Source organism: Gadus chalcogrammus, chromosome 3 (genome assembly GCF_026213295.1).
Source record: "Gadus chalcogrammus isolate NIFS_2021 chromosome 3, NIFS_Gcha_1.0, whole genome shotgun sequence".
Lineage (NCBI taxonomy): Eukaryota > Metazoa > Chordata > Actinopteri > Gadiformes > Gadidae > Gadus > Gadus chalcogrammus.
In genome coordinates this window covers 15,588,036-15,655,106 of record NC_079414.1, presented here as the reverse complement: position 1 = coordinate 15,655,106, position 67,071 = coordinate 15,588,036, and the positions used below count along the sequence as shown (strand labels likewise).

At 45.0% G+C, this 67,071-nt stretch overlaps 2 protein-coding genes across 2 annotated transcripts in view; both read left to right on the top strand.

Annotated features, from left to right (window-relative positions):
* Window positions 1-8,906: 8,906 nt before the first annotated feature.
* sh3gl2a (SH3 domain containing GRB2 like 2a, endophilin A1) lies at window positions 8,907-48,751 on the top strand. Its single transcript, XM_056586260.1, has 12 exons — window positions 8,907-9,137; window positions 38,166-38,234; window positions 39,861-39,933; window positions 40,267-40,410; window positions 41,030-41,163; window positions 41,590-41,748; window positions 42,325-42,431; window positions 42,536-42,657; window positions 44,661-44,675; window positions 44,829-44,840; window positions 46,142-46,153; window positions 46,678-48,751. The coding sequence occupies exons 1-12, from the start codon at window positions 9,093-9,095 to the stop codon at window positions 46,872-46,874; spliced, it is 1,089 nt and encodes a 362-aa protein (XP_056442235.1). The 5' UTR covers window positions 8,907-9,092; the 3' UTR covers window positions 46,875-48,751.
* Window positions 48,752-66,797: 18,046 nt separating this feature from the next.
* Window positions 66,798-67,071, top strand: part of foxe1 (forkhead box E1) — a 5,584-nt gene continuing 5,310 nt past the window's right edge. Inside the window, exon 1 of the mRNA XM_056586254.1 lies at window positions 66,798-67,071. This exon is cut by the window's right edge and continues 1,074 nt beyond it. The gene's annotated coding sequence lies outside the window, so the exon portion shown is untranslated.

Below are 67,071 nucleotides of genomic sequence, written 5' to 3'. Positions count from 1 at the left end.
GGTTTTTCTCCTTTTCTCCTTTTTTTCCTCCTCTTTTTATGTACAATTAACGTGTGTGTGTGTGTGTGTGTGTGTGTGCGTGCGCGCGCGTGCGTGTGTGTGTGTGTGTGTGTGTGTGTGTGTGTGTGTGTGTGTGTGTGTGTGTGTGTGTGTGTGTGTGTGTGTGTGTGTGTGTGTGTGTGTGTGTGTGTGTGTGTGTGTGTGTGTGGAGCGCTCCGTTCAGGAATTAACAAGAAATAATTCCACTTTTTTTTAATCCCACCCTCCCCTCCCCTCACACACACACACACATATGCTAATGATGTCGTTTTCCTTTATCTTTTTATAATAAAGGATTAGGCCCAGGACTGTCTCTCCTGCTGCAACTCTGGGACCAATTTAGCCGGGCTCTGGGAGAGAGTGGAGCCCTGGTGGTTAATTACCATTCATTAACATAGTTTGCATCCTCTCTTCCTCCCTAGCACCCAGGGGACCGCTATTGTCAATATTTGTCCCATATACATTTCTGCACTTTAATTTTTTTATTATTCTAATTTAGCTTCTTTTTTTTTTCTTTTTTTTCACTTCCGAGTCACTGTCCTCTGGCGTAATGCTGCTAATGACAAACATTAATAACTCTAAGAAATCTGCTGGCGCACTGGGGATACAGTGGCAACAGCGCAATGGTGACACACACACACAAGCAAATTAACTTGGAAGAGCCCCCCACCAATCACGCCTTCTCTCTCTCTTACTTCACCCTGTTCTTCTCCCTTTTCCACTATCTCTACCTCTCTTTTATTCTCTCTGTCTCTGTCTCTCCCTGTCTCTCTCCCTCTCCTGTCTGTGGTTATTGCATTGGTTTGCATTACAGATGTGTCTGTGCTGCGGTGCCATTGCTTTAACACTCTTAGCTCTCTGTGACATATTCAAATGAGGACGCCCCTCAGACGACTAGCCCCTCCTCCCCTGGGGTTAATTAACCTGGCCCCGCCCCCCTCCACCCCAGTAAAGATGTTAAAACGACTCCCACACCCCCTCTTACCCTCTTCTTCCCAAATGTCTTCCTCTTATTAAAATGTATACAATTCAAAGATTTATGATTTCTCCTTCCATCTCACTCTCTTTCTTTTTCTGTCTCTCTCTCTCTCTCTCTCTCTCTCTCTCTCTCTCTCTCTCTCTCTCTCTCTCTCTCTCTCTCTCTCTCTCTCTCTCTCTCTCTCTCTCTCTCTCTCTCTCTGTATTTCCCAGCAGAAACCCCCCCCCCTCCCCCCAGTCTTTCTTGTGGTCCCCCCTCCTTGTCGTCTGGGTCCTTTATGGTTCTCATTAAGAGGCCCCTCCCGCGGGGGGAGTCACTCTGATCACGGGGACCTAACGCGCCCCATCCCCTCATCCCTTTCATTGGCCCCCCCCGACACAATCAACCCCAGAGTCACTCCATGTCTGACCTGCCTTTATCTCTGTTCTCTCTATCTCAGCACCTCTCTCTCTTTAATCTCTCTCTTCCAGGGGATTTCTCTCCCTTTCTTCCGTTCCTGGAGATTAGAGGTGTGGGGGGGGGGGGGGGGGGGGGTTCTTGGAGGGGGGGTCGGGATCATGAGTTGACTTTGAGGTTGATTAAAGCTGTTGAGGTGTGTGTGTGTGTGTGTGTGTGTGTGTGTGTGTGTGTGTGTGTGTGTGTGTGTGTGTGTGTGTGTGTGTGTGTGTGTGTGTGTGTGTGTGTGTGTGTGTGTGTGTGTGTGAGAGAGAGGGCACATACAGGCTGTACCCACACATACCTGTGTGAATGGTTGTGAATGTACATACTCAGGTGCACGTCCTCAGACCTTTATTTGCACACACACACAAATACACACACACACACACAGACAAGACACACGCACACAAACGTTTTGCTCGCACGCGTGTTTCGCCAAACGCACACGGCAGGGGCGACACTGATGTGCAGCGCTAGAAGCTCCTTGTCAAGGTCCAGTCTTAAAGACCACACTCGGACAGCGACAGCTCCCCCACAAACACTCACACAAACCCAGTAGCCGAGCCAGCTGCAGGCCGCCGCCGCCGCCACAAGAAGAAGTTTCACAGTGCGGCGGCGGCGGCGTCTCTTCTTTCTGGTTCCCTGACACAGTTTCCCGCTCCGCTCTCCCCCGGCGCCCGCTGCCAATACGGCGCCATCCTTTGATATCGCTTTGATATCCGTGCTATCACGCAGACACTTGGCACTGTTTAAAATAAAAACCACTCAACAAGGTGTGTGTGTGTGTGTGTCTGTGTTTGTGTGTGTGTGTGTGTGTGTGTGTGTGTGTGTGTGAGTGTGAGTGTGTGTGTGTGTGTGTGTGTGTGTGTGTGTGTGTGTGTGTGTGTGTGTGTGTGTGACAGCCAAATGTGCCTTTGTCAAATGTATAATGCAGCATGTTTACGATATTTTCCGCGCTTCCTGTCCTGCATTTGGGGTCCGCGGGGGATGACGGTGTTGTGGTGTTTCCAGAGGTGGGTGTAGCTCAGCGCTCAATTTCCCCCAGACTCCCGTAGCTGTCCTGCTATCGCCGTGGTAACAACTTCAGTGGAGGGGAAACCGAATGAAAGAGATGATTAATTGGGTCAGTCTTGCATTTGAAGAAGGCGTCGGAACAGGAGGATGTTTATCTGGGGTATTGACTTGTTGCTGACAAGTATGTGGAACGTCAAGAGTGGGTTATTGAAATAGTGTCCCTCTCAATTAGCAGGAAAAAACAGGACTCATTGAAGTGAATTTGATCGGTGAAAGTGACATACAATGTTTGTAATTGTGCCATTAATGAGCGAGTAGAGGTCAGGCTTCTTGCTCAAGGATGCCTATAGGTAGACTGTTGCTGTTGGGTCTCAAACCTTCAAACCTTTCAGGCATGTAGTCAAACTCCCTGACCATCGGCCTCTCCTGCCGACAGATGATAACGGCCGCATCTAATCCAACATAAAAAAAAAAAGAATAACATTAATAGGTTTCATTGGTTGTTTCACACTGGAATCCCTGTCCTTCTGTTCCTCCTCTAAAGAGCTCCAGACCTGAAGTGACAGCAGGCTCTGTGCCGACGTGAATCCCATCCGACGCAGCGAGCATCTCGTATAGGCCGCGGGCTGGGGGAGGATGCGGAGGTGCGGGGTCAACCGCAGCACTTTTTCTATGTCATGCAGTAAGCCAGCCGTGTTTGGCAGAGAGAGCCAACCTCTCCGCGGTAAGAGCGAAAGTTACAGAATCTGTACGCGACTAAACCCCCCAGGAGAGCCCCTATAGCCTGCTGTAGGTAGAGTCGTTGGTCCACCACCACCTCCTCCTCCTCCTCCTCCTCCTCCTCCACCTTTTGGCTTGTTCTCATTTGTCTCCTATCCTTCCGCCCGCTCTGTCCTCCTTATTGTGGCCCAGCTCTTCCCTGGACTCCTTCTAAAGCCGTTCCTTATGGCCACCGCCTCGCTGTAAGCCACGGTCAGAGATCCCTGGGTGGAGGTGCGATGGATGGAGGGTGTTTGTGTGTGTGTGTGTTTGTGTACGTGTGGGGGGGGGGGGGGGGGGGGGTCAGGAGGGTAGGGCAGGGTTGATCTCGTCTCTAATCTCCTCAGCTCTCAGCAACATGGAGGCTGCTGTCCTTGAGGCTACGCCAGAGAGAATGAGAGAGAGAGAGAGAGAGGGAGAGACAGACGGTGTCGTGGACGGCAGCAGCAGCAGCAGCAGCATCGGCGTGTGTGTGCGTCAACGGAGCCTTGGGCCGGTAATGCCGCCGCCTCCCTACCAGCGGCTCAGCAAGGTGGATGTTTGTGTGCACAGGTGTTGTTGTACAACAGGGACGTAATTCTCCTGACTCTCGTGGGAGAGAGTTGTTTGTGTGTGTGTGTGTGTGTCTGTGTGTGTGTGTGTGTGTCTGGGGAGGGAAGGTCTAGCCCAAGCAATATCTCCACCGTTCAATAACAACGGTGGTGCAGGACGGAGGCTTTGATCGCGGCTGTGGCAGCGCTATAGAGGAGGAGAGGCAGGGCTAATAAACAGTGGATAATGGGGCTTTGGTCCTGGGCGATGCAGCCCTGCGTTCAGCCATTGTTCTCACACTGTCTTTCTGCATAATCATAACTTGGTTCCAGGGTCTAGAGGGGCTTCGGAAAGCACCTTCCCACGTGGACCGCAACTTCTCCCGTCCTCATTAGCGGGGCTAAAGTTTGTAGGGTAAGAACACACACACACACAGCGCTTCCAAAAAGTAGCACACCTTTGGTAATCACACTAATGAATTCAAAGCCCACCTACCCGGCCCGCCCGACACCCCCTACCCGCCATTTTTCTATTATTTTCCCTCCAACCCCCCCCCCCCCCCCACTCCCTCTCCCCCTGTCTTTATTCCATGCTCTCTCGTACAGTGGCAGGGAAGAAGGCACAAGAAGTGCCGAACAACAAAGAAGTGTTTGTTTGCATAACATTAGCCCCGCTCTCGCGCTCTCTGACTCGCGGTGCTCACACACAGCGGCGCGGCCCGGCCGCAGCTCCAGGCCTCCCGCAAACACAGGTGGAGCGGGGCGCGCATCGCTGGGACCAATTAGAGCGCAGCATAGGTGCATTAGCATGTTTGAGTGGTGTAGGGTGAGATGTGTGTGTGTGTGTGTCTGTGTGCTTGTGTGCGTGCGTGCAGGTGGGTGGGTTGGAGGCGGGCAGGGTTAAGGGTAGCAGACCTCATAAAACACACACACACGCGTTTGACCGTGGCCCCCGATGGGTCCCTGGCGACGCAGCTGGCGGCAGTGTGTGACAAATGACCGCGGGGCCACTCTGATCGCAGCTTGCCTCGTGCACGTTTTTTTTTTCTCCACGTTTTTCCATCACGCGTGCGGCCAGTTGGTACCGGTCTGTTATAATCACACGGCCCCGCCGTTCATGGGTTTACATCGGTTATTTCAGGCTCTGTGCGTCTACCACTTCGCTCAGAGGTCGTTTGTGTAGGTGGCTGAACAAATCCAATGAGCTTTAAATTGAAATAAATTCACTGCTTCTCTCTTGTAGGTTGTATGGCTGAAAGGGGGACCTTTTGGATGCTACAAATATGTCGTAGTGTTCCGTATTCTGCAAGACTTGGATAGGATATTTTCCATTGCCTCAAGTCCCTGTGACAGAGCATTAGAGAATGTGTTGTAAATGTACAACACTGCAGTATGGGAAATATATTGTCCTATATATGTTATAAAGATATACTATATTCATTAGTCCAGAAGTCTCAACCGCTTTGACTAGCAACCCTTTTAGACCTTGGATGTTTCAGGATGTTTCAGGACGCAAACCCGTGCTAAATAATAACAAGTCGAATACGCTTCTTTTATGTTAAAAGTCAACCTTGATCCTTGTGTAAGACCTGTGTACGTCTTGTGGGATCTAAATATGTGAGCTAAACTTTGGACTTCTAAAAGATAGAGAACCCTTCCCCTAACCAATTAGATGTACTGCCCTAACTCAAGGGCTTTTCCATCAAACCCTGTATTTTTGTTGCACATTTTTTTGTAGACTTACTGTACATGTGACACTCACATTTTGCATCCAGGCATATAACAGAACAAAAGGAGGACAAAAATGTACCATACAGATAACAGTGAAAGTATAGTGTATAGAGTACAAAAAGAAAGAAAAGTCACCTTTTATTATGAACTTCTGACAGGAAATCCATATTGAATATCGAACTGCAAACATAATCAGGAGTAAGAATTGAAACATATTGTTCAGAGGACATGATGGAAAGACTCTTCAAGATCAGACGTGAACAGCGCCTCTCTCCCACCCCGGGTCCACGCAGGTGGTGTCGGAGGTGGGCGGAGACCACAGAGTGCTCGTGGTCATCATCCTGCAAAGGTGAGAGCGATGACTGCTAACAATTTAGTTCATCTCCACATCTGTCTGCGCACTCACAGGTAAGAGTTATTGTCTCGTGGGGCAAGACAAAATGCACCTCGGATCGCACACACACACGCACACACACATACATACCCTTATAACCACACACATTACGCCCCCCACACACACAAAAGCACACACACATACAAGCACACACACATACAAGCACACACACACACAGCTCTGAGCCACGGGACGCGGGCACTTCATCAGCGCTGTCGTTGGAGCCTGTGCGCGTGGCCACTCAGTTAGGAACCGTGCTTATAGGTCACCGACAACCCTCTGTGATGTATCGCCAACATTTTCTTCTTAGGAAGAGGAAACACTATTGTTTTCTGCTCTGACATTACAAATTGCTATTACGTATTGTGTTGCAAGCATGGGAAAGGGGGAGCGTTCTAGATCCACAGCTGGGAGTGGGCCTATCGTGGCTCATGGCTGCTGGTTTGATTCCCTCTCTGTACTGGTGGGGGGAAAAGTATTTGGTGTGTCAATGAGCAGAATCCTTAATGCCAATAATCAGATGCCATCTGTAATGGCGAAAAAACATGGTCAGGTTTTTCCTATAACCCCAAATTCCAAGGTTTTCATCCTTTTTGCCACACTGAGAAAGCAGGTGATGGCATTGTTTAGTGAGCAATTTGTGTCAAAAAAAATAGTGAGAGCTGGACTGTCCAAGGCCGTCAATTGGCCGTCATTTATTGTAAATAAAATATAACAAAATAAGGATGCAAAGCAAGTATCTATATCAATGTGTTTCACAAACAGAACGGTCAATAACTGTATCTGCTCGTCTGCCTTCTCCCCGTCATGCACTCCCGTCACCTATTTAAAGGATACACCATCAGCCCCTGTCGCAGGTGTTCACTCATCACAGGTGGGAAAGAAGGAGAAATGATTGGGTCAATCAAAACATAAAAAACTTAGATGCGGCTCCTACACCATCGATGAGCTCATGAGTACTCTGTTTACTTTAAACAGGTTTGAAAATTCAGCCTTCGCTGCCCATTTCCATTAACTGTTGATAGTTATTTGCCTCTTTATTATTTTTACAGGATTTAGAAAGTTTGTTTACTATCAGACGGCAAAAATTGTCCCTTTGCATTTATAGAAACCTAGCGTAATGCTTTAATAAACTTTAACCACAAGGTGGCAGCATAGATTCATTCCTCATTATAGGCTATTAAATAAATAATAAAAAAAATATGAATTGATAGCGTGTTTCTTGCTTGTTATTGATAATTTTATTTATTTGTGTCCATTGAAATAATTGTTGGGGTAACCTCATTATTAAAACTAGCCCACTTTATTGTAATTGACCATAAACAAAATATTACCTATGAATATTTGACCAAAATACTGCTGATAATGGCTTATTCTGTTCTGATGCTGTAGACACATAAACCATAGGGTAGGGTACGAACAATAATGTATCGTCTTAACCACTTATTTTTCGCTCAAATGCATTTTGTCATGTTGTCCACCAGATGGCGCCACTCACATGTTTTCTCCACTGGCAACGCCGGGCGGCCACTGTTGGCAGAAGCTTCGTTTTGATTTTTCGAGGTGATGAATATCGAAAGATTATTTTCTATAAATTTGCTTAATTTATACATTAATTATTTATGACACATTCAAAGGGGCATTTTCTTTCAACTTGAGTTTCCGTCGAATATGTGGAATGACATACGTTATTAAATGTAGACCTACTAGCGGACGGAGTAGGTCATCCACAAAGTCATTATTTTTAAGTATCTGGCTTATAATATGCTTATGGACCCTTTTCATAGAGACATCCTAGGATAAACAAGTGTCATAATGAATGATGGGTCTGCTCCCCGGGGCCCAGGTAGGCCTACTACCTAGTGGAGATGATCATTGACCATGTGCCCTGATGCATAAGCAGTAGAGCCATAATAAGTGTGTTTGTCTTAGGCTGACGCCTCTGTGAAGAGGGGATATCGGTCGTGTTTCTTTTGTAAGACAGAGCCGTGGTTTATGAGTCGGAGTGTGAATATACACACAGCAGCAGCAAATTTGCACACACGTGGGATTTTTCACCTAAAAGTTGATTAAAATTATAGCCTATGCGTATGAAAGACTATCGCTTTGAAACTAAAACAACAGCTAGACGAATAGTCTGAATAATACTATTAAATAACCTTACTTAATTACATTTCTACCGTGAAAGCCACGAAACCATAAGGCCTACCTGCATATATACAGTATATATATATATATATATATATATATATATATATATATATATATATATATACATATATATAGGCAAGCCATCTGGCGTGGACAAAAATACATAAAAAATTACTCCAAATTGTGGAGATGACTCTTAATCCATATTCTGATTGTAATGACTATAGTCTTTTATGATTATTCACAATACATAACCTTAATTAATTACATTTCTACCGTGAAAGCCACGAAACCATAAGGTTTCGTGGCTTTCACTATTGTTTCGTGGCTTTCACTATTGGCTTTCACTATTTGGTCGGATTCAGCTATTATGAAATGACACGACTTACTGGTGGTTAACATGTACAATGTAAGTGTTTAATGTGGATTCAGTATGTTGATCCGTCCCAGCTTCAGCATCAGCAGCACCCTGAGGGAGCCTGGCTATGGGCGCTGTCCAGGGTGCTGAAGAACAACCCTTTTGAACGCAGCCCCGGGCCGTTTTCATATCAACCACTTCAACAACAGTGTTCTGTGTTGTGCCTGGGTCGTTTCTATCATGTTCACATATGCACATTACAGAATATCCATCGACCCCCCCCCCCCCCCCCCCCCCACCCATACACGAAGCTGGGTTTATCTTCTTTGCTCATATGATGATGTTTTTTTTTAGAGATCGTGTCGTGTTATCTGTACGCTGGGATGCGGACGTCGTGCTCCGAGAGACGGATGCTTTAAGAAACGACGCGTACGACGCAACCGTGCTTACGACCTACGTCACGGCGTGCAGACATGTGGTTTTGACATTCAGTAGTCAACCCTGCTGATCACGGCTTTGCTCAACCCCCCCTCCCTCCGCTGCCAAGAGAGATTCCTTTGGTTAGAAGAACGGCGCAGAGAGATCGAGGGGCTCGTCGATTTTGCAAGGAAAACCATCGCAAGTGGGACCCGAGTTTACCTGTCGCGATCTGCAGCATCAGTCCACGTACACCCCGGCTAAAACCACCGTGTAGAAGTCATGTCTGTAGCGGGACTGAAGAAGCAATTCCACAAAGCCACTCAGGTAGGGGTCTCCTCGTTTACACACCGAACCCTTTGGCAAGAGCTGCTAAAAACCTTTTTTCACGCAGAGTCGAACAGCGTCGACTACGTGTGTAACCTGTCTTGTCCCCGGTGATGCGGTGTAGCGGCTCACCGGTCGTGTGGATGGAGGCTAAACCTATTCGGTTTCTGCAACATCGTTGTTTGGTCTCGTATTTACCCATCGCTCGGGTCTGTCTTGCCGGATTCATATCATGTGTGGCGGATTGCGGTACTGCACCACCGACCGACCATGGTGCAGGGTGGTTGTGGTGGTAGTGGGGGGGGATGGGGGATATATTGACGATCGTGTTCTTGTAAAAAAATGTATTTACTAGACACCCTGCAAACTCTTTTACATCCATATGAAGAATGTAGACGTGGATTTTCCTACGATAGCAATCCGTGATGGAAAGCATGCTATGGAGAACATGGCTTCACTATCCTACCCTTCAGATGACATTCTACATCGCTCAGCGTAGTTCTCGGTATAGCCCGGCGCTCCCATAGTCGTGTTACAGGCTGTGTGTGTGTGTTTTGAAAAACTACGGCAGCGATTATTGCGCTGCACACGAACGTTGCATAACCGTTAAGTGCGTTGTGACGGAAATCCGTCTTTACCTCCACGGTCTTCTGCTGTGACCTCGCCGCCCTCTAAATGCACACGACACGGCTACAGCTCAGCCGTGTAGTGCAGGGTCCACACGAGGAATGGAAAGACATGGACATCTTCCAAACTAATGCGCAATATATCCATATGTCCATGCACCACGTCGTTTCAAGGTTACAAAACAGGACGATTTGTATTGCAAAGCAGCAGGCATATATAATTGAAATAGACACAGGGAAATATTTATAAAATATTTCTATATCTGTTTATTTTCTGTGTATCACTATATTATGTTGATTGTGTCCTCGGTAACTGGCTGGGGTACAATATGTGACTGGATGTGTGTCATGATCTGTACTGGTATCAACAACACCTACCTAGGAGCTTTTTGCTCAAGAACTTCTGGAGAGCAGCTTTGGCGCAAAAAATCGCCTAAAAATATGAGCAGTCTCATGTCTTCCATGGTCAGAGCCCTTATCCTGGCTCCACACTCTGGTTCTCCCCTTCCTTAGAACCCTCACCCTGGCTCCTGCTCTCCGGTTCTCCCTTAGAACCCTCACCCTGGCTCCCTGCCCGCCGGTTCTCCCTTAGAACCCTCATTCTGGCTCCCTGCTCTCCGGTTCTCCCTTAGAACCCTCACCCTTGCTCCCTGCTCTCCGGTTCTCCCTTAGAACCCTCACCCTGCCTCTGCTCTCCGGTTTTCCCTTATAAACCTCACCCTGGCTCCCTGCTCTATGGTTCTCCCCTGCCTTAGAACCCTCACCCTGGCTCCCTGCGGTCCGGTTCGCCCCAGCCTTAGAACCCTCACCCTGGCTCTAGGGTTCCCTCCTGCCTTGGATCCTGACTGACGCACTCAACAGTCTCTTATCCATTTACAGTACCTAACCAGCGTCACTGCCTCTACTCTGTCACACCCCTGCTCTCCGTCACTGCCCCCCCCCGCTCCCTATCTCAGTTTCTCAGACCCCCGTTTGCATGAATAAGCTTCCTATTGTCTGCATCATCATCATCATCATCAGCTGCATCCTCATCCTCTCCTGGACCGTTCAGCAGAGGAAGAGTGTTATTCCAGGAGAAAGTAATTACCTAATCATGACACTAATAATAGCCCTGCTTGCGAAGGTCAGTGCTTGTCACATACTAACCGATCCATTGTGACAGATGAACCGAACCTTTCAGTCAGTTGTTGGTTTTCTGCCCGACAATTCAGCGGTAAACCGCAGCGTTAGGACCTGTGAGAGATAATGTTATATGAACATACTCCGCTGTTACGTTCAATTATATGTAATCAAGTTCCTCACACTCATAAATGGTGTATAGTATTAGTTAGGTTGTGTGTGTATGCGTTCAGTGGATTGAAAGGGATAATTAGTCAGGTGTGTGTGTGTGGGTGTGTGTGCGTTTGTTCCGTGGATAGAAGAGCATAATTACCTAAGTGGGTTCAGTTGATAGATGAGGATGATATGTTAGGTAAGTGTGTGTGTGAGAGCGTTTCGAAGGATTGCCATGTTCACTATACCAGAGTTTATGACGCAATTTCATTCCATACTCCTCCAGGTTCCTAAATCTCCAAATCTTCTCAGTGGGTATGACATGGCATGTAGGACACAAAGTCACTCCTCGCCTGTCGCTCTAGCTCAGACATTCTGACACACACGCGTCACGCACACACGCACAGCAACAACCGCACGCACACACACACACACAGACCTCTTCTCAAGGACAGAGGCGGAGGCAGAGAGGGCGACAAGTTTTTAGAAAACCGCTAGGCTGTAATTGGAGAAGGAGGATTTGTGTGGCGTTCGAAAACGTTAGAAATTAGAGTAAACCATGGCCAGTTGCATGGTCTTGTTTTTGGTTTTAGTCAACATTAAATCGACCATAACCGTGCCTTCCCTTCAGCCATGCGTCCCTAGCTTTAACATTTTTATTTTTTTCATATTTTACTTTTTTGTCTTTTAGCAGACGCTGTTATCCAATGTGACAGTGAATTCAGATAAATGTCAAAAAGGTGGAGATAGGGATTAGAACTCTTGCCCGGGGAGGCCCTACAGGTTAGGCATCAGACACTAGGGTTTGAACCCAGTACCTTTCAGCTGGGACTCAACCACCCTAGTAATCATACTGTCCTGCCCGGTTAATGGCAGCTTATTGGTAACAAGGTCATAGTTCATAGAAAGGAGGAATCTGATTTGAATCGTGCAAAAGGAACAAATCCTGACAGCCAGATGTTTGTTGGCACAATGGAGGCTTGATATGAGCTGGAGAGGAAAACGTGTTTTAGGATGAGTTGTCAAACAGGAGACCATGTAAGGAAGTGAAATAGGAAAAAATGTAGGTGAATAATTAAAGGAATCCATTTACATTTCATGTTGTATTCCGATTGCAGTCATTGGTCTCAAGCCTTCAGTTTCTCGTCATTTTCTCCTGCCATTCCTCCTCCTCCTCCTCCTCCTCCTCCTCCTCCTCCTCCTCCTCCTCCTCTCCTGCACCTCCTCCTGGGAGCAGGACGACAGCAGGCTCCCTGTATGGCTCAGTAATCCAGCAGGATCAGATCCCAAGTCCCAGTCCATATGGGCCCCATGCCAGCAATCTGTTCTTTCCGACCCCCACACTACCCCCCCGTCCCCCTCTTTCCCCCGTACCTACGGGTCCCTCCCTACACACCCGCAAACACTAACATGCATAAATGGCACGTGCATGCACAATTGCAAGCGCACACATGCACATACGCACACAACCATGGGTGTCATTGGATTAGGGCAGCGACAAAGAATGTAATTGAATTGGACCGGCATATATTGTTTAAGCCGCACAAATACTTTTTTTCGTTAAGGAATATATATTTTTTTAATGACTCGGGTTACTCGTATCTGTATGAATCATACAACAAATAATGTTTGTAAAAAATACGTTATATTCTATTACCCTGCCTCTGCTCCGCACCGCTATGCTAATGTCTCGCTGTCAAGCGAACAAAGTGTCTCGCGGGGCTACCTTCTCCGGCTGCGGCTCGTGGCTAATTAATGCTCTGGAAAGGACCCCTGCTGCCGTGGAAACCGCAGCAGAACTTCATCCTGTGCTTTAGTTGAGGTGTCAAAAGCACCCCAGGTGGTAGAGGGGTGCTAACGCGTTGGAGGGCTGCAGAGGGGGCCTTAGTGGCATTAGTGTCGAGGGGCTAGACCCGCACACACACATGAACGCAGTATTCTTGCATTTGCATTCTTGCGCACAAACATGCTTCTTCAGACACCTGTGCACACACATACACGCACGCCACGCACACGCGTGCACATAGGCTGCTTCATTCATATTCTCTAAATGACAATACAAACAAATAGTCAAACAGCTTCACTCAGCTTCTTTCTTGTGTTCAGTACACAGTTAACACACTCACACATGCACAAACTTGCCTATACTCACACACACGCACGCACACACACACACACACACACACACACACACACACAACCTCCACTCACCTTCCTTCTAATGTGCGTTATAAACACACTCCATCACCAAGTCATTTATTTCCGGTCCCCCTCCCACTTCTCGCCACCTGTCTCTGTGGAGCGAGGTCACCATGACGCGCGGCCGGGTGTGGGGCACCATTAACCAGTGTCCCGGGACGCTGGGCAACGGCCGTGAAGGGGAGGCCCAGCCCAGCTCCCGCTTTAACGACCAATCAATAGCTTGTGTGTGTGTGTGTGTGTGTGTGTGTGTGTGTGTGTGTGTGAGAGAATGTGGGTGAAGTTGTGTGTATGTTCTGCGCATGGTAGAAGGTGAGTAAGTGTGTGTAGGTGAGTGAGGATTGAGAACGGGTGTCGTTGCATGCGTCTGTATGTCTGTCCTGTTCATTTCAAAGAGTTATGGAAAATGTGTGTGTGTGTGTGTGTGTGTGTGTGTGTTTATCTCTTGGAGTACTTCTTCCCTCATTGTGCTCCTTTAACAGACTTCAACACAGATGTAATGACTCTATTTTTATCAGTGCTTTTACGTCACAGATCAACTCAGCCCTGAGCGGGTGCAGTGAGTCATATAGGAGCAGATGCCACCTCTGTGACCGACGTGTGTGTGTGCGTGCGTGCGTGTGTGTGTGCGTGTGTGTGTTTGTGTATGTGTGTGTGTGTGGTACATGTGTAATTGAAAAGGTATGGCATGTGTTGCAGGGCTGTCTACTTTAACATAATATTCAGAAAGATATACTTAGAAAAAACGTGTATATATTTTGAAGGACCTGCAGCACTCGGAAGTGAGTGATTGTTACGTTCTTTCTTATTGGTCTATTAAACCAAATTCCAACGTACATTCATTCTATGTCAGTCTAGACACAGTGTTTCCTGTTAATAGATGTCACTATAGTAACCAACCTCTATATTATACTGTATCCCAAGTGCGATCACCCGGCTTCAGAACGAAGTGCTTATAATTTATACCTCTCCTTGGAAAACATCCCATAGAATATGGCGACATCCTTCATGGGTCCGGGCTTCACATCTCATCTTTCAACATCCCCCAAACGAAGGAGAAGACGAAGGTCTGACGCTGGCCTTGCACATTTTCTCGGATTAAATCATAAACTGTAACTGTAACTTTAAAAACAGGATTGGCAGCTTCTATGGAAAAATGTGTGTGTGTGTGTGTGTGTGTGTGTGTGTGTGTGTGTGTGTGTGTGTGTGTGTGTGTGTGTGTGTGTGTGTGTGTGTGTGTGTGTGTGTGTGTGTGTGTGTGTGTGTGTGTGTGTGTGTGTGTGAGTAGGTTTGTGTGTGTGTCACTGTCAACGGAGAGGGTTGGCAGAATCAGGTGCACACACATCTACTTTGAAAGAAGATGTACTGAAATCTGTTCCCCACAGTAATAACGTTAAAAACAGCGTCCCCTAAACAGCGTTATTGCTGTACCCTTACTTCAGTATTCAAATCATTTACAATAATGCATTATCTGTAATTATATATTTTAGGTTATCTTTTGGATGGGAGGCACGGCCAGGTGAGAGTGTGAGAGTCTAGATCATATATATGCTTATTGATTAACTGTAAACTCAATAATACAGGAGACGGAGAGATAATGAATGGAGATCCCCTCTCACAGCTCTGTCGTGTTCTGTAACAACGACAGCCAGATGGACCTTGTGATTATGAATGACGTCTCCAGTTACCTCCTAGTTAAAAAGCACCAGTTTTATTGAAGATGATGGTGATGGGCTTCCATGAGTCAGTGCAGAAGGGATTTGCGCAGTGAATGAATGGCATCCCAATGGCTCATTTTTATTCCTGTTTTCTAGATGGCTGCATCATTTATGCATCTCTAGCTCAGCATATCCACACACACACACACACAAACACACACACACACACAATTATCTTGTTTATCTTGGAAACTAGCTTTCTCTAGTTTGCAAGTACGCATTCTGCACTAGTGTGTGTGTGTGTGTGTGTGTGTGTGTGTGTGTGTGTGTGTGTGTGTGTGTGTGTGTGTGTGTGTGTGTGTGTGTGTGTGTGTGTGTGTGTGTGTGTGTGTGCACGTGTGTGCACGTGTGTGCACATGGGAGAACCTCAGGGTCCAAGGATGTGGTGGCAGATTGCGAGTGGGTGACTCATCCTTCCGTGCATTTTAGCTGGCACAGTGTACCACAGATCTCGTGCACTTCAGACCTCCTCGTGCACGACAGACCTTCACGTGCACGACAGACCTCCTCACGTGCACGTGAGGGACACGGCAACCGACAAACCCAGCTGGGAGATTAACAGATGGGGAGAGAGGAAGTGATGGAGCAAGTGAGAGAGCGAGAGGAGAGCGAGGAGGGAGGGAGGTAAAAGGAGAGGCATGGAGGTAGGAAGATAGAGATGCAGGTGGAGGAGAGGGGAGGGATGGAGCTGTGACAGAGGAAAGAAAGGATGAATTAAATCCCTCTTGAGCCTGTCGTGACTGAGTGGACGAGATAAACCATGCACAAAAAGATATAGTAATAAAACCTAGGTGAGATAAATAAGGGGAAGGGATGGAGTAGTAAACGTTTATTACACCTCTGATGTGCTCTCCGATCACACAGAGGGATGGAGGAGGAAATAGTTGTCTTCAAGACTTTCTGTTTCCTGTTTAAATAACTCTTAATATATCTTACATTTCACCTGTTTTATACACCACACTGGGGCTGTAATGATTGGCTGGTTTGATAAAGCTTTTCATTACATTACAAGTTTTGGAAACAGTAAAATGGAATCCATTAATAAGTCCTAAAATACCCACATGCAGCTCACCTCTATTTATATGTTAGGGTTAGGAATTGGGAGCATAAAAACATAAATAACTTTGAAATCGAACAATGAATGAAAGTGTAAATGGTCCAGGGTTTGATTCGATTTTGCACCGGCTATCCTTGAGGTAGTCCTTAAAAGAGACTTAAATACCATGTATGTAGTATAGTATAGTACAGTATGGTTCGCATGTGTCAAACACAAGGGCCCGGGCTCAAATCAGGCCCTTGGTCAAAAGGCCCTTGGCCTTTGCAATCATATCAGCTCCCAATAAATGTAGTTTTTGCATCTCCCATGATGCGTGGCACTAGCAAGACCCAGCAAGCACTGCGAACCTGCCCCTACGTTGGTGCTGCGTGCAGAACTGCTGCACCTCCCTCCCCCCCATCCCCACACGAAACCATACGCTACATCAAAGGACGCATACTCAGGATTTCAGGACCCCTCACTGTGACAACGGCACCATTTATTTAGTGCTAGGCGCGAGCAACCTGCAGTGGAGCGTTCAGTCAGCCTGCTGGTTCTTCATCGCCAACGTTGTCAACGGAAGCAGCCAAGCTAACCAGGCAGGCGGTCGCAGGATTCCATAAACACTCAAATATTGATTTTATAGTTAATAAAAAGAGAATCACTTTTCCCCTTCAAAGTTAGTGATTTATTTTTGTCCTACTTACTGTACAGTTTCCTGCTATGATAAGAGATGTATATGGCCCTTGAAGCTGTTCTGATTTTTGGTATGGCTTCTGCAGAGATTGAGTTCATTCATAGATAGATTGTGTACGTATACATGTCCTCTGGTTAGGCTTTCCTCTTGTAAGGCTGTCCTTTTGTCCTCTTTTAAGGCTGTCCTCCTGTGAGGCTGTCCTTCTGTGAGGCTGTCCTGTCCTCTTGTGATGCTGTCCTTCTGTCCTCTTGTGAGGCTGTCCTTCTGTCCTCTTGTGATGCTGTCCTTCTGTCCTCTTGTGAGGCTGTCCTTCTGTCCTCTTGTGAGGCTGTCCTTCTGTCCTCTTTTAAGGCTGTCCTTCTGTCCTCTTGTGAGGCTGTCTTTCTGTCCTCTTTTAAGGCTGTCCTTCTGTCCTCTTGTGAGGCTGTCCTCTCGTTAGGCCGTCTCCCTGGTTTGACCCAGGCCCAGGCTCAGCTCTGCACTGCAGCAGGAGTGGTTTTCTGTAACCATGGGTACAGGACATGCCTGCAGCCTATCAGCATCCTGCCGTTCACCCTGACATGCAGTCATGCAGAGTGTATTGCCTCTAATGCACCTGTCTTCCAGGGGAAAAGTATGTGTAGAATGTTGGTGTATTTTAGTGTCTCTCTTTTGTTCACATTTCTAGTCTAGGAACAGGCCAGGGCCTCTCATACTGATACAAGGTGCTATCTCCAACATTCTGCCATTGTTATGTCTCAACAAGGTTGAACCGACCTGGTCCTCCGGGACATAGCCAGGGCCATATACCTTATCAAGGCTGAGAGTGCTTCTGTTTACGTGTTATTCATGTATCCCCTTTTTGTATAATACTCGCCCCAACCCTTTGGTTCGGTGAGAAGAGGGTTCGACAGCCAAGGAACAAGTCATCAAACTGCTCCTCAACCGGGTCCACTATAGATTATTCAACCTAAGTCTGTATCTCGCTGTATTACATCCTGGAATAAACCATCTATTTAACCCTCGGATCCAACCTGTGAAGTTGCTTTGATTTCGACTTCAAGAATTACTACTACGACGAAAAATACACAACGCAGAGTCTGTCCGAACAGTTTAGAAATAAGCTGAAATCGATCAGTATACATGTCCTCTGGTTAGGCTTTCCTCTTGTAAGGCTGTCTTTTTGTCCTCTTTTAAGGCTGTCCTTCTGTCCTCCTGTGAGGCTGTCCTTCTGTGAGGCCGTCCTGTCCTCTTGTGATGCTGTCCTTCGGTCCTCTTGTGAGGCTGTCCTTCTGTCCTCTTGTGATGCTGTCCTTCTGTCCTCTTGTGAGGCTGTCCTTCTGTCCTCTTGTGAGGCTGTCCTTCTGTCCTCTTTTAAGGCTGTCCTTCTGTCCTCTTGTGAGGCTGTCCTCCTATACGTGCCACTGTCGTTAGGCCGTCTCCCTGGTTTGACCCAGGGAGGACATGCCTGCAGCCTATCAGCATCCTGCCCTTCACCCTGACATGCAGTCATGCAGAGTGTATTGCCTCTAATGCACCTGTCTTCCTGGGGAAAAGTATATGCCTTCATGCCCAAAATAACTGTTTCCTTTTAAATCAATGTGTGTGTGTGTCTACCTTTTAAAAAAAAAAAAACTTTATAGGGTTCCTTTCCACATCCAGGCTGAAGCACGGCTTCTGTGTGTGTGTGTGTGTGTGTGTGTGTGTGTGTGTGTGTGTGTGTGTGTGTCTCTGTGTGTGTGTGTGTGTGTGTGTGTGTGTGTGTGTGTGTGTGTGTGTGTGTGTGTGTGTGTGTGTGTGTGTGTGTGTGTGTGTGTGTGTGTGTGTGTGTGCACGTGTGTGTGTGCACGTGTGTGTGTTTGTGTGTGTGTGCACGTGTGTGTGTGTATGTGCACGTGTGTGTGTGTGTGTGTGTGCATTTGGGCCTACATCTATGTGTGCACTAGGGATGAGTCGGTCGCGACCGATTCGTTCACAACGAACGAATCCCGAACGTGAACGACAAGAACTGGTTCCCCAAAACAAGAAGAACTGGTTCTTTGATTTTTTTTTTTCAACATAAAACAAAAATATGGTCACGTAAATAAAATATACAAACGAACAGAGCTTCGTCTCCCCGCGACCTTATATCGATTGAGTCTACAACGTTCTCAGATTCAGCCAATGAGAGGTAGCAATGGTGTTGCCATGGCACCTGGGTAAACAAATGACAAGGTGGTACCGTCGAATTTGCGTGCTTTCTCTGTCTGACGTATCTTGGGTCATACCATTCGACGTGGGGCCACTCATATCTCCCCCTACATTTCCCGAAAATAGACTTGACCTCCATCTGTTTATTGGATAGACGCATTTCCCAATCCCAGGAGTCTTTGCTCCATTCTACGTCAATTCAAGAACAAACAAAGAAATTAAACTGCAGTTTGTATTTTTTATTTATGACCAAGAAGGTTCTGTAACGCCTGATTAATGAAGAATTAAATGTAAAATAAAATGATAATTATAAAACCATGAATGACATATAAGAGAGTAAGCAAGTGGTAAATAAATATTGGTGGGATGTTTGGTTGTACTATATAGTATATCTTGTCGATTTTCACGGGGGTAGAGCCTCGAAGTCGCTTAAATTATGCTCAGGGCCGTCTCGCGGGGGGGGGCAGACACCTGTGAGATTCCCTGTCAAATGACGTAATCTGACATAACAAACTATCGTATTGGTCCGAATATAAGACGACCCTGATTATAAGACGACACCCGTTTTTCAACACAAACATTTAGAAAAAAAAGATTTGCAGAACAAAGAACAAAGAAATGACAATAATAATAATGCCAGTAAAGGCCACGGCACTTTCAAGGCAAAATATGTACAGTATGATTCAAAATGAATATCAAGCAATAATCAAGCAACATTGTGAATATCTTTAAATAACAGAGAAAATACAGGCCACATATTTAACTAAACTTAACTAAAATTCGCAAAATTTCTCCTCCGATTTCTCTCTATCCCTCACACGCGTCCTCTGCCCCGCTGTGTTCGCTCTCGCTGTCAAACTCTCCGGTCAACCTCACTGAAACGACCACTTTGAGGACCACGGTAGGATTTGCGCTGACTGTTGGCATCTTTGAGACGTTGTTTTGGTGCTCGCCATCTTCTTACGTTACACTCCGTGACCCCGAACTTCTTGGCAGCTTGGCAGTTGTTACTTGACTCTGCCTTATTGACGACCATTATTTAAAAATTGGCATCATAGCTCCTCCGCTGTTGTTGATTGACCTGACCCAGTTTTGAGCCACTTGTCTCTAAATGCCTGTCTTTAAACACCGGTAACGGTCTGGTTGTTAAGGACGCTGGACTACTTCTTCCCGGAACCAATTCCTGGCGCCACCTGCGGCCGCGAATGTGTATTATTGACATTTAAATGTAGAGGCGAAGAAGAGAAACTGCGCTCTGAATACTAGACCCTGAATATAAGACGACCCGACTTTTTCGGACCTATTTCGAGGGGAAAAAAGGCCGTCTTGTATTCGGACCAATACTGTAATCAAAACGAACGAATCAAACGAACGAATCGTTATAGTGAACTGAACTGAAAGAACAAGTTCCCGGAAAAGAATCAATTTGCCCATCCCTAGTGTGCACCCATAACATAAGTATCCCAGTGGTCCTATCCTGGATACTGGCCAGTAGTCTTCGCTGTTTTATTTCCATATGTTAGGGGAGAGACCAGCTATGCCTCCTACCTGTCTCTCTACTGTTTTGTTTCCATGTGTTAGGGGAGAGACCAGCCATGCCTCCTACCTGTCTCTCTACTGGTTTGTTTCCATATGTTAGGGGAGAGACCAGCTATGCCTCCTACCTGTCTCTCTACTGGTTTGTTTCCATGTGTTAGGGGTGAGACCAGCCATCTGCTGGTCTCTCTGCTTCGGCTCTCGGTGATTAAGGTGTTCTCCAGCTGTCCACTGCAGGGCCGTTTATAAACCTCACAGTATTTCTGTGTGTCTGCCAACATGAAGGCAATACGCTGCTGTGAAAACAGGCACATTTTATTAAATGGTCTCGATTGCTGCAATGAAATGACAAGGCATTGCAGCAATTGCAGCAGTCCATTTAAAGAAAGTGTCTCTTTTTGAAAGGTTGGTTTTGAACCGTTGCAATTTAACAATGACCTGGAAACTCTGAACCGGGTCAATTGATAGCTTAAAACGCAACAGGATATCTTCAGTTCGTCCATGCTTTGTACATCTTGTCCCATTACAAAATAAAGAAATGAAGTCACCATGTTTTAAAGTACTTTATCAGAGAATTATCAGAGTAGGATGCTTGAAAGCTCATTTCTAAGAAAGCGTTTGATCCACAATGAAATACTCAATTGAAATGTCAAAGCAGCACAAAGTTCATACAAACAGGGCATTAGCATGTTTGGAAGGCTTTAAACCTTGTTTGAAATTCCATCAGAAAGCGACTCTGCATCTCTGGGATTATGGTTGGCAGACCAAGAAAGGCCACCAGGGATCTGGGTTTATACTGCCGATCTGTAATGTCGTATATATGTATTCATACCTTTCATATGTAACGATTTTAGAACGTTTATTGGATTTTGAGAATGAGAGGGATTTTGTGTGCTAAGAGGCAATGTGTACCTCATCCATGTATTTCTTGGTGCATATTTGCTACATGTCAAAGATTTAAACGACTCAATCCGCTGCATTTTCCATTGGGAAAAGACTTGAGTGGTCGAGAATCTGGCCGATTCTGGCGGGGTGTGAATAGTCGACTGTTACTGCAGAGCCCTGCCTTCTGGAGGCTTTGATAGGAAGAGACGTGTGGTTCTCAGTGGATGCATGGTGCCTCTCTGTCACTCCTTTCCCAACCATCTCCTCCTCTACTTCCATAGTCTCTCTCTGTATATCTGTCTCTCTCTATCTCTCTCTGCGCATCAGTATTCAGGCCATGGCTAATGTTTTATTCAGTGCTACGTGTCACGTATTCTGGGCATCGTGCACTGCAGGGAAACACAAGCTAGGCTAGGGTAGTCAGGGCTGGAGGTTTGCAGACAGTAAGCCTCAAAACCTGCGATGATGCAATTGTTTTTTTCTGCAATATTTTTTCTAAAATAAAGGATTTATAAGGGTTGAGTGTTGGATGACAAAAAAGTGTAGGATAATGAAGAATATATTCATAAATCATGGTGGATGGAGGGCGTCAGGTTTTCTTCTCAATCGAGGCTCATAAATAATCTGTTGGGGTTTTGTGTGTTATCCTACCGCCTGGTTATGGTCGTAGCATACCGTAATGCTACACAGAGCAGCCATTAAACAGAACATATATCCCTGATAATGGCCAGCCCTGCAATTAACCGAGCACGACTCCAATAACCATGTCGACAGGCCTGGCTGGGGCATTCCTAGCCACACATTCGCCGTGATCATCAATATTAAAGTCCTCAACACAGAGTGTCCTCATGTCTCTTTAATAGTGAGCCAGCGGTGTGCTCTGGAGTGGTGGAACGGTGGGGAGGGAGGGAGAGGGGGAGGGAGTGGAAAGGTCAACATGTTGTTTGATTTACTGCTGAGAAAGTCTCTTGTCTGCCTGGGGTGGGGGAAGTTCGAGTGATAAAAAGTCACATCACTCCACAGCCCAGGGGTCAGGGGTCATGACCCTTCCCCACCCCCCCCCCCCCCCCCCCCACCCACACAGACACACACGCACACACACACATCCTGTTCAACGCAAAGTGAAAGTGATAGAAAGAGAATAGAAATGGACTTGCTGTCATGACCTCTCGCTTCTGTTGATATGCATTGTAGACGCCAAATGAATTATGCACGTACGACGCCGTAAACGACACACTCTGTGCCTCCTATACGCGCCACAGCTCTGTGACATCAAGACACAGAGAGAATGAGCCAGAGCCAAATAGACAATACACAAAATGGTGGAGGTGTAAACAGAGAAGAGAGAGGGGAAACGACAGAGGGGTAGGATGATGTAGAGCAAAGGTAATGGAGAGAGAGGATGGGATGGGGAAGACGAGGAGGATGGCGGGGGGACTGTGATGGGATGAGAGGAGAAACCCGGAGAGGGTTAAGAGGAGCAGATGAAGACAGTTTGAAAGGAGGAGGTATGAAGGCTGGAGAGACTGAGGAAATGATCAAGAGGAGAAGGTGGGGGATGGAAGGTCTGAAGAGGGGAGGGGGAGGAAGAGGAGGGGGGGGGTGCAAAGACTGAAGAGAGAAGGTGGTGGAGAAGTGACAGATAGAGACTGGTGAGAAGAGGAGGTGTGCGTGGAGAGAAATGGAAAGGAGGAGAGACTGATGATGAGGAGGAGAAGGATGTGGAAAGAAAGGGAGCAGAGGAAGAGCAGTGGAAGGAATGATAAGAGAAGAGGAGAAGGAGCAGGCAGCTGTGTCCTCAGTGTGTACCACGCTGGGTGCCACCAAGACAAAAGAGCAGAGTAATGACTGGTGGCCCCAGCCAGAATTCCCATATGCATGAACGTGCACGTTAGCCACTCCCGATTCTGCAGATGGTGTGTGTGTGTGTGTGTGTGTGTGTGTGTGTGTGTGTGTGTGTGTGTGTGTGTGTGTGTGTGTGTGTGTGTGTGTGTGTGTGTGTGTGTGTGTGTGTGTGTGTGTTTGTGTGTCCCAGCTGACTCAGTACTGTATCCACGGATGGAGCAGCTCCAGCAGAACATTGCACCCAGACCAGGGTGTGTCTTCATGGAGCCATTTTGAGTCCAAGACGTGTGTGCCTTCCCTCAAATCACAACCAACAGGGTTCAATGAGAGATGAGACACTCACTTAGACACTCCTTAAAGAGGCACCGTCACATGCTCCTATTTCTAATACATGAGAGCACTGCTTCATACGTGTGTATTGAAGGAACGATGAAAAATGAATCCTCAAGATCGACTGTTTCCAGGATTCCATTTCTCTGTTGATCCGATTCAGGAAATGATGTCAGTGGTCAAACTTTTTGGCTGAAGCTGTGTTGATGTCGCAGACGGCAAGTTTTTCCACAGCATGCATATGAAGCAGAATAGCCAAGCACGGCAGTTCCCTTCATCTCGCCACCTATAGAGAGGCGGTCTCACAGAGTTGGTCTCACAGCCACCCCCTGTGACGTCCGTCTGATGTGTCCCAGCTCTCTGAGAGGAGGCCACAGTATCTCTCACTATAATGCAAGAAGTCCACAGAAAAGGTTGGCTGGAGACCAGATAAATTGTGTAGAGACTGCAGAGGGCCTACTGTCCTCGAAGTTTGTTTTGCTGCATTGACTAACTAAAACTTCCATCCACTACTGCCAAGAAATGCATGCTTATTAATGCACCAAGAGGGGGTCTTTATAACTCAAAGCACAGCTCCTGCTTGTTCCTTGGACAGAAAGTGCTTCTAAGCTTGAGTGTTATGTTGGGATGCTTATTGTTGGCACTTTTCCATGTGAGTAAACGCGAGTGCCTGCATGTGTATGGATTCAGAACCGTGTAACCGCAACCTTTTGTTGTTATTGTTGTGCTGTAATTCCATACTTCTAAACAAATTGTCCCTGGTATCTATTGATATTATCCAAGGTTTTACATCAACCCTTACATGTTTAGATTGATACGTGTGTATTACATTCGTTCTTCATAAATAAAACATGGAAAAATATCTATTGGAATGATGTGAGGATTACAGCAGATTGTGTAAGGGAGTGTGTTGCTTGGATAAACGTGTAAACTGTGATCTTTCTCACACTTTGATCAAATATATCCCCCCACGTTGTGCAAGATATAAATAACCAGTTACTTGCTTCTCTGGACTGCTGTCGTTTTATTATGAATCTTGCCTATTTTTCCTGGTTGAATGAGCCTTTTAATGGTTTTCCTTGTGTCGTCTTTGTGCTAATTTACAGTTATTAATTATCCAGACGCTTAAGCAGTGAGCTATTATCTTTGTCTGCTTTTAGCTAAAGCAATTTAAAATAGTTTAGGTCGGTTGCCATAGCGTGCTAGCTTAATAGCTGTCTTTAAACTATCTGTGATTCAGTGAGATAGAAAATGTGTCTGATTTCGTATGAATTACTTGAAAAGAGATGACAAAGTGGAAAAGACTGCAAAAGTGTGGTTTGCTGTTCATTTTCGGTACATATGCTAGCATTTCTTTGGGAAACTTATTTTTATTTGAGTGCATTTTAAGCTCATTGGATTACCTAGGTATCCGTGATAGCCTTATGTACACGACGCATACTATAATATATTAATATATTATATTTTACAAAAGAAAAGCCAGTGAAACAATGAAAGATAATATCTTCCAATAATATAAGCTGCTATACACATTCCTTGCCAATGCTATGAGTCACTTCCTGTCCATTAGTACATCATCAAGGAAAGACACACCCCTGACCTGACCTAATAAAAGTTTAATCAATACTAACTCTGGCTCAGTTAATCTCACACACACACACACACACACACACACACACACACACACACACACACACACACTGTGCATAATATGATGAACCATCTGCAGAATTCTGATAGGTCCATGTGTCCGGTTGGCTCACACAACAGCATACTAATTATATGAAATAGGTTTCGTAAGGGTGGAGACAGGAGAATTCTCTTTCATGTAGCTTAAACGCTTTGAGTGCGACAAAAGTGCTATAGAATTTAATTTATTATTATTATTATTATTATTATAATTATTATTATTATTATTTATGTCTGAGGTAACATTAAACGGCAGCCATGACTGTCTGTAAATTAAGCTGATGAGCACGAAACAATCATGGCCTATAGGAGCCTATAGCTGACTCGTGGTAGGTGGATTCAGAAAGACCATCTGCCACGAGTCAATGGGAAGAGATGCGATTTCATTCTCATAATGCAAAGCCAATCATTTTTCCTTCGTTCCGTTAGGATCTCGTCTTCATATCAAGTTTTTCTGAGATCCTGATTGAAAGCTATATGTAATTACAAAGTGATAAACGATTAATTATTCATGAGTTTTGGCCATTTAAGTCTTGGCCTCAATGTGCCCCCGTATGGTTTATTTCCGCTTAAAAGATCGGAAAAACTTGCGGCTCTCTGTCAGTCTGAAGCGCACCCTTGAAACGGTTGTGTTAACCCAACGGGTGACGTCCAGACTGTGGGTAACACGACTCAGGACTGGGGGGAGTTGGGTTTCACTGCAGTATTGATTTTGGTGCTGATGCGAGGCAGCCTGTTTCTCCCCAGCTCCCTCTTTCTGCCGGCCCCCTCTCCCCCCACCCCCCTTCTCTCTCCTCACCCCCTCCATGTCCATCAGGAATCTATGTTCAATTCATCTTCCTTAGTGTTTGTGTACAAACACACACACACAAACTCCGACACCGACACAAGCATGCCGACACACACACACACACACACACACACACACACACACACACACACACACACACACACACACAGCCATGAGGCAGTGTTTTGTATTGGTTCTCGTGTCGGTCTGGTGTTGTGCCTAAAGAAACCTGTGTTGGAACAGATAGAAGAGGAATTTTTGCATCAGGGATCTGGGGTGAAGTGGAGTGTGTTTGTCTTTGATTGTGCGTGTGTGTGTGTTGTTTATGCTGTCAGGTATTTGTCAAATTACAGGCTACTCTCTCTCCCTTTGTTTGCCAGAACTTTCCCTCTGGAGTGCTCCTGAGTGGAGGTGGGACCTTTTGGGTCTTTGCTAGCGGTCTGCCCCGAGCAGGAGTGTACCGTTGAGTATACTTTAGTTAGCTCTCTCTGTTGAGGAGGACATCCGCTTCCATTCACCTCCCTCCTTGACTCGTATGCCATCATTATATCCTCTCCTCCCATCCTCTCTTTGTTTCACTTCCATATTCGGTGAATTCTCATTTTGTAAAGGTGAGGAGTATTAATTATCCACAACGTGTCCAGAAGTCCCTCGTTCTCCGTCGACATGACAGTCGATCGATGTGCGGTTTGGTGTATCGATTTCCTTCTAAAATAACAAATCAGGACACCACACCTCCTCCATCACTGCCACACCTTTATGCAGCAGAAGACAATTCTAGCTAACAATTTCACTGACAAATGCATCCATGGCATCAATACATTGACTGTTCTACTGCCTTGGACTGCAGGGCGGTTAATGCAGATTATAATGCCTTCTATGTTGTGTGCCAGCATTTAAGTTAAATAATTTATCGATGCTGTTCCCCCAGTTGATTCAGTGATGTGCAGCTATGAAAGGGAAATGAGGAATGGAGAGTTTTTGCTAAGAAGTACTACAGTGCTAAAATATTTAAACCTTCTCCCTCCCCCTTCTCCACTTTGTTTCTGTGCACGTGTTCACGTTTCTTGCCGTGTGATTCAGTGAGAAAGCACCCATGTGAAATGGTAAATGGACTGTATTTATATAGCGCTTTTATCCAAAGCGCTTTGCAATGTTGCATTCACCCATTCATGCACACATTCACACACCGATGGCGGCGTCAGCCATGCAAGGCGACAGCCAGCTCGTCAGGAGCACTTAGGGTTAGGTGCCTTGCTCAGGGACACCTCGACACTCGCTGGGGTTCGAGCTAGCAACCTTGCGGTTGGCAGCCAGTCCGCTATACCTCTTGAGCTACTGCCGACCCATGTCCGAGCTATAAATACGTTTTCGGTGGTCGGATGATAATTTTAACGTCCACATCTTGGATCTCTAAACTTGAGTATGACCGAAAGGAAATATAAGATGTTACAACATTTCAAAATGTCTTACGTCTGCAGGGCCTCGATGGCGCTTCACTACCTGTTTTTTTGATTTAGAGATAAAGCTTATTCACTAAAAGCGCTATCAATATATTGCTTGTCATTCGATTACCAATCTCCGGTCGATTGCATCTGAATGATAGAATCAGTCTCCTGGGAGACGCTCCTGCCTCCCCTCTCTTTGACTCGCTGCCCCGGTCTTATCTTTCTCTTTTTCTTTTTTCTCACCATTACCCTGAAATCTTTAACTCACTCGTACTGTTGTCTTTCCGTCACAGAGAGTAATCGTACCAGGAGTGAAACCACACAACCCCAATGGAGGATTTGTTTGAGTTCCAATAGCTTCTCCTGAGCTAATACCGCTCCCTTCACGTAGCTAGCAAAAATGGACGGCTGGCGTACAATGTAAAGCAAAAAGGGAGAGGGGAATGTGTGATTCTGAGCAGCGTGGCATCTCCCCCCCTGTCATATGGTGCGCTAATGACATGACTGAACATATTGACATGGATGGCGTGGGTACGTTGAGTTATTCGCACCTTGTCATGGCTGCCACACGGAGCGGCGGCCGAGGTGGGGCCAGCCTTTAAAATAAATATACGCGTCAAATTTAATTCAATTGAAACACCTCGACAAAGAGTAAAAGACATTTTACTTTCCCTGCTGCTTATAATTCAACCGCAATCTTCTGTCAATTTTCCCACGCCACACGTCAAATAAAACCCGCTTCTGTCATTTATCGAGTGGAAGGGGACGCCGACCGGGTTCTCGTTCAGTGGTTTCAGCCGCGTAGCGCCGCTTCAGGAAACACAGAGGGGGCTCACAGAGGTTGTTTTGCATTCACATGGAGAGCGTGTGTATATTTAGATGTCAAAACATGCAGGACTCATGGGACGGGACACACATCAGCACACATGATGGAGTGGCAGCTGGAGTCTCCGGCCGCACGTGCAGCCGTCAGACTCTCCCTTCGCGAGTTTCCTCCCTCCTGTTATATAAGAGCCGGGCAGAGGCTTACACACCAGATTACCACCCCATGGGCCTCGCTCTCCCTCGGCCGAGAGAGAGAGAGACCAGAGAGAGACGCAGAGGTCGGGGAGCTACGCAGCCTGCGGAGCCGCGCGGTTGTGGAGCTGTGTCCAACCGGTTTGTTCTGGACACAGGTTTATTTCTGATGCACATTTGGATAGGTTATTTGTGGCAATTGATGATTGAGATCTTGGTTAGGGCTGATTCGAATGTATCAATTAATAAATGTCATTTGGTGGACACTTTTGTCTTATTATAATTACTCTAAAACAGAAGGCTCAAAAGTACCCCGAGTCTGGATAGACAAAAATAATAAAAAACAAAATAATCTAGGGAGAATAATCTTTTTTTTTACTGAAGATAAAAAAGGAAAAAGCTTAACACACAGAATTCCAACAAAAGCAGTCTAACACATCGGCTGCTTTAAAACTGGGGCAGATAACGTCAGCAATGTGAGGATGAGGAATATGATGATGATAATGATGATGAAGTCAAGGACACCGAGACCTTGATATAGGGAGACGAGGAGAGGAGCGGAGAGATGAATATTATTCTGAGGAAATCAGCTGGATGAAAGCATAGGTTTTGTTATGAAACTGTTTGTGACATTCAAACATTTGCCATTTCCCACTCAGTCATGAGCCCTCTCCCTCTCACCTTTCCTCCATGTTTCCCCCTCTCCTATTTCTCCTCTATATCTCTCACTCCGTCTCTCTCCTTTCTCTTCCTCTTTTTTCTCTCCTTTCCTCTCTCTTGCTCTGTCACTCTATCCCTCTCTGTCCCTCAGTGTCTGGCAGTCCTCCTCTCCCCTCCCCCTGCCTGCAGATTGGGCCGTACAGCGGTGTCCTCGTGTGCTCCCCCTCAGAATGCAGCAGGTACAGAGAGACAGGAGCTGTGCTGTGCTGTAAGGTGTTAATCCCTCACCAAGCTCCGCCACGTTGTCTGGGTAAAATACCCTCTAATCAGGATATGGAGAGCAGAGGAGAGGAGAGAAGAAGCCAGAGATTAGTGCGCTGGAGCCCTGTCCCTCTTCTCTCCCTCTCCCTCTTCCTCTCCCTCTCATCCCCTCCTCCCCTTGGGCACCAGCATGAGTAAGTAAGAATGAATTCCTCCTCTTCCTCCATGCACACCATATATGGGCTTGCTTCCTTCCTGGTCTTGCCCGTCCTCCTCTGCGGATAGAAGGAGGAGCCTGTAATGGAGGAGCAGGGCGTGTAGGGGAGGTTGGGCGTTGGGGGTTGAGATTTGGTCAGGGAGGACCCCTCCTCCTCCTCCTTCTACGATTCGTCTCCCCTGGAGCGGTCACCCCCCCCCCCTCCCCCCTCCTGCTCCCCCTGCTATTGTCCAGTTGCTGCCCTGCGCCGCTAATAACCATGCTAATCACTGCTGGCGTTGTTTAATCTCCTCCCCGCCCCGGGAACAGTTAAAGCACAGGCCTCCATGTGCCCTGCCAGGATTAGACTGACCAGGATGGGGCGGGGAGGTGCTGTCTCACATTGAGCTCCATGTGACCGACGGCGTCACTGACGCTAATGCTAGCAGCGTGCACTAGCAGCGTGCGCTAACAGTGCTAGCGGTGCGCGAGCTGCCGGCTGTGTGGATGCATCCGCAGATTAGCAGTCAGTGGCCATCGGGCCAGAACCAGCAACGGTTCCTCTGCTGCTCGTAAAAAATAAGATTTTTTTTCGGGTAATGGTTTCAGTCACAGTGTTCAGAGAGTTACATTGCAGAGATAAGAGGTAAGAGATGAGGCTGGCTCTTGGAGACGGCTCTCTTCTCCTGCTAGTCCTCTGGGGCAGAAGCATATGCTCCAGACACATAATTGGGTCTCTTGTAAGGCTCTATGCAAAGTAATTATTTTTTTCAATTATTATTAGTTCTTCAAGCTATTATTGTTATTATTATTAATATAATTGTCCCCTAATAGACCCCTGTATAGGAGTGTGTGTGTGTGTGTGTGTGTGTGTGTGTGTGTGTGTGTGTGTGTGTGTGTGTGTGTGTGTGTGTGTGTGTGTGTGTGTGTGTGTGTGTGTGTGTGTGTGTGTGTGCGCGCACGCGTGTGTGTGCGCTCCTGTGCATGTCGTTGTGCGTGACCTCTTCATTCAGATTTTTTTTTGGTGTTTTCAACCTATTAATAACCTCTACTACTATTGTCTGACCCAGGACACTAATGGAAGCTGAGATTGATCCAGCCATCTGAAGGGGCAATTCTATTTTTAAAGAGGAGGAATCAGCTCTATTGATTACCATGATGGCGGAGTGGTTTTGAGTATTCTAAAGGGTTATATTTGTTCTTGGTAAGGCAGTTTCAGCAGCACCTTGTCAACTAGTGTTGGGTGAAGACCACACCGTTTTCGATAGACCGTTAGTCAGTAAAATGACCATCAATCTTAAATCATTTATGTGTCTAATTGGATGCAGCCTATGTCTTGGAGTGTCAGTAAAAACTGTAGACAGTTAAAGACTGGTGACATACAAAGTGAATTATTTATCTTATGTTTGAAAAGTAAAACTTCTCGGTATACTGTTGTGAAATGACAAATTTCCGTCCAATGTGAGAAACCATAGCTTTAGTTGGTGTTTATTGATCATCACATTCATCACATTCGCAAATCCGAAATGTCTTTCTCATCATGCTAGTGTTAATTCCTTACTTCAGATTATACTATTGGTTAAAGCACATTGCATATCGGACTCGTCCAAGAGGATGACAATAACACACCATAAAACAAAAGGTTTACTTCCATTTCTGCCCAGAACCTGGGATCGCTGCTCAGGAACATACTGAGCAGCGATTGAGCAGTCCATTGTGTCAGCAGTAAAGACGCACATGGGTCCTCCGCACTCCATGACTCAGCCCTCAACGAGGAAGATATGCATTGTGACGTTATCACTGCTGGCCAATGATTCACCCCCAAACTTGTTACATCAGCCAGTTGTATATCACATCTAGTTTCGCTCGGGGAGGGAGGGGGAAGGGAGGGGGGGTCTCTGGCACGCAGAATAAGGAGCCACTACTGCTGCATCGGCCGCGTCCTCTCTCCTTGAAGGGCAGAAAGATCGGGAGGGAAGGAAACCAATGGTGGAGGTGGTGGTGGTGACGATGGTGGTGGTGACGATGGTGGTGGTGACGATGCTGAAGAGGATGATGAGGACGGTGATGTTGATGGTGGTAGCGGTGGTGCTGGTGATGGTGATAGGGACGGGGGTGGTGATTTGGTGATGGGGGTGATGGTGGTGAGGGTGATGATGATTGGGGTGGTGATGTGATGGTGGTGGAGCTGGTGGGGGTTGTGGGGTTCAGTTTGTGCGATGGCCACACTGACGTGAGTCTCCCCAGTAGTACCAGGGGGGCCGGGTCGGACCAGCAGTGACGCGGTCTGGGCTCATCCAGAGAAGAGGAGGGAGAGAAACAGGCAGCGCTAGGAATACAGAGAGCCCAGATCTGCTGCAAGGAAGGAGGGAGGAGGAGGAGGAGAGGATTGGGGGTGTCATGGTTATCTGCACTTTGCCACAGATTTATGGCAACTGCCTGCAGCCCATACACGCAGTCCCCGCTTCGTCCTTCCAGCGGCTCTCTCGCTCACTCTCACTCTCTCTCGCAATCTCTCTCTCACTCACTCTCGCTCTCTCTCGCTCTCACTCTCTCTCTCTTGCTCTCTCTCGCACTCTCTCTCTCGCTCTCTCTCTCTCTCGCTCTCTCTCACTCTCTCTCGCATTCTCTCTCTCTCGCTCTCTCTCTCTCTCTCTCTCTCTCTTTCTCTCGTATCACCGAAGAATGCTGGACTGTCCTTCTCCATCCTGTCTGCCCAGTTATAAACGGCCTTCCGGGCTGTGGCCAGGGTGGAAGTTATGGGAGGGAGGGAGGTCTTCTCTCTTATTCGCTGCCTCACAATAATTTAAGGCAGCAACTACAGTGTTGGGTCCACCTTCCTCCTCACCCCTGCTGGTCTCACCCTCCACTGCTGGCACTTTTCTTCCCCTTGTCTACCAATTTCCTTGAGTCTAGTTATTTCACAATGGCCTCAATCTTTTCCTGCTGAAAATCAGTCTCCCTCTCTCTTTTTCCTCTATCATTTATTCCCTTGGCTTGTTGTGACTCCTTTCTTTCTTTCAAAACTGCCTTTCTTTTTTTTCCACAATGCCTTGGATCTCTCTGCGGGTAGTTTTATCTTCCTCTGTGTCTCCGTAAAAACAACTCAATTAGTCTTCCAACAGCGGCGTGCATAAACAGAGCATTCTTGCGCTGCAGCACGCTGTTATTCAGTAGTAAATTATGGAAGGGGCTGCTGCCTTTTACTCGATGACACGCTTGTTAGAGCCATATCTATGATAGACTGTGGACAGAGAGGGAGATAGAGAGTGTGTCTGTGTCTGTGTCTGTGTCTGTTTTTGTCTGCTACAGGCTGGCAGACATGTTTGATTATCTTGTGGTTGGTTTACAAAAACAAGATTATAGGTGCGACAGACTTTACCGTAGAACATTTCCTGAATTATATTAGTTGAACGTATGGGGTTTGTTCTAAGGATAGGACACTTGCACATTGTATTCAGTGGCAAATCTTTCCAATTATATCATGAGGCTAATCATGCTGTTATTTTTGTCAGGGAAAATCTGACCTCATCATTTTTCGTAGATGATTCTGGGAGGCTCAGGAGATAGAGAGGGTTGGTTGGTAACCGGTAGGTTGACAGTTCGATCCTCGGGTTCTCCTAGCTGTGTCGAGTGTCGAGGTGTCCCTGAGCACGATGCCTTACCCAAACTGCTCTCGACCAGCTGGCTGTCAACTTGCATGGCTGACACCGCCATCGGTGTGTGAATGTGTGCATGAATGGGTGAATGTGATATGAATGTTATGGGTGAATGCAATATTTAAGCGCTTTGAGTAGAGAATGGTAAAATAGGCACTAAATGAAGCCAATTTACCATAAGAAAATTGTTTGTCAATCCTTCAGCCTGAATAATCCAGTGAAGCAGAAATACAATATCATATCTTCTTCCTACCAATAACTCAGGCACGCCAAAGACATCAGAACGTTGCTATGAGCAACATCTATTAACAATATTGATTCATGATTTTCATTAAATATATTATATCATACATTTATTTAATCACATTTTCGTAGGCTATCACCACATTTTACAAAGAACAAATATTAACAAATACTTTTATATTAGTTAAAGGGTAAGTTAACCCTGAAATCCCTTTTTTCATTTAAAAAATGGTTCACAACAGCAACAACTCAACAACTGAGTTATTCTGTAATATCTCGTGCTGAAGAGTAAACTGTCGTTTATCTGTAGAGGAAGGAACCATCCAACCCATCCAAAGTGTTCTAAATATAGACCTCATCATGAATGACTAACTTGTCCTTTACAGGATGCCGTAGCGCCTTAGGAAGAGGGAGAAGAAAGCAGCACTAAAGAGCCGTAAGAGGCTAATCTGGTTATGCCATCAAAAGTTAAAGGCTGAAGGTTCCTTCACCATGGAGCTAAAGAGTGACGCCGGGATTATTCACATCCAAGATGGCTCCTGCCCACGGTGATAATCCACTTCCTTCTCCTAGGGTTAGGGAGAAGCAGCATTTGTATTGTCAAATAAAATGCTTTACTAATAGTTCATAGTCGCTCAGCAGACTATTTGGTGTAAAATTACTAATTCAGATAGATAGATAGATATATTTATTATATATTAATGCCATCCTTCCGAGGTCGTCGTGGCATGAGGTACATGAATTATCAGACATTAGACAGTTAATGTCTGTAATGGGAACAAAAGTTCATAGATCTGACAAAAAATCCCAATGGTAAATCTGTCTGACTCTCAGCCAGAGGAGACCCAGCGAGCTCATCATGTAGGATACAGTGATGAGTATTGTGACGATCGCAAGAAGTTAACTGATTCCACCTAAGTGCGGAATGGTGAACATAATCTAAGGGCAGAAGTGTAGAGGCAGCAGCCTTACTAGAAATGACATCCCCCAAATCTGAAACTTAAATAAAAACTGTTTCGGCAATCCTTTTCCAACCATTTCCCCCTATAAGTTTTTGTATTTATCTTTAAAAAAAAGCAAATCTTTTGCCGCAGTAAACCGATAAGGTTGCCAATGTGGTATCTAAACAAAAATTATCCAAAAAATTAAATTACAGCTAAATGGTGCTCCTAAATCACTTCCAGATTTCGCTACCGTCTCAACCCATATGCATAGGAGCCAAGTGAAACTACTTCCAAACACTGAGGAAATGGAACGATTAAAAATATGTATATGATTTGCTCTTTAATGAACGGTGCAGATAATCACAGGAAAAAAAAGGTTCCAAATGATCGTCTCCTATTGACTTACAGACATTGACGCCCTGCAGTGCTTCCAGAACAAAATCAATGGGGAAAGGCTGAAAGGAATACTGAAACTCAGTGCTGTCCCTATGCACACAGTCACTAACCCAAGGGATTGATAGCAGTTTAACTGGACAACTTTAATCCCACGGTTTAGATCAACTGCAATGAGAAATATCGATGTTTGTCAAAAACAGACTTTCCTAAACAGATAAATACATGCATGTATATATTTATAGAATACAATTTGAACAAAACTGAACTTTGAAAGAAACGCACGTTTGTGAAAGTGCGTCCTGTCAACAAGAATGATTGTTTCTGCGCTGCAGGGCCGTCCCCTCCACATCCGTTCCGCAATCCTCTTATTATTATTCGATTCCAGGTCCAGCCTTCATCAATCTGGTGCTCAGACTCCAGACAGCCTCCTCACAACCAGCCCTCCACAGACAGAATGTACCATTCATTCATTCATTCATTCATTCATTCATTCATTCATTCACTCATTCATTCATTCATTCATTCTGCCCCGGTGCTGGTTCCATGCAGATCACACCTCATATCTGCTTTCTGTCCTCCGAATGATGAAGTCATCGCCAAACATGAACAAACTCTCTGGGGGGAGTGGTGGGGGGGAGGTGTGTACATTTACAGTGGTGAGGTGTCATGGGGGTAGAGGTGTGAGTGTGTGTGTGTGTGTGTGTGTGTGTGTGTGTGAGTGTGTGAGTGATTCTGACCGAGGGGAATATTACACAGCCTACAGAGAGGCACGCAGTCAGATATGAGCCCAGTGCAGGCAGGTGCCCGTCGTCATGGCAACAGGCTGGTGGCAGATTTGAAGACATCGTAGTGAGGCTGAGGAGGCGCCGCTGACGGGAACTGTAGGACTGAGCACCAAACTGTGCAGGGTGCGAATGTGCATCTTGTGGTGCGATCTGTGTGTGTGTGGGTGTGTGTAAGTGTGTAAGTGTGCATGTGCCGGTGCGTAGTGCGTAGTGTCAATCTTAACAAAGACCTGGCTTAGTCATAGAACCTTCTCACTCGCTTCTCACTCCCCTCTCTATCTCACATTGTGTTTCACTCTCTAGGGCCAATGTCGATCTTCCCCATGTTTAGGTCTTTTATAAAATATATAGACTCTATTTTTCATCCTTAATTACTTGACATACTTTTCTCTTCTTTTTTTGCAAATACATGAAGTCAGGATGTTGCTATTGTTACTATTCTATATCGCCCCCAGTCCTGTTGTGATATTAAAAGCACAAAAAATACATGTATTCTGAAATACTTTCTTCTCTTTCATTCGTCAAAGAAGAACATTTCCAACAGAGAGATCCTTCTTCCACTTTCGGTCACCGAGTTCCTCAGTGTGTCCGCACTGCTCCTTCGGCTAGTGTCGTGATGTCCTCTCCTCCCTCCCCCATCCCTCTCCCAGCCTCCCCCCTCAGTCCCCCCGCTCCGTGCCCATTCCCCCCCGCCGTTCGAGGGCAGCGGCCTGTCCTGCTCGTGTCAGATCACTGTCGCTCCGCCGCTGATGACATCACAGACCTGGAGGTGGTGCGTTGGGCAGGGGCTGAGCCGCTGGAGCTTATCGTACAGACAGACAGACAGCCGTAATGGGGTGGTGGGAGTGGGGCACCCAGGGCCAAAGCCCAAAGTAATTCCATGGGTTGGCTCACACAATCATCGAAAGCCCAAAGTCACCTCCGTCTTTCGTGTGCGTGTCTTTCCCGTGTACTTACCGCTCCTCCATGGATAACTCCTCCCATTTCCCTCTTTCCACACTGCTACTGTTTATGTAATAATAATAAATTATTAATAATAATAATAATAATAATAATAATACATAAAATGTATATAGCGCTTTTCCCAATGCTCAATAACGCTTCACAATAGCATAAATAAAAACCAAACGAAAACCAACAAACAAAGCGGAAAGTTTAAAGTTTAAAAGCAATGGTGGAAAGGCGTGTTTTGAGGGCTGTTTGAAGGATGAAAGAGTGTTGGCATTGCGGATGTCGTTGGGGAGGGCATTCCAGAGGGAGGGGGCAGCTGCAGCAAAGGCTCTGTCTCCCCAGGACCGGAGATTGGTCCTGATGGGGTGGAGAAGGTGGACATCCGCGGACCTGAGACAACGTGAGACAATAGACCTGTTGTTAATGAGCTGTAGTGATGCTCGTTTCTGTTTGATTGTGTGCTTCTTTACTGGGATTAAAAAAAGGCTGACCCCAACTTGGTCGAATTGATTTTGACTTGGACCATTGAAGGAAGAACAAGGAGAATTGGTCACCTGAGCTGACCCTTTTCCTGCATTCTTCCACTAAGACTGAAGTGCTCCTCTGTGCACCGTGATGAGCTCTGAGCACAGCTGTGTGTACGTACAAAAACACGTGTATAATTATCCTCAGAAACTCAATCTCAGGGTTTATCAACAAACGTGCATTCCTGTAGCGCTCTCAGTGGGGGTTAATATGCCATTCTGAATATTTTCACTGCAGGGGTCGCTTTTGTCTGAACTTTATTTAATTACCAGGTGTCTAATGAATAAATCACTTTCTCCATCTATCGCTATTTCACGATTTCTCCTAACAATGTCTGTGCTGCCTGTGTTGTTTTGGCCTGCAATTTTTTGGGAAAAGAAACCCTGGTATGTTCAGGGTGTGGTTGTTTATTTTCTCATAGTTAAATCACAGATTTCTATCAGTGTTCCATTTTGCATCCGCTTATTTGTAAGACACGTTCAAGTCAATATCAAGCGTCCAGGGTTATATACAGTATATATAATCTTAATGCAGTATAAAAGTTGTACCAAGCTGTCGAAAAAAACACGCCCTACCATCTCCCTGCTGAGCAAAGCGCATACTATCTTACCCCTTCATGATTAAAGGGCGCTGCAGTCTACGACGACCTCGTGTAGGAACGAGACGAGGGCCGTTAATTACCTGCTTTCCACTACACCCACTCATGTCGTTCTACATGTAATTAGCACATTGACGCCTCACAAACCAATGTTGTTGTCTCTCTCGCTGTATTTCAACTAGGAAACAGAGACACTGAGCAAAGAGCTCAAGCTAGCTTATCGTAGCTTTGCCCCCCATGTGTGAATGGACGATAAATGTCAACGGAAATGATGAATGTAAGATGTGTGGTGTTCCCCCTGTGGAACCTGTGAGCCACAGTGGTGCTCGGCTAGGCTAGCAACAGTCCATCATATTTTATTTACTACTTTTCATAAATGTTTTTTTTGCAATGATTGATCCATTTTCTTTTTGCATTTGTGTGGCAGAAAGAGAAAATACCTCTGTGTCCTACCAGCTTGAGATTGTCGCTATTAATACCCCACAAACCAACATTAATAATTCATTAAATGCATGAATATTAACCATGTTCATTTCTGTTTTGTTTTCTGCAGCGAGTGAGCGAAAAGGTCGGGGGCGCAGAAGGCACCAAACTCGACTATGACTTCACCGAGATGGAAAAGGCATGTTCTCCATCTACCTGGCGACCTAAAAAACTTACTTACACTTACTGTCTATTGACAATTACCTTTTAGTCATTTAGCAGCCATCCTTTGCCATCCAGTGCTCCAGTGTAAGGACCCCCCTACCTGGTACTCCAGTGTTATGGGGGTCCCCCCTACCTAGTGCTCAGTGTTAGCGGGGTCCCCCCCTACCTAATACTCCAGTGTTATGGGGCTCCCCCCTACCTAGAGCTCAGTGTTATGGGGGTCTCCCCCTACCTAGTGCTCCAGTGTTATGGGGGTCCCCCTTATCCTGTGCTCCAGTGTTATGGGGGTCCCCCTTACCTAGTGCTCCAGTGTTATGGGGGTACCCCTTACCTGTTGCTCCAATGTTATGGGGTTCCCCGTACCTAGTGCTACAGCATTATGCTGAAGTCTTTCACACTCAGTACCAGCTGCGACTCCTCAGCTGCCCACTTGGTGGTGCGAGGGAGTGGATACATGTGAGCACCTGCAAGGTGCGAGGGCAAAACAAATGTGTCAATGTTAACTCAATAAGACAATTAGGGAAGGGCATGTGAACGCGCCTTGAACTCAAGGTGCTCAAAGCGCCTTTTCCGAGTTACTGCAACGTCACGTCATGTGTCTTCGTGCGTGGGCGACCTCTAATGGTCAGTGGTTCCATTACAGGCGTGAGGCGAGGCTGAACCATGTGGAGCTATTTGTTGAGGAGCTGTAGCCACCTGGCACACCTCGATAGTGGAGACACACAAGCACACACACGCCTCGTTCTCTCCCCCGTGTGGTGGTAAAAATAATATTGAAAACACATTGGTAGTCCTACAACAATAATGGAGTTTTATTTTCCATTCAATCGTTACTAAGTCATTTAGCAGGTGCTTTTATCCAAATCGACTATCTTTGAACTTGTAGGAACATGTCATTAGGACCTGGTAGGGGCACGGCATCTTCAGAGAAATAAATAGGACTAATCATGACTAATGCCAACAGCTAAACTGCAGACAATGAGGATCAAATCAAATTTGTGCCTTAAGCAGACACTTTTAGCAGACTTAGCAGACTTACCATGATTTTCTGGATATGCCTACAGCTAGAATGTGGACATTGTGGGTCAAACCCAGTAACCTTTAGCTAGGAGCCGGCCCCCTTTTAATGTTTTTCAGAATTTGGCTCTTTAACATAACATCTTCTCACTCTCCTCTGCCTCCTCTCCTCTGCCTCCTCTCCTCCTCCCTTCTCTCACCTCTTCTCCTCTCCTCTCCTCTGCCTCCTCTCCTCCTCCCTCCTCTCACCTCTTCTCCTCTCCTCCCCTCTGCCTCCTCTCTTCCTCCCTTCTCTCACCTCTTCTCCTCCCCTCTGCCTCCTCTCTTCCTCCCTCCTCTCACTTCCTCTCCTCCCCTCTGCCTCCTCTCCTCTCCCCTTCTCTCACCTCTTCTCCTCTCCTCCCCTCTGCCTCCTCTCCTCCTCCCTTCTCTCCTCTCTTCTCCCCTCCTCTCCTCTTCCCTTCTCTCACCTCTTCTCCTCTCCTATCCTCTGCCTCCTCTCCTCCTCCCTCCTCTCTCCTCTCCTCCCCTCTACCTCCTCTCCTCTCCCCCCTCCCCGCTCCTCTCTGGTGGTGGTCAGTAGAAGGTGGATACCACGGCCAGGGCTGTGATGGACATTATGACCAAGACCAATGAGTACCTCCAGCCAAACCCAGGTATGAAGGAACGGGCCATTCCTACGACGTGTAGAGGAAGTCCATAGAATAGGAAACTTTTTCTGTAAGAAAATACTCTCATAACAAAAAACAGAGTCAGACGCCTACTGCTTAGTGTGGTGGACCAATACATCATCTGTATCATTGTAAATTACACTTTCTAAACATGCTGTTTTTATAAAAATGCAGAGTTATCACATTCCTTGGAGGACCATATCGCTCTCTGCCTATGACCTTTGTCCCATGGATAACATGGGTGATCAGAGAACAGATGAGCATTGTGTTTCTGGTGGTGGACTCACTGTTATTCCTCCCCACCTCCCCTCCACACAGCCACCAGGGCCAAGATGAGCATGATTAACTCCATGTCCAGGATGAGGGGCCAGGAGAAGGGCCCCGGCTACACCCAGGCTGAGACCGTCCTGGGGGACTCCATGCAGAAGTTTGGCAGGGAGCTGGGGGAGGAGTCTAACTTTGGTAAGAACCAGTTGTGGTTCTAGACCAGTCCAACGTGGCACCATGCCCGGGATAGGGGGATCTGTTAGAGGGGCCATGCAAAAAACTGCAGTCCTTTATAGATTAGGTGTATGAAAATCTTTATTTTGTTAGAGGACATTATAAATTAACACTGCTGGGACAGTGTATACCCTTAAACAAAAAAATATAGAAAATATTGATTTGGTCTTTGGGAATTACTCTTATTTTTGAAGGGAACATTGCATCATGACATTTTGACCTCAAACACAGAGCAAAACTGTTATGAGAAAATGTATTAACAGATTGATTGTGTGTGTGTGTGTGTGTGTGTGTGTGTGTGTGTGTGTGTGTGTGTGTGTGTGTGTGTGTGTGTGTGTGTGTGTGTGTGTGTGTGTGTGTGTGTGTGTGTGTGTTTGATTGTCTGTGTGTTGTGCGCGTGTTTGATTGTGTGTGTGTGTGTGTGTGCTGTGTGTGTGTGTGTGTGTGTGTGTGTGTGTGTGTGTGTGTGTGTGTGTGTGTGTGTGTGTGAGTGTGAGTGTGAGTGTGAGTGTGTGTGTGCTGTGTGTGTGTGTGTGTTGTGCGCTCGTGTGTGTGTGGTGTTGTTGTGTGTGTTCTAAAGGCCTGGCTCTGATCGATGCCGGGGAGGCCATGCGAGAGCTTGGGGAGGTGAAGGACGCTCTGGACATCGAGGTGAAGCAGAACTTCATCGACCCCCTGCAGAACCTCCATGATAAGGACCTGAAGGAGGTCCAGGTGAGGCCCTGAAGAACCTCCCCTCCACCTGACCTTGTCACCTCTGAAGCCTTCTTATGAGAACAAGATGAGGCCATTTGCCAATCATCCTTTCACAGCACATTATACTTGTGTACTGAGTGTTATCTTTCCCTCTACTATCAATGATGTTTAGATTTACATTCTTGGTTTATCTTTCATTTCTTCTACTCATGTATGCAGCTATTTGTTTATTTTTACTCTTTTATTTATTTTAATTGCTTAATGAATTATTATTTTATCAAATTTAACTTATGGAATGAGAAAAACAATGAACTTGTAGCTGATACTCAGATGGGACATGAATCCTGGAACTTTCCTTTGGTAAATCATTTAAACTTCTAGTGAGTGGTCTCCAGCCTCCTCTGGCCTCCCTCCTCTCTCCTCACCTCCGTCTCCTTCCTGCAGCACCATCTTAAGAAGCTGGAGGGCCGTCGCCTGGACTTCGACTACAAGAAGAAGCGCCAGGGCAAGGTGTGCGAGGACGAGATCAAGCAGGCCCTGGAGAAGTTCGACGACTCCAAGGAGATTGCAGAGCAGAGCATGTTCAACATACTGGAGGGGGACGTAAGGAATACGGGCTCTGTGGTCCAACCCACAACCACTCTCACCGTCAATACACAGAAACATATCTTGGTTTATATAGATTTCATTCTTCTTCATTCTTCCATCTCCTAATTTGATTGAACCGTCATACAATGAAACCAGCTTTGCCCTGTAGACCAACTCTTGAGTCTGAGCTGATGGCTGGTTTACTGTTCACATCGATTTATTTTGTTTTGTCACTGAAAACGGGGTGAATAAAGCAGGAAATGTACCACAGTACAACTATTTGAAAAAAGCTAAAGAAGTTTGTACAAGTGTACATTTATGTGGAATTGTATTTTCAGCTTATTGTTAATGTTATCAATTAGTATAGAGTTGAGGAAATGTAAGGTTAATATTATATCATGGAAACTGAGTTCCCACAAACCTAAACCTTTTCACATCAGCCTTTAAGTGTTCCCGGATGACCGACTGGTTTAAGCTGTTGAATCGGACGACTGTGTAACAGCTCTGTCTCCCCACTCGCCTGACACAGTGGCACCGCGTGCTGCACTACATAAATCACGCTCCTCTCTTCCCCTCTTGTGTCCGCTCCAGCAAATCGAGCAAGTGAGCCAGCTGGCCGCCCTGGTCCAGGCCCAGGTGGAGTACCACAGCCGGGCCACAGAGATCCTGACTCAGGTGTCCACCAAGATCGAGGAGAGGTGGGTACCGGCGCCACTCAGATCTCTCTCATCTCATCCATGTGGGCCTTAGGACTGAAACATTAGCGTGATTGTGTGCTGACTTGTCTGCACTGCCTTCTCAGAATAAGGGATGCGTCCAGCAAACCCAGGAAAGAGTTTGTTGCTAAGCCCCGCACCTCCCTGGACTTCACCTTCAGCGAGAATCACAATGGAGGCATCGTCAGTGGCGCAGCCCGCTCCCCAGGTAAGACCCGGAGAGCGTGAACCCAGCCTGGCCTCATTCCTTCCGGAATTCAGCCGGAGCCCTGGAGCTAGACTGAATATCTCCCTCTCTCTGTCTCTCTGTCTCTGTCTCTGTCCCTCTCTCAGTCTCTCTATCTCTGTCTGTCTCTGTCCATGTCTCTGTCTCTGTCACAGTCTCTGTGTCTCTGTCTGTCCCTGTCTCTGTCTCTCTCTCTCTGTCTCTGTCTCTCTATCTGTCTCTCTGTCTCGGTCTCTGTTTCTCTCTCTCTCTCTCTCTCTCTCTCTCTCTCTGTCTCTGTCTCTCTCTCTCTCTCTCTAGCTGCGCTTCCATCCCCCTGCTTTTATCCAAATTTTGTAGTATCGAATCAGTAAACGGTGATGAAAACTCTAATTCGCAAAAAAGTTTTTCCGCTAGCTTGAGGTGGTTTTTGACTTATGCGAAAGAGACTAAATGTGCAAAATGGGAGATGGAAACACACCTTTTGAAACAGCTTTGACGTAGTGATCATTGAACACACAGGACTGACAACGTATTTTCGATTTCCGCATAACGACCGGCCATAGCAACCCTGCCGACATCAACTTGTAGCGTCAATATATATATATTTTTTTAAGCGTTTGTATACATAGACATCCTATATCATATATATATATATGATATAGGATGTCTATGTTTGTATATCTTTTAATTATACCGTGTCCATTAATCCCTGATATATGGACACCTACTAAGTAGTTCCAGTCAAATTGTCTGTTCAGCCTTCAAAACGAGAGCTGGTAAATTGTGAAATATGCATTAAACTGTAATCAGAAAACGGTGATATATGCTATTGACCCTATAGTATCTGTAGTATAATGGCTGGGGCGAATTTCAAATTATAAATATGTACACTTTATGTTGAAAGTATAGACCGTCGCGATTCCCATTGAAACGAATGGCACGGTGAATAGTCTTCAAAACGAGAGCTGGTAAATTATTAAAAATGATTTAAACTGTTATCAGACAACGCGGTTATATGCTATAGACCCTAGAGTATCTGTGGTATAAAGGCTGGGACGAATTTCGAATTATAATTATAATATTATAGGTACAATGTATCCTTTAAATACGTCCATGGAACAGATGGCCAATGTGAATAATAGATAGGCCTACGTGTGTGGACCGCTGAAGAGGTAAAACTTTTCCTTGCTCTGATCATAGACAAAACATTTTAGATGGAAAACAACAACGCAATTCCACTATATGTCAGGACCTAAGAGAGAGCAGGTTATCAAAAGGATACGACAAGCCCTGGAATGTGTGTAGTTTTCCGCTCTAACCACTTGATGGAAATGCACCTAATTCGAATTTATTTTTTGCCACCATTCTAAAGATTAGCTTCACCTTCAGATGGAAACGTGAAGCTGTCTCTGTCTCTCTCTCTCTGTCTCTCTTTCTCTGCCTCTGTCTCTCCCTTTCTCGCTCTGTCTCTGTCTCTCTCTGCCTCTCTGACCCTCTCTCTGTCTCTCTCAATCTTTTGGCTTATCGGTCTTCTGTTGTTGACTGAATATAAATGTTATTTCTGGGGATTGTATTCAAATCAAATCAGTTTTATTGATTTCATTTTGTTGGTTTTCTTTTCATCTGTCTGAGTTCTATCTCTGCATGGATCTTCTGAGGATTCCCAAGTCTGCTATTTGTGATTCTCCTTCATAATGCTACTTTGTAAAAAAAAAAAAATACATGAAAAGAGCAGCCGCTTGTGGTGGTGAGTGGTACCACACAGGTCTTAATCCCCATAGATCAGGGACGTAATTAAACTAGGACACGGTGATTGTTGAAATGAGAGATGTTTGTTTGGATTGTATTTCAGACCAGGACACATTTTAGCAGTGAAAACAAGGAACAGCCTGTATTGAACTACACATTGTTTTAAATCAATATGGATGGTGTGATGCATTTAGTGATAAGACGAACTGAACGCCTCTCTTTCTCTGTGTTATTTGTTAATGTGTTTCTTGCAGGAGCCAGATCTCCAGGTGAGCGAGGGTCAACATTTGTTTCCATCCGTGTGCCTCTGTGTTTATTGCTGATGTTTTTGTCCCTTTTCTACATTCCAATGAATCCTACTATCCTTACATATCTATCCTTGCTTTATTTTTTTTCTTACCTTTTCCTTCCGCTATTTACAGCAAGGTCCCCAGGTGAGCCCATTGTAAACCCTGAAGGGACCCAGCATCTCTCCGATCACCTCCTGCTCCCTTCATCCCTTCCTTGGTTCCTCCATTCATTTTATTTCTTGTACAGGACTATTTCATGTACAGGACTTTTTCATGTACAGGACTATTTCATGTACAGGACTTTTTCATGTACAGGACTATTTCATGTACAGGACTATAGTCATTTCATGACTATTTCACTGGTGTTCCACATGGCATTATTGTAGATCCCCTGATTTTCCGGGGGACTTTAAAGATGGGGGTTCAGTGCGGTGTCATCAGAGAATGTTACATACGATCAGCCATGTGGACATGCAAGCCGTGTCACGTTGCAGAAAAGCCTAGGCTGTTTCTGTGTGCGTTCTTGATTCTCCCCCTCTCCAACCTCTTCTTGACTCAAGAAGTTCAAAGCCTGCCTCCATTCAGTTCTCCAGGTCTATCATCTGTCAGATAAACACACATAACAGTGGCTTGGATTGATTCACGGAACGCTATGAAAGAGTATGGTGACTACCAGCGCCCAACTAGGTTATAACAGATGGATGAGGATAGCTAAATAGATATTGTGAGATCCAGCAATCGTTTGCTTGCTTCTTGAATCTCATAATTTTTGAAGAGTGAATTGTCACATTTATTGAGATTTATGCGATTATGTTTGGTTCTCGCCCACTCTCACACTCTTGTTAGTTACAAGTAGTGAGAATGAACGGGATGATCAACCATCTCCAAATAATACTCCCTCAGACACTGCTTAACAATTTTTACTTGTGCAATAATTATGCATTTCGTTTTATGGATGGACAAAAGGTGTTAATATGGTGAAACATTTCAAAGTGTTAAACACAAAAAATGGAGGCAGGCTTTAGCCGGTATTCTGTCTCATTCATGTAAGAATGAGTGAAAGAGTGATTCATTTTCTCCTTAATTGTGTCATCTTCCTTTTATTGATTCATCCTTCTCTGTAATAAATGCCCAAAATAGACTGAATTTAACATGACTAAAGGAATGTGTAATATTACCAAAATAATATTGAAACATGAAAGTATAAGATGTTGATCTGCGCAGTTACGATCAGTTTTGGTAATTCCGCAGGAAAAATACATAATTTAATTCGTTGTTTCTTTTTCCCTGATCCGTTTTTTGATCTTGATGTTACACGTTGATTTATTCATGTCCCTACCGATACTTTTCTGTTCTGGGCCACCGTTGGAATGGTATAAACACACACGTGACTGTTCTTATCCTCATATCCTCTTTGCTCTTCTTCTCGCTCTCTCCCTTTGCAGCAAGATCTCCAGGTGAGCCAACAGAGAAATGCAGAAGATAAAATATTTTTCTTTCACTCCCCTCTTTTTTTCTCCTCTGTTGTGACGTTGGTCTATATTTACATTGCGTTTGACCTTGGATGGACATCTTTTTTCTTTCTTTTCATTTTGCAGTGCAGCTTGCCTTTTTGCTTTTCTTTTTCTTTCGTGTGGTTCAGGTCCATCTTGTCTTGTGAATATACTCGTTACTCGCTCCAAAAAACTCTGATGGTGTGCCCCGATGGTACCTCTTCATTGTGATAACATTCTGACACGCACTGCTGGAATCTTTTTGATATATAATGAATATCTTTTACCCTCCCTATTTCCTCCCTCCCTCCTTTCTTCCTCTCTCCCTCTCTCTCCTTCTCTCCTTCGGCCCTCCTCCACCCTCCCTGTTACAGCCAGGTCTCCAGGTGAGATTATGAATACTGTTTTTCCTTTTCACATTGCACCGTCTCCACCCCAGACCCCCTCCTTCTGAACTAACTCCCCTCTCCTCCCCCCCTCCCCCACAGCTCCCATGGACCAGCCGTGCTGCCGGGCGCTGTACGACTTTGACCCGGAGAACGAGGGCGAGCTAGGCTTCAAGGAGGGGGACATCATCACCCTCACCAACAAGATTGACGACAACTGGTACGAGGGCATGCTGCAGGGCAACTCGGGCTTCTTCCCCGTCAACTACGTGGATATCCTGGTGGCGCTCCCCCACTAGGACCCCCCGGCACGACGGCGGCCACGGCAGCCATGTTTTACGGTGGCTAAAAAAAATTAAATAAAAGGTAATCCTGGCCTGTAATTCCCTCCTAAATAACCCCAAACCACCATCCTCCCACATCCCACAGCCCCGTTTTCTTTCTCCTAGTTATCCGTACATGACCCATACTCAAAACAAGAGAAGGAGGGGGGAATACATGGAGATGTAATGTTGGAAGGATGGAAGTTTGGCAGATCGACTGGGGTGGCAAACCACCTGTATGGAATCTGGAGGAAAATGTTCGGAAAAATGCAACACGTAAAATAATAAGCGTTTGGTTTGGGTGATCTTCATTTTTCAACAGATCAAATCCTTGTCTTGATTTTTGTCTGAATTTTATGATGCTGTTGTCAGGTGATTTTGTTGACAGGCCATGTTTCAGATGCACTGTTTTACTCTGGTTCACTGTACATTGTGGAAGGCTTTAGTACATCTTAAGCACCGTTTCTCTTGTTCTCACGTAGTCGTACAGGTGAATTCTGATACATTTATTTAGGTTTCTAAGGCTTTAGTCTCTAGGTTATCAAACTGTGACATGTTTTACCTGAATCGGAGTGTAGTTGGGCAGACCTGTTGTTGTTCCTTCATATTTCTCTTGAGCGGTAAATCCTTTGCTAGCATATTCATTTTAGCGTGTACACTAGAACAGGTCCATTCAATGCAATCAAAGGGTTTCAAGGGTCTTTTTGTGTGTGCATTTTAATCCTCAGAGTTGGACACACAAAGTCATATACAACAAAACAACAACAACAAAAATTAGCTGAGAATATGTTTCTGTAAAGAACTTACATGACATGTGAATGGATGTGGAGGAGAGTCAACCCACTGCAACCAATCGGCTAACCTAAATCAGAATAACATTTTTAAGATTATGTATACAAAGGAAGAAAAAATGAAATAAAACAATATTAAGTGTCACACTACTTATGTATTTGAGCCAGTAACCAACAAAGTAACGATTATTAAACTGAAAAAGTACATCGTAACTGTTTTGAAGTGGCGTACGAGAGCAAAATCGGTGTTTCCTTAATAAAAAACAAATCTCAATCCTCCAATATGTATTAACAACTTGAACGTGGACATATTTGTGAACATGGTTGATGTGTTTATGTGCAAAGACTTGCTGTTAAATCGGGTCGTTTTTTTCCTCTTCTATACAGCAGGTGGTTTTCTTTTGGTTGTAACATAATCCCTGATAGTCTTTTAGTGTTGGGTAGTAAAACTGTCTATATGCCATAAATACAAACGCTAAAACCTGAAGTATTGTAGGTCAAACACTGGTCTGGGGGACTTCATTTTTCACCAACGGTTAAATTAGCAAAGAAAGTTGACTTCCTTTTGTTTTGTTTTGTTTTCCTTAAAATGAGCAATAGTGATCAAGTATAAATTACAGATCTACGCACTCGGCCGAAACTCACCAAATAACCAGACGCATAACACAGGTTCACATTTCCCACACACAATGACAACAGCTCGTCGGGTCTATTGTAAGATAGCAGACAAACATTATTACAATATTTATATTATTGTCCTCTGTAGATCCATGTGCCAGTTTGGTGCACGCTCTTCAGGACCCAAAGACATCTCCACTCCTGTGCGTTTGATGCATTAAGCTTCTGAGAAAAATATCTCCACAAAGCGTGTGTATATGTGTGAGTGCATGCGTATGGGTGTCTTCGTTTGAGAGAGAGAATGTGTGCGTTTCTGTATGTGTGTGTGTGTGTTTGTGTGAGAGAGAGAATATGTGTGTGCGTATGTGCGTGTGTGTAAGTATGTGTTTGTGTGAGAAAGGGAATGCATGGGTTTGTGTGTGCGTGTGTGTATGTGTGTTAGAGAGAATGTGTGGGCGCGTGTGTGTGTTTGTTTGTGTGTGTGTGTGTGTTTGTTTGTGTGTGTTTTGTGAGACAGTGTGTATACACACATTTGTTCCCAGTGTGTGAGAATGTTGGTGTTCCCTGACTGGTGTTTGTGTGTGTGTGTGTGTGTGTGTGTGTGTGTGTGTGTGTGTGTGTGTGTGTGTGTGTGTGTGTGTGTGTGTGTGTGTGTGTGTGTGTGTGTGTGTGTGTGTGTGTGTGTGTGTGTGTGTGTGTGAACAGCACTGCTGTAACAGCAGCTCGGGCGCCGTCTCGCGTCCGGCTATTTTAAGGCATCCCCCAACTTTTCAGCGTGTTCCCTGGAAAAGCATAAACTCCAATATCTAACTATCTGTGGGTATGTGGCGATACGATTGTTTCACTTCGAATAATGTTGTATTTGTGCATGAGTGTTTGGAGGGATTTGGGGGTGGGGGGTGGTATAGTTAGGTGGGCATACTGTTGGTGTTATGCGCACAATAGTGCGATAACTGTTATGCGATAACTGCTGTTTATAACGCCATAATGTGTCCAGACTAAAGGCAAACAGAGATGTCTGTTTGATGTGAATGGACCTACATGGAATAATATTGTGTGATTATGATGGAAAAATAAAGCCCACATAATTGTGTTGTGATAAGAGAGGGAAGCACAACGATTAATGGAAAGTATTCTTCGACTGGGATAATGATATTGATTGAAATGGTCTTACGTTTTATTTCATTTTTTTCAAGGTTATTTAATTGAATTAATTTATTCCTTCTTTTGTCTTTCTCTTTTTTATCAATTGTTACGTGTATTTTTGCCCTCAATGAGGACTTTACAGCTTTTGCGTGTTCTGTTTTCACCTCTTGTGTGTATAGTGGCACATCTACAGTAACGTATCTTATTTTTGTAACTGTGATAAAGTATATAAACAATATAATCAATCATTATGTAGAACACGGAGGGAATGGGGGAAGATATTTCATGTGACACACGGTTGTTGTTTTTATTTATTTTGTTGCATCATTCTCTGTTTTCAGTCATTTTGTTTCTGTTGACTGTTTCTTCATTCCTCCACCGGATTAAAAGACAGAATGCTTGATGTAAAAAAAAAAGGTGATGACAAAAATCTCTAAATGTAACTTATTGAAATAAATACTAAGACGTCCTGTCAGTCTCCGTCATTCATAAACAACACACACACACACACACACACACACACACACACACACACACACACACACACACACACACACCACATTATCGAATTCATGTTGACTTGATCCACCACTAAAATGTATTTAAAAAATAAAATATTTCTTTATATACATTCAAGTGGTGGATAAAAAATAACATTAATGATATAACGTAACCTTTACTATTATTATTTTCGATAAAGGCTCCATAAAAGTTCTTCAATGGCCTTGTAAAACAGAACATAGTCCTACTTAAAGGAAATGCACGGTACATTTATGATCTATATGCTGTCAATGACATGGGAGGATTTTGGCTCCGTTAAGACATTGGATTACAGCTCGTTTTACAGATAATAGCCCATCGCACGGTTGACAAACTGGTGGCATCCCCGTCTTTCACCACCACCATGAGGCTACACCCAGTTCTTCACATTCGCTATTGCTTTTCACATACAAATGTAGGATGGACACAAATATGTCATACATGAACATCGGCCCATTACGCCGTATCATTCCATCAATTGACTCGGATCCAACAACGATGGCAGCGTCTGAGTCAGCGCTAGGCTTTCAGCTCAAACCGAGCATGACGGCCCTGCAGTCACACACACCCTCTCGTGATTCCACTCGACCGATCACAGCAAATATAGACACAGCCTGTCGGTATACAGCTAGGCCCGTTTCACACGGCACAGTTGACATCTGTCAATAAACAGGACCGACACCCATTGAATTGATCAAATTAGTATATTTATTGTTGGTGCAAGCAATGCCAAATATAACTATATTTCTGTCATAAGCACGTTACATTATAAACATTTACTTGTCCCAATGCGTTTTGTTCGGCAAAGGATATAGCACCCCCTATTGGTAGCATACATATTGTTATATATAATCATATTAACATGATTCATTTCATACTACTGTTGTTATTTCTATTTCTATCGATTGCAGTGACGATATTTCACACGTTACTATTTATAAGCTTGTTTATTTCCAGTCTGGAGAAATTCAACTGTCTTTCAAGTGTTCTGTGAGCACTCGGGGACTACACCATGGTGTGGTCGGATCAGGCATGTAGGCCCACCACTCACAACTCTTTAAAGACATCAATCCAATACACACTCACAGGTTTTCACATGTGTGATGAATTTAATGTAATCGCATGAATCTTGCCATTTCTGGGTTGTATCTTTGTTTGTTCAATGCACTTATTGTAAATCCCATTTGTCAAACACCTCACAAATTCCTGGCATGTGTAATGTCTGATAGTCTGTTCACCACACACACACACACACACACACACACACACACACACACACACACACACACACACACACACACACACACACACACACACACACACACACACACACACACACACACACATACACACACATACACAAATAGACATGCACACACACATACACACATGTTTTTCTGTGTGTGTGTGTGTGTGTGTGTGTGTGTGTGTGTGTGTGTGTGTGTGTGTGTGTGTGTGTGTGTGTTGGGGGGGGGGTCTTGAAGACAATCACTCCAGTAAAGTGCATTCCTCATTCCTCATGGTGGGTGGCCCCAAGAGGGAGGGAAACGGCGATCGCTTTTTCAGAAAATCTGAGAGCCGCCAGGTAATTTGTCTGCTGTTCCTGCTGTGGTATGGACACTCACACACACACACCCAAGCGCCTGCACCCCCCCCCACACACACACACACACACACACACACACACACTCACACACACACACGGCATGTATAAGTGTTGAATAATTTGACAAGTTATGCGTTCACATGTCATAGTTACACGGCGAGTGGTCTACACGTCAGCAGCTCTCTCCGTTTGAGGTCTATTTTCCTCACCAATAACCTCATTTAAATATGAACTAGCCACTTAAAGGCCTTCACGTCGACATGTTGTCTGGTAAATACCCAAATTTAAAAAAAGAAAACTACTTGGAGGATTGGTAGTGATTCATGCTGGAAGATTAACAGCTACTGTTGACTTCTCAGTCGTATAACCGCCATGTCGATCAATGCTATCAAACCCGTTGTTCGGGTAAACGGGGCCGCCAGAGCAGGTGTCGGACTTTGTTTGCTGGGAGTCGGTAGGTATTTTGCGTATGTTTGGGATAGCGTGTCTACAGATGAATAAAAAAAAAAAGTGATGCAAAAGTTAGCTAGTCAGCCATGGCAAGCTTTACCTGGCACCAAGAGCAGGACCACTCCTTCATATCTGACTCTAAAATCAGCCACGGCCCGGCACTCATGAACCGCAGTGTGCATCTGTGGCCGCCCAACCGTGCATACACACACACACACACACACACACACACACACACACACACACACACACACACACACACACACACACACACACACACACACACACACACACACACACACACGCAGACACACACCCACCCATACAAACACTCCACCCCGCAGAAAAACAGAAACACACACATACACACACACACACACACACACACGCAGACACACACCCACCCATACAAACACTCCACCACAGAGACACCACAGCGCGACCGCCAGACAGTCGCTCCATTTGAAGACAGGCTGCGGTTCTTTTCACAAAGTGCTTCCCTATCATACTCCAGTAACAGCAGTGAAAGGGTGTACTGTCTGGAACTAATTGCTAGGTTCACGTTTTCTGCTTTTTTTGCGCTTATTAGTAAAGAAGGTGAAAGTAAATCATCTTAAAAAAAGGTTTAGGCACTAACAATAAATGGCAATAAATAACAGATCCTATTTTGTTTGCATTGTTGTAACCTCTCTGAATCATTGTTGATTGAGAATCAAAATAATAAAAAAAAGAAGACAGGGAGCACAGGAAGTAGATAATTTACAGTAAGAGAATAAACACAAACAGTACAATAGCAGAGTTAAATTATCACATACTCGCACACTCTCACACACAAACACACACACACAAACACACACTAATACATCCACTAACTCACACACAAACACTAGAATAGCAGAGTTCAATTCTCACGCACACAGACAGACACGCACACACACACACACACACACACACACACACACACACACACACACACACACACACACACACACACACACACACACACACACACACACACACACACAGAGGGAGAGCAGCTGTCGGTGGGAGTGTGTGTCATTACATGTCTTGTCGTTGGCGTTCTTACATAGTTTCTCCATTCAGACGGCCGGGCTAGCTCTCAACACCAGGCTGGAGCTGCTAATACCTCCTGTCTGTCACGCAGAGCCCCGAGATGCTGCCTCAATGGAGATGACAAACGAGCCTGCAAGACGAGTCAGACCGCTATCCACCTCATCGTACACTGGGCCAGGGCCACACTGCAGAGAGAGGGAGGGAGGGGGGGGGGAGGGGGGGGAGATGGGGGGAGAGAGAATGAGATGGGTATCAGAGAAATTGGGGGGAGGGAGGGGAGGGAGAGAGTTTGTGTGTTTGCATACATTTGAACTTGCGTGTGTATGCGCCTGAGAGTGTATTTTTGCCTGTGTGCATGTGTGTGTATATGTCAGTATTTGCCTGTGTGTGTGTGCGTGTGCGTGTGCGTGTGCGCGTGTGTGTGTGTGTGTGTGTGTGTGTGTGTGTGTGTGTGTGTGTGTGTTAGAGCGAAGGTTGCCCAGGGTCTGATGTGTCCAACAGGTCTATTGAAGAGAAAAGTGTCTGTTTCCGTCTCTCTGTCGTTATCTGTCATTCTCTCTGTCCCCCCCCCCCCCTTTCTCTGGCTCTCTCTCTCTCTCTCTCTCTCTCTCTCTCTCTCTCTCTCTCTCTCCAATATACCTCTATCTCACTATCTTTTGAGGTTACCTGTCAATCTCTCTCTCTCTTTCCATTGGAGGGTCTCTCGGTCATTCAGGCTTATGTTGGGATCCAGGAGGAAGGATCAGAGTGTGTGTGTGTGTGTGTGTGTGTGTGTGTGTGTGTGTGTGTGTGTGTGTGTGTGTGTGTGTGTGTGTGTGTGTGTGTGTGTGTGTGTGTGTGTGTGTGTGTGTTTAATCTGGGTAAATCGTCTAATTAGAATCAACCAAACAAATGTGGAATTAATCAATATTTATATATTAAAAATATTAACATTATTGTAGAAATATATAGAAAGAATGCAAATATATGTTTTGAGGTTGGAATTCCCTGCCGTGATGGGTCAAAAACAAAACAAAATCACATGAGCCATATCTTTCTCTCTTTAGTTTTTTTTATGCTTGAAGGACCATCACAACAAGTCAGAACAACATTCACATATTCTTATACTTTGCTGTTTTTTGTACATAAATGGAATTGAAACACCTTATATAAGGTGAATGACATATATGGCACGTATATATAAGCCATGTATGTTTTTTCATTTGTATTACTTGTTATTTGATATTTGTTCCTTTAGGCTTTTACGTTTTTTTGTAGTATCTCCATTGGTGAAAAATGACCCCCAAAGATCTATTCTTCAAATATCAGAAAATTAAACAGCTGATACTTTGCACAATGATCAGGGACCCTTATGAAAGTCAAGTAAAAACAACAAAACAATTACAAAAATATGTACTAAATCTTAGTTTGATAAAAAGAGACAGAAAATGGAGATAATGATGATCTATTGCTCCAGGTTTTTCATTAAATTCCCCCACAAAAAAAGCTAACATTTGCATACGACAATGAAAACAAGGAACACATTTAAAAACACCTATAAGACACTGAGAGTCAAATCGTTGCACACCCTCCAGCCCCTTTTTTAAGCTTCTCACCAGTCTGGTGTTTTTAGGTGTGAGACAACAGAAAAAAATACTTTCATGACAAATGGTGCTGGGTTTAGGGTCCGGCCGCACAGCATGCAAAACAGAGCCCTCGCACAACATCTGGTGTGCAAATCCATCAGTCCATTCAAATGGAGCCCTGAGCAACAATGTGTACACAGCAGCGCATGGTGCCTGGCCTCCCTGAGCCCATTGTCTGGCCCCCGTTGAAGGGATCTGGGCCTGGATCACAGACTAATCCCTCGACACTTGAAAACACATGTTGATCAAGACCAAAGTTCTACGACAAATTCTAGAAAAAAGATACAACAAGGAGCTTGATGAGGTGGACATACTGTGCAGGTAGGCAGGCAGACAGACCGTCAGGGAACAATCGACAGACAGAAAGACGGACGGACAAACAGACAGAGATATAATAGATGTAATTTATCAATTGATGGTTGATCGACCAACAGACAACGATAGACAGCAAGATAGGCGCACTGTCAGATGGATAACTAGATTGACCGAGAGACAGACAAAGATAAATAGACAGACAGGGAGATAAATAGAACGATCGACAGAGAGTCAAAGATAGGCAGACAGACTGACAGACATGGAAAGTCAGACGGACAGAAAGACAGACCCATAAATAGATAGATTGAGGGACAGACAGACAGAACCTGGTCACAGCGGTTCCGTGAAATTCCAGTGAAGGCCCAAACTGCATGGTTCTGCGTTTCTACCTCTTGACTCTGGCTTTGCACCAAACATAATTTGGCATTATACCAAACAAAATGTGGCATTATATCAAACACGTGGGGCATTATATGAAACATAATGTGGCGTTATATCAAACTCGCTGTGTTCAGTGTCAGTGTGAGTTTCTGTGTTTTGGTTCATTGACATGCCATTGGAAGTCCTCTCTTTACAGTAATCCCAGAAACAGTCACGCCCGGGCCAACCCCTCAGCCCTCTAAACCTATCTCTGTGTGTGTCTCTGTGTGTGTATGTGTGTGTATGTCTGTGTCTGTGTCTGTGTGTGTGTGTGTGTGTGTGTGTGTGTGTGTGTGTGTGTGTGTGTGTGTGTGTGTGTGTGTGTGTGTGTGTGTGTGTGTGTGTGTCTGTGTGTGTGTGTGTGTGTGTGTGTGTGTGTGTGTGTGTGTGTGTGTGTGTGTGTGTGTGTGGGTGCGCATTTGTTTGTCTAAAACCCCTGTATGAACTGTCAGTTCCACAAATGCAGATGTCCTGCATAAACTTTAAATTAACACGTCCTTTCAACGGTTCACAGTTAGCACCAGGTTATTGAAGTAAAAACAACGAAGTGCCAACAACCCCTTGTACAAAGACCACTACAAAAACAGGACTTATATCTTTATGTGTAGAAATTAATAATCCACTGCAGGAAGACTTTTGTGCAGGGGGATTACAATTCTCTCTCTCTCTCTCTCTCTCTCTCTCTCTCTCTCTCTCTCTCTCTCTCTCTCTCTCTCTCTGTCTCTCTCTCTCTCTCTCTCTCTCTCTCTCTGTCTCTCTCTCTCTCTCTCTCTCTCTCTCTCTCTCTCTCTCTCTCTCTCTCTCTGTCTGTGTCTGTGTATTCATCTGAAAGTACTGACTTACCTTTAACCTGGGTGAACACTCAGGTCAGCTTGGCGCTGCCAAGGCACCAGCTGGTTGCACCTCTGAGAACCGACATGGGAACACTCAGTAATACTGCCAGATCCCCAGCCCATCGTGTGTGTGTGTGTGTGTGTGTGTGTGTGTGTGTGTGTGTGTGTGTGTGTGTGTGTGTGTGTGTGTGTGTGTGTGTGTGTGTGTGTGTGTGTGAGTGTGTGTTTGTTTGTGTTTGTGTGTGTATGTGTGTGTGAGTTTCTCTCGCCCTCTCCCTCTCTCTCTCATTTAAGATAAAATACATCGAAATACATTGATTCCATTAAAACAGCACATTCAATCAATTTCAACTTACCACAGTAACACACCAGTATCGGGGATCCCGAGAGCCGCCCGCGACCGGCCTCGCATTCGAGGAGCTGATTGCCTTCACACAAGACGCGACTTGCGTTGGCGTTTTGACTTAAGTACAGATAATCCACTTGTGGCAGTGATTGAGGACGTACAAATCCCACAGTAACAGACACACAGGTGGTAGTGCAAAAGAAAAAAAACACATACCAGACTCTGTTCACCAACACCCAGTTCTCTGGCCCTACACCTTAAAAGATATATCTGTGCACTATGACTGTAAGAGCAGCTTTAAGAGCAACTTCAGAAGCAGCTTCCAGTCCAGCTTTCTACCCCACTGGGGGGGGTGGTGGTGTTCTTGGTGGATTGTTCCCTGGTGTTTGCAGTCTGGCGGGATCCTGCGAGAAGCCTATTAACCTCAACCTGCTCCTTCATGACATGTAGCTTAAAAAACGATTGATCTTTTTTACTGTAAGTCGCTTTAAAATAATGATATGCCCGGTAATTCTGTGATTCATACTTTTGTTACCGCCTTTCTTTCTCTTTCTCATGACTCATTATTTACAAGTCTTTTCAGTGCTGTGTGCATTCGTAAGCAAACAGAGTAAATGTGTTGGATTGTATCCGGCTCTCGTTGCCAAGCACTAGTCTCTTAAACCACAGAGGAAGAAGAGGAAGAGGAGGATGGAGATGACCTTAAAGGGCCATGGAACATTAGTTTTATGTGAACACAAATGATATGCTAATGATATGAACACCCTGGAGATTGGAATGTGTACCACACAATACAGTACAGTCAGGATGTAGCTCTCTTTGCCATTAATGAAGATTTAGTTTTACGATATTTTCTTCAGGACTACGTTTTCTCAAATTATTAATATTGTCAACAATCTGGCCCTTTCATCTCTCTTGCTGTGGTAAAAACAGAGAATGCATGCCACTACAGACATACTTATGGATTGGTATTTATTCTAACCACACTAACCATTCCAGAACACACGCACGCACACCCTGTCTTCATATCGAATAATCAGATAATCCGACAACAGACATCTTGAAAGACACGCAGTTGTGTGTCCCCCCCCTCCCCCTCTCTCAACCCTGGCCCCCACCTTCATCATTTTCCAGCGGTCCTTCATCTCCCCGGCTTAGAGCCACACGTCAGGGGTTTGACGGCTGAAGCCAGCCCCCCACCCCCCCACCCCCCCACCCCCACAGAGAGCTCCTCCTGGGAGAGCAGGAGCCCAGCAGGCTTCCTGCTAGCCAGCGGAGGAGGATTTAGCCGAGCGGTGAAAGCTTGTCAGAGGGAACACGTACTAACAGAGCTGCTTGTTGTTGTTGTGTGTGTGTGTGTGTCGGTGGTTGCAACATCTTTGACGCTGAGTGGACGTCCAGTAGATGAAGTGGTTGCCATTTGCCATTTTCGAAAGGGGCAGGCTGTTTTGATGACCATGACCTAAAGGGTTTTGAAAAGGTACACAAAGAGACACTTCATTCATTTAGGACTGAAATTAATAAGAATTATAATACATTTTATTTTAAGCTCTTTGTAAAACTTAATTACATAATGTCATAATAATGAAAAACATACATATTTCAAGTGCTTTCAAGGTACACAAAGACACTTCACATACAAGTAAGACGTAAATTGGAGGGGTTTATAAAGTACGTTATGATCATTTCACACATGTGGTGGTTTGATTGATGTTTTTTTCCCCCTCAATGATTTCATGGTTAGCTTGTGGTATTCCATTAGATTGCATGTTAAGCCTTACATACACAACCTGTTGTCCAGCCCCACTCTAACGGCTAGCATGCCCTGTGTGGGAGTGTATATAGCATTGTTGCACATTGAGTTATCTGTGTGCAAAGGTTAACCATCTCCACAAACACTCAGGGAAGGAACCAACACAAGTGGGGTATACTATGAAGCGTGCTGAACATACCCAGGCTTTCTTGGGATAACCTGGATCGACAAAAACAAAAGTCGCAATCAGAGTTAAATGGTACCACGAAGCTCACTTAGGAGTGAATTTGTCAAGCCAGGTTTATTCCACTTCAGTTTCAATGCGTGATCGTGTAAATTTCGTGAAAAGATTCTGCATATTCTCAAAAAAGAACAATGCCAAATGCAGTATTGTTTGCCATTAATCCCAAAAGAGTGATGATGATTTCAAAATGCAAAAGCAACTTCCAACCTCCTTTATTCTATAATTCAGGGAATTCACTTATAATACACCCTATGTAAGAAATGTATAGCATATATTCTCAACTGTTGAGCGGTAGCGGCGGTGGCGTAATGGATTACTATAAGACCCAAACACCAGCAACCGGGGCTCAAATCTTGCCTGTCCATCATCATGCCTTTAACCACCATCTAGATTTGGTGCCAGCACGGCCTCGGGAACATTGGTTCAAGTTTGAAATAATCACAACAATACCTTACGTGAATAAGTATTCCATTTGATATAAGAATTGGGACTTTTTAAACTACTAATAAATGCACATTAAGTGGGAGACGAACCCTGCACACAGAAATTCAAAACTGACGCCCTACCTCCATTCTACCACTCTCTCACAGAGGCAGATGTTTTCTTTTCCTGAAAGTGTATAACTCCTTCCTTGACAGTTTGAGTGGGCAGAAAGCTAGGAAACACCACAAACCCACTTAGCAATCTATTGAGCACAGCAACAACCATGCGAATAGCACGGCACATCATATTTTTCCGAAACAGTAAGTGCACGGCTTCCTTGTGTAGCACTGCCTACATAAGGTGCCACAAGGACGATCAAATAGTGAATACCCTCTGATGAGAACCCGTATGTCTCATAAAGAATATTCTCAGGCAATACCAAGGTATCGAATCTGTCCCGAAAGACCCTCTGTTTTTCTCGAAAGACATTGTCAAAGAAGGGGCTTGGAGGCTAGGACCGATTCGACCCAAAAGTCTTAGTTGATAACATCCTCCCAACCAGGTTTTGTTGGCAGCTTAAGTCACCAGGTTGAAACAGCGACGCTGAAAAGAGAGCGACTTTCGTGTCACAGCTAACCCAGGCTTTGAGCGCAACATACCTCGCTAACCCACTGTTCGAGGTTCTTAGTATACCCCACAGGCCATGTATTTAGTGCAAACTTGACAATAAACCGACCACCACCCTGTGTCCTTTGGTTTGGAGGAGCCCAGAGAAGTCACTTAGGTGGAGTGTGGCATTGCCCTTTGCTCCACCGTCTACCTTACAGTTTTCCCAGAGGGCAAAGTTAGTCAAGAATAAGGACCGCGAGGCAGTTGCAAGTCAAGGTGCGGAAGCTGTAGGAGTATCTCACCCAGGTCCTCTCCTCTCAGACCTCCATTAGGCTTAGTGGCAGGGACATGCCTCCTGGGGGGGGGGGGGGGGGGCAACTGTCCATCAAAATACACCCTGAGGCCTCTTACATGGGGAAGCCTATCCAGCCATTGATCTGTGGAAGAAGCAGGAAGAGGAGAAAACACTGCTCCAGAAGGTGGCCCAGCCTGTGGAGGCCAGGGCCCAGAAGGGGAAGTCTGCTGGTTAATCTGTTGCACACTGATTACTCAATGTGCAACAGGTGTGCAGCCTCACCCAGCTCCAAAATCTATCAGAATCTGCCAGGTGAGGCTGTTCCTACCAGCCATCGTCCACACACACTCCCACACCCTGTGCATGCAGAGTGCCAAAAATCCTCTACAACAGAACCATGGGGGAGAAAACCTTTGCGCTTTAACAAGCCTTCGATAGACGCTCTCACACATGCTCATGCACAAGTGCGCACACACAGACTGTCTGGCGGGAGACAGGGAGACGACTCTGTGCTAATGAAGGAGAACCAAACGGGCAGAGCAACGCATGCAGCCGTGAAGCCGCGGCTGCTTTGAGCTGCAGGTGAGGGGAGGGAAACACTGAGGTGGCCAGCGGGCATGGGCTCACGCAGGCCGGGACAACTGTGACGGGGTGTGGGCCCTCCCACACACACCCACACAAAGATACAGACACACGCATAATGACAGAGATGCATGCACCCACAAACACACAGATTCCCGCACAGATAAAGACACGTGCATGCACCAACACGGATACACACACACTCAAAGACACAAGCGCCATGACAGCTCTGATGTGGAGGTTCTCACAATCGCAATCAAGCACGGAGATAATCATTGCAACATCCTCAGTACACCTTTGTGAGACAGCATGCTGTTAGTCAAAGAGGAGGGCATAAGAGAGATGTCTAAAGGTGTCGATACACACTTTAATTAGACCTCATTCATATTGAATCCCTGATGGGACATTTGGATGATGGAATTACAGCAGTTAGAAATAGATAAGTTAAATTAACTAAGAACATTACAGTTTTTCTAAGTCGCTTTGGTAAATTTCTCGAATCATCTTCAACATTTGCAAAACATTAAATGCATTTCTCAAAACAATTCGTACAAAGAGCAAAACACCATGGATTACCTGCAAAAGCCAGTCTCTTGCTCAAAATCCTTAGTTCAACACTCAAGTAAATATCTGTGTCAATGAACATGTCAGTTCCATCAGAATGACAAGTCCTTGGGTCATTGTGTACGGAAAAGACAGTCAAATTGCTTAGTCATTTTGTCAATATAACAGTGTACTCTGGAAGGATGTTCTGATGTAAACTATGGCTAAAGTTTTCAAGACAATTATTGTAAATTATAAGTTACACCTTAGTGTGTGTGGGAGATTGATTGCAAGAGACTGGACAAGATTCACATTTACGCTTTGACTGTTTGTGCTGTAATTTGTTGACAGACCATGTGATTGCTAGAAATGTGAAAATAGGACAATCTCCTTAGGGTGAAATGTACATGCATTTCTGTAGGAATTACAGTGCAGTCTTTCTCCTGACGTTCCTGTCTGTTGGGCCACAAATTCTCATTCTCACGCAGCCTCACTCCTCTTCCTCTTCTTCTTCTCTCTGGCTGTTGACCCCGTCCAATTTCTTGTCCTTCCATTGTCAGACAATGCAACATTGTGTTGTGCTAGAGCTATTTATATACTTGCCAGTTCATGGTTCATGAAATGCACCTTTGAGCTATTTCAGCAAACTGGTTGATCGTTGATTGATCCAACACTTCACACATTTCCCTTCTTTAGAGGAACTCAAGATTCACCTAATAGCAATTTACCAATTCTGGACTGATTTAGAAAAAAAGTCTAATGGAAATGTTTAGATATATGCTTGACGTATTATGACAACTTGTTCAACCATTTTGCATGTAAAGACTTATGCAATGAACTAATGCCTAAATGTTGTGGGGGTGAGACTATTAGAGACCCATTACATTTTGATCAACATGACAATCAATTGATAATGTAAGAAAGAGCAGAGATTTGTACACAATCATTTGCATGAATGTACCAAAGCATCTGCAACTTCGTCAAAGAAATGAAAAACTGCTTTTTTGATGTTCACAACTGACACACTATGATGTGAAGATTGTAGTTGAGAATTTCCATTCTGATCTGAGAAATGTACCAAAGCGACTGAAAAAAACTGTAAAAGAATATATATATGTATATGTATATGTATATGAATATGTATATATATATATATGTATGTATGTATGTATGTATGTATGTATGTATGTATGTATGTATGTATGTATGTATGTATGCATGTATGTATGTATGTATGTATGTATGTATGTATGTATGTACGTACGTACGTACGTGGGTGTGTGTGTTTGTGTGTGTGTGTGTGTGTGTAAATAAGAGACAAACAAAACTTTTTCATACTTCATATGCGATAAAATGTCCTGATTGCTCACTCTTTGCTCACAGCTAACTGGAATGTTTAAAAGGATAATTACATTCAGAAGGTATTTGCTTTTGTGTTTAAACAGCCAGTGAAAAACTGTTCGAACCATTTGATCCGCTCCCTCCATACATAGTTTACCTTGATTTGTTTCAGCTGTGTCAACCGTAGAAGTTCATTATGATAGTCATTGTAATGATAACAGTAATTTGTAGTCATCTTTATCTCAAGCACTAGTTTATTTAAGAGGCAGGTATGCGTAGCTGTGGTTTTTGGAAACAAAACAATTGATACTGAAGGATATGTTGACATGAACAATGAGGAGGCTATTTACTCTGTTCATCCAGGATATGCCCCTAAACACATGACACGGTTATGTTGACAATCAGCGACAGAAAGAGACGTAGAGAGACCCAGAGAAGAAGAGACAGAGTCAGAGAGACCCAGAGAAGGAGACGGAGAACCAGAGAGAGGGGGGGGGGGGGGGGAGAGATAAGGAGGGAGAGAGACCCAAAGCCCCAGAGAGAGAGAGTGATTTAACGGCGGCGTTGCTACCCAGCACAGTGCTTCAGTTATGTAAACTGGCCCAGGTTAGGAGCCAGTCAACCGTCAACGCTTTGCATCCTCCCCAAGCCTCTGACTCTGCTAATGCAAACAAAAGCAAACACATAGACACACTCACATGCACGTCGATACACGTAGACACACACTACACACACACACACTACACACACACACACACACACACACACACACACACACACACACACACACACACACACACACACACACACACACACACACACACACACACACACACACACACATGCACGTCGATACACGTAGACACACACATTACACACACACATACATACTCACACACACATACACACACACACACACACACACACACACACACACACACACACACACTCACGCACACACACATGCACGTCGATACACGTAGACACACACATTACACACACACATACATACTCACACACACATACACACACACACAGACACACACACACACACACACACACACACACACACACACACACACACACACACACACACACACACACTCACACACACACACACATAGACAAGCAACTGCATGTAGATACATGTTGACGCAAACATGAAAACAGACACAAATACATAGTAACACACCCACTTATTCAAACAAGCAAAACCCATTGACACACAAGCAAACACACAAACAACTACATGCACACATTGTCAAGTGAAAGCCGTGTAGTCCAAAAAAAACATTTTTTTATGAATAGTGTTGACAACAGCTGGATTCACCACAAACCAAGGGGCAGTTCTTTCCTCCCTCCACTATGAGTTAATAGTGTCCCATTAAACCCATCTGCGTACCGGCCCTGACCACAGCCCATCTCTACAGGTGTGATGTGTGCGGTGCTGCTGCTGCCCATACACCTTACACAACGCCCGACGAGTCCCAGCCCTCCAATGTTCTCAAGTCAAGTGTTCCAAATTCAAATGCATCTATTTGTTTGCTTTTGTTTGGAGAGAGCCGTTCCTCTCTGCCGCGGCCAGAGGGCTATGTGAGATACAAATTAAATCTTACCTCATTTGCCTCCGCTGCTGTACGCCTGGCCGTGTCGCGCGGCAGCTGTACTCTGCAGAGCCGGCCTTCATTTGCCTCTCCGGGGCCCCATCTGTGACGGACAGCTGCGTGTCGTCGACCCAGGGCCAGCCCCCCCCCCCCCCCCCCCCCCCCCCCCCCAACGGTGCGTGGCCCCCTGGACCCTTCTCTGTAAACGGACGCTCGTGTCGTGGAACCGGTGGTAGGGGACCCCCGCACCGGTCCTGCTTCAACAGGGGGGCCTCAGGACCCACATTGGGGTTGGGTAGCAAACTGTCAGGAAGATACTTAAACACGTGTTCATGTGGGAAAATATTAGATTAACAGATAGATAAATACATTATTAAAGGCCTATATAACTACACACAACTCGCACACATGTTTGAAGATCAAGCCACTGAAGTAGAGTGCACTTCAAGCTCTTATTTTAATTACACTTTTTTTTTTAGGTCTAACCTCCATTCATGAGTTCTGCTTACGTTTTCTCACTTTGAAGAAGTTGTAGCAGATATTGCTTTTAACCCCTTGCTCGCCATTAGGATGAAATAGGATCCCTTTTTTAAGATCCTTTTAGGGTTAGGGTTTAGGATTTGGTATTAGGGTGTTGTTTGGTTTACGGTTAGGTTTTCCTCCTGGGGTTACGTTTTAGGGTTTGGTTTTTGGTTCCTGGGATTGATTTAGGTTTAGGCCCTACTATTTGGTTTAGGTTTAAGTGCTTCGTTTTTGGTTTGGGTTTGGTTTTAGTTTAAGGGTTTCGTCTTAGGGTTAGGTTTTAGAGTTTGGTCTTTCTTTCTTGGGATTGTTTAAGGTTTAGGGTTTCGCCTTAGGGTTAGGTTTTGGGGTTAGTTTTTTTATCCTAGGGTCTGGTTTTAGGACTACGGTTTACTATTTGGGATTAGGTAAGAGTTTAGTATTTGGCAAGGGTATGGTTTCAGGGTTAGGGTTTTCATCTCAGGGTCTCAGTTACAGTGTTTGGTTCTTGGGAAGGTTTAGGGTTTCTTATTTGAGTTATGTTTTAAGGGTTGAGTTCGTTTTAGGGTGAGTGCTATTATTGTTAGGTTTTAAGGTTCTTTCTAGATTTCTAGATTATTTTTTCCTTTGGTTATATGCTCTATCAGCATTGTGTTATCTAATTGGGCGATAGAGTGATTTTCATTTTTTAGATTTCCATTTTAAGTAAAAGTTATTAATGTTCACTTGCAACCACACTAATCAAACAATATAATAGCCTTCATAAGTCTACATCAATGGATGCAGAGGCTACAAAGAGACATAAACACACATTGTATGTTTGTTTTTTATTAAGTGTATTTAGTATGTCACTTCTGAATTAAATAAGAATCATTTCCTTCTCCCGATAACTAAATTTGCTGTTGAATATCAAGCGCAAATAGATAGTGCTGTTACTTCCCACTCCAAAATGTGTGGACAGGGTCATCGTCGAGCGAAGTTGGTTGTTTTTAAAACTCACGAACAAGAGTAGTACAAAAACGGGATCATAAGTAAATATTAGTTGTCAATGGTGTATGACTGCGTGATGCGCTGCCAAGTCGTGAGGCATAACCAAACTATGGCAGGTATTAGTCCCAGCCCCTGGAGACCTTGTGTGTATACAGGAGATTGGTCATGTCTAATTGTTCATGACCACCGAGCATGCAATCTTCAGCGCTGGGTGAGGTCCAGAGCAAATGACATGTCTATCATGCCTGTCATCATGACCCATCAAATAAATGGACCTGGCTTTCGACCATATTCAGGCCAAATGTCTCAGCTTCCATATGAATTTTTTTTAAAGTGCAATATTGTGCTCAAAGTCTTCAGAGATTTTAGGAGAACCATATTAATCCGTCATTCAGTGAAATAAGGGAAAATAAGTTATTATGTTGGTAATACTTAACATGAGTTAATGCTGTAATAAGCATTATTATACAGCATTAGCATTGGTAAGTGGGTTATGGTTAGGGTACCTTGACCCTAAATATACTTAAGGGTTAAATACAGCTATTAAATCATTTCGAAATGCAATGCTTAGTTAGCATGAACACCATTACCTTTAAGTAATGGTGTTACTGAAAGTTAAATGTTAATTAGCTGCTAGTTAATTATTAGTCAATTATTATTACTGCATTAACTAATATTAATGAATGATAAATCAATGTAACCCTATTGTAACAATATTGGTTGTATTATTTTGCTGGGCTTGCTGAGCATGAACTGTATTGATTAACTGTGTTCTTCCTTAACCTGCATGTCTTTCGAGGAACCCAGACCTCCTGGAACAACCGCGGTATGGGGAACCGAGCAAAGGCTGGCACAGAACCCATTCATATAGAATCAAATTGAATAAAACTAGGGTTTAAGTGTCGGGATAGGGTTGGAGTTTTTGGTAAGGCCTCAAGTTAGCGAAGGCCCAGGGTATTGGTTTGGGGGTCAAGGTTAGGGGTTAGGAACTTCCAAAGGCTCACATTGAACCTTCAAGATCGATGAGATATGTAAACTGAACGCGGGCTTGTTCTTGGAAACACATGCATTAAATAAACCCTCACACAAGGCTAGCTCCACTCTTGGTTCACCCAGGGGAGAATTCCAGAGCGCTGTGGAAACACGGGGAGATCCAGGGGGAAGGGCGGGGCGGGCTCCACCCCGGTGCTGACAGCGGTCATTGGCGAGGCCCTCGGAGGGACCCAGCCCTGCTCCAAACATCCCCGCGCGAGTGAAGCTTTCATCGGGGTTGTTGTCTGAGGGACCAAACCCTCGTCTCTACGGCTCCCTCCCTCCCTCAGCTTGCATTAACTCTGACACCCGGCGGAGTGTTGAGCGCTGTAAGCATGCCGGCCATGTTCAGCTCTCTCTGTCTGTTTGTTTAAGAGCTTAGGACGGTTGGAGTCCGGGTCTCTCCTGGAGGTTAACAGAGAGCTGGTGCTTCCTGCTGAAGGCCTCTTCAGAGAGGGTAAGAGAGTCCTTCAGCATTTGCAGCACGTGTTG

Coding starts and splice junctions, on each gene's coding strand:
- sh3gl2a (XM_056586260.1), top strand. CDS start 9,093: ATGTCTGTAGCGGGACTGAAGAAGCAATTCCACAAAGCCACTCAG. Junction 41,164..41,589: donor AGGACCTGAAGGAGGTCCAG/GTGAGGCCCTGA, acceptor TCCTTCCTGCAG/CACCATCTTAAGAAGCTGGA. Junction 41,749..42,324: donor TCAACATACTGGAGGGGGAC/GTAAGGAATACG, acceptor TGTCCGCTCCAG/CAAATCGAGCAAGTGAGCCA.